Raw genomic sequence first — 72,089 nt, forward strand, 5'->3', positions numbered from 1 at the left:
GTTACAATTCTCCCCCTCCCCCCTTGAAATAAATTTTATCCTCGAAATTTTACCCAATAGCCGTCTTATAATATTTACACGTTTATTTTCTCCTTTCTATATGATCCTATAATCTTCTTTCCTCTGAATTTGTGTAAGACTTTTAATAATCTAATATAACATTTACTTTGTTTATACAGCACTAATCTTTTCTTACTATCATTCTGTCTAACATTTCGATTCATGTTCCCTTCTTGAATGACCATTATGGTCATATTAGAATTACTTATCTAATCATGGGTCCTTTGACCATTCTAGTCAACACTCTTACTCACATTCGTTAACATTTCTTTGTTATATGTGAACTAACTGTTCAAATTTTTACTTCCACAACTATTTTTATCTATTAATATTTTATAGCTTACTTCCTTTTGTACTAAACTATAACTTTCGATATTTTAACTTTTGAGTTTTAAATCCCTAAATAGGATTTCCAAACTCATTTCTAACACTAAAATTTTGTCCTAACATAACTATACCAATATAGATGTCGTTGGCAATTATTCTCATCTTGGTGTACTATCGGGCAGTACGTAGCTCTACACAATAATTTCAAGTCAGTACTGTAATCTGCAGCTTATAGTACAGACATTAAGAATATTGCATAGTTACTACGATACATTCCAATAGATCAAAATTTCCTATCTTTTATCCTTTTCGAATTCACTAATATCCGAAAACTTATTCTGATTACAATATCCATTGACAATTACTAACTATAACATCTTTGTCCTCATCTAGAGCAATTCCATTACTGTAACTTACTTTTAGATAACTGAATTTTTTCTTTTTTTATACGAGGGACAATAGGAAGGCAAACAATGCTGGCTCTAACCTAAAAGTATGTAGACCCCAGGTCAAACAATACATATATATATATATATCTTAGTTACTAATCGAGAAAGTACCAGTAATAATGTCAAAAGTCTTAGCCTCTTCTCTCTGTCTCATTGCATAGACTCTAACCAGAGCACTGTCTTGCTCTGACTGATTCACTATGCCTTGGTTGCTTGATGGACTACCTCTACCCCTGCCTCTACCTCTGCTAGGTGGTTGTGAACCTCTAGTGACAGGATTCTGAACTGACCCTTCAGCAGTAGTAGGAGGTGGCCCAACTCTACGGGCACTGGTACAGTCCTTGGCAAAGTGTCATGTGCCTCCACAGTTATAACAGGAGCCTATGGCTTTGTAGCATACCCCACCATGATTTCTACCACAAGTTTCACATTGGCAGGGAGGTTAGGAAATTCTAGTTGTTCGACGACTGGACCTTGGTGGTCTCTGCCCTGATGATCCGCCTCTGTCATATTCCTGAGCTCGGGGCTCCTCAAATTCTTTTCTCTTCCCCAAATTACTATTCGAGCTTTGACCCATAGTTTTCTCCCTCTTCTCTATTTCACACTGCGCTTGTGGGGGTTGGGTTTGTGCTTAAGCTTGAGCTGACAGAGTATCAGCCATTTGTTGAAAGAAAGTGGCCATTTGTTTGGCCGTTTCTGCAGTAATTTGTACCGGTAAAACTGGTACAGTCAGGCCTTCGACACTCTGAGGAGCTGGGGCCTCAACTTGTACTTCTGCTATCACAGACTATTCTATTGTCTCATTTTTCTCTTCCATATCTTTTCACAGGATTTTCTATTTCCTATACAACCAATACAAGGAGGTTTTCTCCTATTAGTGCATATTTATAATGTAATGTACTATATGTATCAAACAATGACATTGAGCAGTTGTACTACGAAGAAAGAATATTCAAATTACAGGTCAAAACAGAACTTTAAAACTTGCTCTGATACCACTAAACATGTCACACCCTACCCCTCCGTAAGGCATAACATGATCCCTGTGACACCCCTTACCCGACTACAGTGTAGCCGAGCAAGTTATGCCACTCAGTGTGCCGGAGCACTCTATTTTATCTTAATTCATTTTTATCATAGTTTTGAGAATAACTTGTGAAATATAATTCATTTATTGAAATTGTAATTTATTTGAGGTTCCAAAAATTTTATAGAAAATCCGGCAGAGTACCGGCTAAAAATGGATAAAACAGTTCTTCAGAACCTGTGAAAATCACTTCTAATAATCATATTCGATCATTCTCTAACTTCAGTATCAAATCTCAACAATTTTCAATTTCAATTCTCAATCATCCATCACATGTGATAATCAAGTATAAATCACAAATAAACATTCTCTTTTCCCTTTACAAACACAATTCTCATTATTTACATGATCATCAAAATACATTTCATAAGTTTAACTACATATGAGAAAATGAAAATTTAGTTACAAAATACCAAAATGACACCTAGTGTCCTACCAATGCACTGTGGAAGTTGAGGTGACACGGACGATAAGCAGAACTATGAATGGCCTTACCCAATCTGTGATATACCGGGCCCTCTGTCCAAATCTTTAGTACCTACGCGTTGCAAAAGCGACGCGCTAAGCATAAAGCTTAGTGTTGCCAATAATACAAGAAAATATAATATGCAAATAAAAATAATAATTTCCTTGCTATTGTGTTCATAAGAAATGAATAATTACTAACTTATTGTTTAGTCGAGGGCTAATCATGTTTTATGATATTAACTTCTTCATGCATTTCGTTAATTATTTTCTTCATGATCTTGAGCTTCTTTGTATTTTTGTAATCATTCCTGATTCTTAATTTTCGTATTTTCTTTAATAATTAGTTCAATCACAGTTATACTTTTCCATGCCCAAGTAACCTATACTGGATGACTGGACTGGATAACAGGTCGTTGGCACTAGACACCGCAGTGCCTCGGGCCGTCATACCATGGGACGCAGGACGTCAACCATGTATGCAGTCAATATGGCTAAAAAGCCATGATATCACATAATCGGGCATAAAAGCCATGAATACGGGCATAAAGCCATGAATACAGGCATAAAGCCTTTCGCAGTACTACTAAAACAATACCCTATTGGCATGCCAACCTATCCAAACCAATCACATTAGGCCTACTAGGGCATTTTGCATTTTTAAGTTTCACATTTTTGAATTTCAAGTTTTGGTGTCACTATTCACTTCATTAGTCAACAAAAAAGTTGACTTTTGCATAGAAAGTAGGTACATTGGCTTTGGCACTTCAAACTTACCATATTTTTCATTTAAAACTTGTTGGAAGTGGTCACCTTTACCATTTCTAGGCTTAAACCAAGGGAAACAAAATTTTCAATTTTTAAAGCTTAACTTTACTATTCCATTAAACACTGTTACAGTGGGAATTTGAGGAAATGGTAAACATGAAAGTTGTTCCTTATTTTGTCTAGTTGAATTTCTTTTTTTGAATCACTCCATTTGGAGTTTTGTAGCTCAAGTTATGGCCAAAATAAGTTTACTGTTCACGTGTACTGTTCCTGCTGAAATTTTGGGTTTTGGCTGATTTTGGTCCAACTTTGGTCAGTAATTTGACCAAGTCAACTGGATAAGTCGGCCAAAAATCGTTTCTGAAGGCGAAATGACCAAAATGCCCTCCATTTGGCTTAACGGGTTAAAATTATCTGTGCCGATTGAAAAATTTTTCTAAATATTTTCTTGGCATTCTAATGCCATAGGAATCTCAATGACCCTTCTCTGGAGTCCCAAAAATTATTTTATGAATTTTTTCCCGGGTCTAGGGCTCCTCGTTGCGAGAATCGCAACTTACCTCAAGTTACCCATCGCTTGGGCACCGGCTCATTTGACTTAGTTGCATTTTATTTCTAAAATTTTTACTAAATTTTTCTTATTAATATTTGAGTTAATTATGGTTCCTAACTTTAGTTTAAATATTTTTCCGGATGTTCTAGCTGTCCGGACCGACACCGGTCACCAGAACAGTAGACTGTACGGAGTTGCTACGGGGAGGGTGTTACAATCCCATTGTATACCTAGTGAATTACCGTACTTCGCCTACCGATAACCTATTAAATACACTACAAGAGATTTTAAACCTTTTCTTATTTCTTTTTATATTGGTGAGCACTTTTGACAGGTGTTAAAAATTTTCTTTTACTAAAGTGAAACCAAATAACAATTTAAAGTATTAACAATTTTTGTAAAAATTTTGGTAGAGTGCCATCTGTATTTTGAATAAAATAGTTCTTCAAAAACCTGTAAAAAGCACTTTAAATATATAATTCCTCAATCCCAAACTCCAATAAATTTGTTCAACACAATAAATTTCTCAACATTATCAATTCAGTTCAACAATTAATTTTCCAGTGTTTCCAAAAGCTGAGATAAGATAAACATTCCACAATATTTTTACAAGCCAAAATAATTTACAATTTTAGTTTAGAACAAGACCAAGTACAATATATACATACGGTGCACATGCATTACAACAAAAACTACACAATATGGTATACTTGATATACCCAGGGAAATCTCAAAATGTAGTACAAGCAGCCTGCTCTGCTACTTTGTTTGTCTGTCTACCTGCGACACCAATGAAAAAGCTATTGTTGAATAAAATTTACTCAGTGGTACACAATAACAATTTAAAATGCTGTATATAAAACTTTTATTGACAATTTACAATTCAAACAATTCACAATTTTTCAAAGCTCATATAACACAAATTTGATCAAACAATTGAATAACACAGTGTTGCCAATCAATAACACAATTTAGGTCATGACACAAAATTTTCCAAACATGCCGTGTGTACATCACGACAAGGCACACTCACCCCAATAATCAAAATCAATGAGGGAGGAAGCTAGCTAGATAATGAGAACTCATCCACACTCACCTCAGACTGACAAGTCAAAGAGGGAGGAATATAATCACACTCGCCCCATAAATGGAGGAGGAACATAGTAATATTGTCATGCCAATTGTGAATCAAAACAATTTCAAATCACATTATTTAAACACTTTATACAAACCACAAATCATATTTTATCTCAAAATTTCCATTTGCAAAGTAGGCAACACAATAATTCCAAATAAAATTCCCAAGTCAAAAAAATAAAAATTATTCATAACTCAATTCTCCAAATAAATTTTCTAGTAAAAGTAGTGAATATAAAAAGTATTGTGCACAAACCTCTGATATATGCCTCTTGGCCCTGACTCAGTGCTCCTTATGATTCTCAATATCCTTTTCAACTGAAACACACAATTTAAAGTGTTTTAGTACTCAATGAATTTGTTTCTAACAATAAAATCTAATATTTAAATTTTCTTGGTACTATTCCCTTTAATTCATTTCATTAGTCAACCTATAATGTTGACCCTTGATGCACTCTAAGTGAGTCAACTATAATGTTACCAATATGTCACATTTTATAGCTCCTTTGGTGTTGGCATATGTTACCAATTTCATTTCCAAGTGTATTGCATTTTATTGCAATTTACCGGATTTCGGTGTACTATTTTCACCTAGCTGGACGACCTAGTTCCCTCAGTTTTCGGGTTTCTGTCCAAACTACACACTTGTAGGTCTATGTCTTATTGCACGCGGGGCAAAATTTCAGGTCATTCTGAGTTTTTTAGACCAAGTTATGGCCAATTTACCAATGCTGGACAGAATGCACCAAAATGGTAGGCTTAAGTCATTTTTAGGTCATTTTCACTTCGACCAATTTTGGTACCTGAAATTGTGCAAGCTATGTGGCTTGGTTCTGGCCATTTCTGGGCTTTGGTGTCTTCAAAAGAATTGTAGATCTATGTCTAAACTATTCATGGTAAAAATTTCAGGTCATTTAGACCTGTTTTGAGTAAGTTATGATCAAAACACTAACTGCTGCCCAAATGGTCAATTTCCAGGCTTTCAAGTCACTAATCCGGATTTGGTCATTTTTCAAGTCACCTTCTAGGCAGAATTTAGGTAACATTTCTACATGAAAGTTGGCCTATTTGGTGTCTAGTTTCACCCCCTATTGGCCTCATACCAATTGGATTCACAGTTTAGCACTTATGACCTAATTTAGGTACTGCCATCAATATACAACCCGCACAAAACACTTACACTTCCAATTTGATATTCCTTCTCCTCCTCATTACTTCAATATTCAATTAATGGAACTTCCATATATAATATGTACATAATTCCAGCAAGCATATTGGGCAGAACACTCAAGTGCTCAATGCACACAATTCACCATTCAAGCTCAACATTCACTTCTACCAAAATTCAACATATCTCAATATCAATATTACACATACACTTCAATATGCTCATACTTCAATATCACTTACACATGCTGCCCACAATTTAACACTATCATATTTCATTAATAGACTTCATATTCACACACAAATTCATGATATTATAGGCTGCCAAACATGGCAGTTTGCCAAAGCATCAACGTCCCATTTCAAACCCTTAATTCAAGCACAAACATGCATATACTTGGACATTAACCTACTACAACTTTTATTTGAGTTAATCAACCTTAATTCCCATCCAATACATATAAGAATAAGTCACTAACCTTGCATTTCCATGGCTACCAAAATTAAGGTTCACCAATACTCATCATTTCCTCAATTTTTCTTAGCAATTCAACTTACCCAAAGCTCAACGCAAGGATTATTGAAGGAAAATGGAAAGATTAAGCACTAACCTCAACTTGAGCTTGACAAATCCTTGAAATTTCCTCTCCTTTTTGCTGCCTATAGGTTGCCCATGGTAAGGATCATTTTTCATGAAGGAAGCTTGAAGAAATAATGGCTTGATCATGGAGAACTTGAGCTCATGCATGAAACGGCCACGGTGAATTTGGGAGGGTTTTATTTCGGCCATGGATGAAAGCTTGAAGAAAATGAGATGGTTTAGTGGAACAATCTATCCCAATTACTTATATAGGTGGCTCAAGATGAGAGTTAGCGGAGCACTTAGGAATAATTTAATGGTTATTTATTTAAAGTTTCCAATTTTTGCAATTTGGCCACCACACTTTGACTATTTACATAATGTATCTCCTTTTAATTTTTCTTGACATTTTCAAAGTGTAATATCATTTATTTTTAATGGACATTTAGGTCAAAAGGCAACTCGGGATGTCAAATGACCACAATGCCCCTATTCGGGTTTCATTCCCAATTTTTCGGTAATACTGAGTTTTGTCATTTTCTCGATTTCTCGTTTTTCTTTGTACTAATTAATTAATTTTCCTTTGATATTTCTAATGACATTTTTACTTCAATAAGTCTTTAATTTTGTCTCAAAATTAAATTCCGAGGGTTTCCTATAGTCCAGGGGTCGGCTATTGCCTATGCCGTAACTTCCTCATGCGGTCACCAATCGCTGCGGTGTTGGCTCATTTAACTTAGTTTTATTTCATTGCTATTATTTTTCCTTTGTTTTTTTTTTTTGTATTTTCTTTTCTTGTATTTCACTACCTTATATATCCACGCAAATATTTAAATACAATTCTAAGCATCCTAGTTGTCCGGCAGACACTGATCATCAGAACAGTAGAACGCACTACTGAACATAGGGGTGTTATAAAAATAGCTTTTCTCAATGGATACATTGAAGAAAACATTTTTATGGAACAACTGAGGGGTTTTGAATCCCAAGATGGTTCCAAGGTATGCAAGCTAAAGCGATCCATTTTTAGGTTGAAACAAGCTTCGAGGAGTTGGAACATTCGTTTTAATGAAGCCATTAAATCATTTGGTTTTATGAAAAATGAGGATGAGCCATGTGTACATAAGAAGATTAGTGACAGTGCTATCACTTTCCTTATCTTATATGTGGATGACATACTATTGATGGGTAATGACACTGGTATGTTGACAACTGTAAAGGTTTGGTTGTCAAATACATTCTCCATGAAAGACTTAGGGGAGGCAACCTATATTCTTGGGATTCGCATCTATAGAGATAGAGCGAAAAGAATAATTGGTTTATCCCAAAGTCCATACTTGGAAAAGGTGTTAAAGAGGTTTAAAATGCTTGATTCTAAGAAAGGATTGTTGCTAGTGAGACATGGTATCCATCTTTCTAAAGAGATGTCTCTAAAGACACCTGAAGAAAGAGATAAAATGGCCAAGATTCCATATGCTTTAGCTATTGGAAGTTTAATGTATGCAATATTGTGTACTAGGTCGGATATCGCATATGTTGTTAGTTTGACTAGCAGGTATCAATCCAATCCAGGTTTGGAACACTGGATAGCTGCCAAGAATATCCTTAAGTACTTGAGAAGAACTAAGGATTTATTCTTGATTTATGGAGGTGAAGACTTACAATTGGATGGTTATACTGATTCTGATTTCCAATCAGATATCGATGATAGAAAGTCTACCTCTGGGTATGTGTTCATTTGTAATGGCGGTGCAGTCAGTTGGAAGAGTTCCAAACAGTGCACGACTGCAAATTCCACTACAGAGGCTGAGTATATTGCTGCACCAGATGCTGCAAAGGAAGCTGTTTGGATAAAGAAGTTCAAGACAGAATTTGCAGTAGTTCCTTCCATTGAGTCAGCAGTTTCACTACACTGTGACATCAATGGAGCAGTCATATAGGCTAAAGAATCTCGGTCTCACCAGAAATCCAAATACATAGAAAGGCGCTACCACATTATCAGAGAAATAGTTGGACGAGGCAATGTAGCCATGTAGAAAATAGCATCAGCTGAAAATCCAGCTGATCCATTCACTATGCCTATGTCACAGACTCAACTAGACCAACATCTTGAGAAGATGGGTCTAAGATATTATAATGAATGGCTCTAGTGCTAGTGGGAGATTATTAGTAGTATGCCCTAGAGCATATCATTTCGTTTGTATCTTGTACATCTTTTATTAATAAAAGGCATTTCCACTTTTTCGTTTACATAATATATATATGTGTAATAGAAAAGGTCCATTGATATTTTGTTAGAAATTCTATTCTTAAGTTATTAAGAATATGACTGACAGTATTTCTAGCACAAAGTATCATAAATAGGTTCACAATCGAGGATACTTCATAATAAAGATATGACTTATCCAGAAAGATTGTATTCATGTTTGTTCCCAAGTTATTTATATAAGATATAAATAAGATGGAATGGTGAGTCTCATGCCATATAACAAACATGATAGGCACTCAAACATGATAAGTAGGCCGAACCAGTGACACTTATGGCAAGCACATGGAGTTTACTCTTATCAATATATTTTCATAAATCATATCAGTGCATATAATCTTTAGACCTAATATAGCATTGTTACCTTGTATGTAGGTGATTTGAGTTTGATACTGCTTTCATACTTGTACTGTGTATGGGTATATGGGCATGTGTTGGCTCCTAATAGTTATATATGGAGGTAGGTGTTGATCAAGATGGAATTTGTTCCTCTAAGTAAATAGGGATAAAATCCCATGTTCATTTAATTATTCTCGATGTTTCATGTCACACCCTACCTCTCTGTAAGGCATAATATGATCCCGTAGTATACCTAATGAATTACCAACTTCGTCTACTGATAACCCATTAAATACACTACAAGGGATTTTAAAACTTTTCTTACTTCTCTTTACAGTGGTGAGCACTATTTACAGGTGTTAAAAACCTTTTTGAAGTGAAGTGAAACAGCTAACACATTTGGACTATTAGGGATTTCTGTAAAAATTTTGGCAGAGTGCTATCTGTATTTTGAACAAAACAGTTCGTCAGAAAACCTGTAAAAAAGCATTTTAATATTTTTCTCAATCTCAAACTCCAACATATTTCAACACAATAAGTTTTTCAACTCGAATCCACAACAATTTTTCAAAGACTAAGATAAAAGAAATACAGTACAATTTTTTTTTTTTTACAAGCCAAAATAACTCATAATTTATTTTACAACTTCAATGTACAATTTTAATTTATAACTGCTCAAAATCAAGAACAATATATACATACAATGAACATATATTACAGTACAAAATGCAAAATGTGGTATACTCAATATACCCAATGATCTCTCGCTGAATGCATTAGCAGCCTAGTCTACTAGCCTGTCCGTCTGTCTACCTACGACAGCAATAAAAAACTATCGCTGAGATAATGTCTCAGTGGTATACAACATTAACCAAATACAACTTTAAATCACAATTCATAAATCATATAAATGATGGATATGTAAAACCATAGTTAAATTTAAGACAATGAATGTCATAAGAAATTTAACACAATATCACAATAAATCTCAGAAATCAAAACATAGTTAAATTCAAAAGACAGTGAATGTCAATAAAAATTTAAACTCCATTTTACAAATTATCAAAGCTCATAATAACACAATTTAGTCAAATAATTTAAAAATACAGTGTTGCTAATTCATACACAACTTAAGCCATGACACAATTTTTCGATCAATGCCGCGTTGTACACCACGACAAAGCAATCACAACCCCACTAATCGAAATCAATGAGGAAGGAAGCTAGCTATATAATGAGTACTCATCCGATCTACAACCTCAACTGGTAAACCAGAGAGGGAGAAAAATAAACGATCACAACCCCATAAATGGAGAAGGAAAATGAACGATCACAACCCCATAAATGGAGAAGGAATGATGTGATACTGTCATGCTAAGTGTGAACACAAAATCAATTCCAAACATTTTATTCAAATGATTCGTGAGAATCCAATAAATTTCTAAAGTCATAATTTCATTCACAAAATGGCAACACAATTCATAATTAACTTCAATTTTCACAAATCACACTAAATCAAATTTTCCACAGTTTCAAACCATTTACAATGCTTTTCAAGCAATAAGTATCCATTCAAACACATTTCCATAATTGAAAACAATAATATACAAATAGTCATAATTTATTTCAATTGAAAAATTCAAAAGAAATAACTGTAATGCACAAACCTTTGATAACTGTCTCCTGGCCTTGACTCAGTGTTTCTTTCCCTTTCCCTGAGTCTTTGCTAACTGAGAAACACAATTTAAGGTGTTTCAGTACTCATTTAAACTGTCTTTAACGATAATGCTTGATAATTAATTCACTGAATTCTATTATTTGCTTAGTCAACCTAATATGTCGACCCTCGATGCATTCTAGGTAAATTAAGTTTTAATGTTACTAATATGTCACATTCAATAGTCTTTTGGTACATGTTACCAAACTCATTTCCATGTATCTTGCATTTTCTTGCAATTTGCTGGATTCCGGGATACTCGTTTGACCTAGCCGGACGACCTAGCTCCCTCTGTTTTCGGGTTTCGGTCAAAACTACAAACTTGTAGATCTATGTCTTATTGCACGCGGGGCAAATTTTCAGGTCATTCTGAGTTATGTAGACCAAGTTATGGTCATTTTACTATTGCTGGTCAAAGTGCATCAAAATTGGTTACTTTAGGTCATTTTAGGTCAATTTTGGTTCGGCCAGTTTTTGGACCCGAACTTGTGCAAGCTGTTTGAGTTGCTTATGGTCATTTCTGAGCTTTGGTGTCTTCATAAGACTTGTATATATAGGTCTTAACTATTCATGGTCAAACTTTCAGGTCAATTGGACCTGTTTTGAGTGAGTTATGGCCTAAACACTAACTGCTGCCCAAATGGTAAATTTTCAGGCCTTAATTGCACTAATCCGGATTTGGTCACTTTTCAAGTTACCTTACAAGCAGAAATTTGGCAAGCTTCCTTCATGAAAGTTGGCACATTTTGTGCCTAGTTTCACCTCCAATTGGTCTCATACCAATTGGAGCCACACACTTAAGGTTCTAAGCCCAAAACCCAAACTGCCCTATTGCATTTTCTTCATTTCTCATCAAAGGTCACTTTTAGCATTGCCAAACTCCACATTCATGTCAACTTTGGTTTGTACCATAACCTAAATATATTTTACCACATATTGTTGATCATTTTGGCAGCTTACAATCACATTCAACATACACCATAAAGTGCAGAATTTGTCAAACTCAATTACACCAATTTAATCACCTATTCATGCTCATTTACATGCCCAACCTCACACCATCAAACATATACCCAACCTGCCCTAAAAATTATCACAATTCAACATTAATATTCCATAATCCAAACATGAAATAACATCCTTATGGTTCACTAAACCAGGCTGTCGATTCATGCATTTACATTCCATTAATTTCCAAGCTTCAAATTTCAAATACACATTCACAGATACTAAGTATACATCACCCAATAATTTCCTACACACCTAAACATTTAATCAATCCTTTAATCTACCATTTACAAGCAAAAATAAACTGTCTTCGAGGAGTTTCCATGGCTGCCAAAAGTACACATCCCCCTTTTAACATCAAACCTTAAAAATCTCTCCATAAATCAAATACCCATAATATCCTTACAAACTTTAATAAAGCAAGCATAAAAAATACATACTTACCACTTTTGAAATTCTTCAAAACCTCACCGTAACTTAAATTTCTTGCTGCCTATCTACTGCCCAAGTTGTATAGAACAACTTTAGTGAAGGACTCTTGAAGAAACTAGGGCTTGATCATGGAGGATTAGAGCTTCATGCATGAATGGCCATGGAGTTTTCTTTGGGATGCATTTGGCTGGTTCAGTTGCTGGAGGTTGAAGATGATGTTCATCTATCCAAAGTGTCTTTTATAGGTGGTCCAAGCTGCCTTAGTGGAGCACTTAACTTATTTTAATGTTTAATTATTCAAACTTTCTCAATTTTCATTTTTATGCCCCAAACTTCCATCATTTATACTAGTACCACAATTTTAATTTTCATGAAATTTTACAAATATAATATCATGTATTTTTAATGGACATTTAGGTCAAAAGACAACTCAGGGTGTCAAATGACCACAATGGCCCTGTTCGGGTTGCATTCCCGATTTTTCGGTAACACCGGGTTTTGTCCGTTTTTCGATTTCTCACTTTTCTTTGTACTAATTAATTAATTTTTCTTTGATATTTCTAATGATATTTATACTTCAATAGGTGTCTCTTTAAGTCTTAAAAAATATTTTCCAGGGTTCCTCGCGGTCCACAACTAATTAACAGTCCACGCCGTGACTTTCCGGTGCGGTCACCCATCGCTAGGGTTCTCGGCTCGCTTAACTGGGTTACATTTATTTGCTATTATTTTTCCTTTATTTTTCTTGTATTTTCTTTTCTTGTATTTCCTTATTTTATGTCTCCTCACTCATATTGAAGTGTAGTTCTAGGCATCCTAGCTGTCTGGAAAACGCTGATCACAGGAATAGTAGAACGCAATACCAAACATAGGGGTGTTACAATTCTCCCCCCCCCCCCTAAAATAAATTTCATCTCGAAATTTTCCACGCATCGATCTGCATGCAGTGGGTGTTGTCTCCTCATATCCTCTTCACGTTCCCAAGTAGCTTCCTGGCCTGAATGATGGTTCCACAACACTTTAACCAGGTGTATCTGTCTATTCCTCAGCTGCTTCACCTCATAAGCCAGAATTTCTATGGGTTCTTCCTCATAGGAGAGGTCTGGATTTACCTCAATCTCTTCAACTGATAGTACATGAGATGGGTTTGATCTGTACCTCCTTAACATGGACACATGGAAAATATTGTGTATCCTTGCTAACTCTAGAGGTAATGCCAACCGATATGCCAAAGGACCCACTCTTTCCAGAACCTCATATGGTCCGATGAAATGAGGACTCAGTTTCCCCTTTCTACTAAATCTCATAATCCTCTTCCAAGGAGAAACTTTGAGGAATACCTTATCACCCACTGCATATTCAATATCTCTTCTCTTCAAATCCATATAGGACTTCTGACGGTCTGATGCAGCCTTGAGTCTATCTCTGATCAATCTAATCTTTTCCTCTGTCTGCTGAACAATTTCTGGCCCAATCATCTTCCTTTCACCTACTTCATCCCAACATAAGGGAGTTCTGCACTTTCTGCCATACAAAGCTTCATATGGAGGTATCCCAATGCTTGATTGGTAGTTGTTGTTATAAGCAAACTCAATCAAAGGCAAGTGTGTATCCCAACTACCTTTAAACTCAATCACACAAGCCCATAGCATATCCTCCAATATCTGAATTACCCTTTCGGACTGGCCATCTTTTTGTGGGTGGAATGCTGTGCTAAAGTTCAATCTAGTTCCTAGGGCTCTCTGAAGACTACCCCAGAATCTAGAAGTGAACCTAGGATCTTTGTCAGGCACAATTGATACTGGCACTCCATGCAATTTTTCAATCTCATATATGTACAATCTGGACAATCTTTCTAGGCTATAGTTTATTCGAACTGGCAAAAAGTGAGCAGACTTGGTCAATCTGTCAACTATAACCCATATTGCATTATGACTATTCTGTGTTCTTGGAAGTCCTGTAACAAAATCCATAGTTATTCGTTCCCATTTCCACTGCATCGGCAAAGGATGTAACAAACCAGCTGGAACTTGATGTTCTGCCTTTACTTGCTGACAAGTTAGGCATTTGGAAACAAATTCAGCTATATCTCTCTTCATACCCATCCACCAGTAATGCTCTTTCAACCCTCTATACATTTTAGTTCCACCAGGGTACATAGCAAAAGGAGACTCATGTGCTTCCTTCATAATGATCTGTCTTAATTCAGCATCATTAGGAACGCACATTCTGCCCTGATGTAGCAATAAACCATCATCTTTCATAGAAAATTCAGGTTTCTTTCCCTGCTGGACTTCTTTCAGTAGCTTCTGATATTTATCATCATTCTGAATAGCCATTCTGATCTGCTCAATCAATACTGGCTGTACATGCCATGCAACTACTGTCTGTCCCTCATCATTAATCTCTAAACTGGCATGTTGTGCTTTCAATTCATATACCATGGACAAAGGAGAAACTCTGAGACTTGCCATAGTCTTCCTCACATTCGTAACATTTCTTTGTTATATCTGAACCAACTATTCTAATTTTTATGTCCATAACTCTTTTTATCTGTTAATATTCTATAACTTACTTCCTTTTGTACTGACTATAACCTTTCGATATTCTAACTTTTGAGTTTTAGATCCCTAAGTAGGATTTTCAAACTTATTTCTAACAATTAAATTCTGTCCTGGCATAACTATACCAAAACATATGCCGTTGGCAACTATTCTCATCTAGGTGTACTATCGAGTAGTACATAGCTCTACACAATAATCTCAAGTCAGTACTGTAATCTGCAGCTTACAGTATAAACATCAAGAACATTGCATAGTTACTACGATACATCCCAATAGATCAAACTTTTTTATCTTTTATCCTTTTCGAATTCACTAATATCTGAAATTTATTCTGATTATAATATTCATTAACAATTACTAACAGTAACATTTCTGCCTTCATCTAGAACAATTCTATTACCGCATCTTACTTTTACGTCCTCTTGCCTTACATTAAGTAGGCTTGCCATTTAGCTTTATAATTTATGGTGTGGTAGAAAATACTTTTCGCCGATAAACTCTTTCAAAACTAATTTCACTTATTATCACAATCCTTATCTTAAAGGACTAATCACTAATGCATCAAAATTTATTCCCCTATAAAGGAATAATAACAGAACCTATAGTTCTAACACTAACATAAAAGTATGCAGGTTCCAGGTCAAACAATACATAAATGAAGAGTGCCATCCTTCTTCTTAACAACAATACTGGTGCTCCCCAAGGTGACACACTAGGGTGGATGAAGCCCTTTTCAAGTAGTTCTTGCAACTGTACCTTCAACTCCTTCAACTCTGCTGGTGCCATTCTGTATGGTGTTATGGAGATTGGATCCACACCAGGCATAACATTAATTTCAAACTGCGCTTCTCTTTCCGGAGGTAATCCTGGCAATTCATCAGGAAACACATCTGGAAAGTCATATACTGTAGGGATGTCTTTCAATGCTGGACTCCCTACTTGGGTGTCTACTACATGTGCCAAGTATGCTTCACACCCCTTTCTGATCATTTTTCTGGCTAGTGCTGCCGAAATGATGTTTGATGGCAATAGCTGCCTCTCCCCATGTATTACCACATCACTGTACTGAGGGAGACCAAAAGTGACTATCTTCAGCCTACAGTCAATCATGGCATGATGCCTGGCTAACCAATCCATGCTCAAGATGATATCATAATCTCTGAAGGGAATTTCAATGAAATTAGATAGAAAAGTGTGTCCTTGGATCACCAAATGACAATCCCTATACATTTTATTAACCCTAACCTCCTGTCCTAACGGACTTGTTACTATCACTTCAAAGTCCATTTTTGTACATGGAACAGCAATGCAATCAATGATGCTAGCACTCACATAAGAATGGGTAGAACCCAGATCAAATAACACAAACACATCTTGATTAAAAGTTGAGAAGGTACCAGCCACAACATCAGATGTCTCGGCCTCTTCTCTCTGTCTCATTGCGTAGATTCTGACTGGAGCACTATCTTGCTCTGAATGTTTCACTGTGCCTTGGCTGCCTGCTGGGCTACCTCTACCCCTGCCTCTACCTCTACTGGGTGGTTGTGAACCTCTGGTGACAGGGCTCTAAACTGACCCTTCTACAGTAGTAGGAGGTGGTCCAACTCTGTGACTACTGGTGCAGTCCTTGGCAAAGTGTCCTATGCCTCCACAGTTATAACAGGCTCCTATGGCCTTGTAGCATACCCGACCATGATTTCTACCACAAGTTTCACATTGGCGACAAGGGTAGGAACTTCTAATTGTTCGACGACTGGACCTTGGTGGTCTCTGCCTTGATAATCCACCTCTGTTATATCCCTGAGCTCGGGGCACCTCATATTCTTTTCTCTTTCTCAAATTACTGCCTAAGCTCTGACCCATAGGTTTCTCCCTCTTCTCTATTTCATGTTGCCCTTATGGGGGTTGGGTCTATACTTGGGCTTGGGCTGACAAATTATCAGCCATTTGTTGGAAGAAAGTGGCCATTTGCTGGGCCATTTGTGCAGTAATTTGTACCGGTGAAACTGGTACAGTCGGGCCTTCGACACTTTGTGGAGCTGGGGCCTCAACTTGTACCTCAGCCTCTATCGGTTGATAGACTAAACGATCACTCTCTTCCATAGTTAATTCGAGGATCTTAGACCTCCCGAACAATTAACACAAGGAGATTTCCTCCTGTTAGTGCATATTTATAATGTAATGTACTGTATGTATCAAACAATGATATTGAGCAGTTGTACTATGAAGAAAGAATATTCAAATTACAGGTGAAAACAGAATTTAAAAACTTGCTCTGATACCACTAAAACATGTCACACCCTACCCCTCTGTGAGGCATAACATGATCTCGTAGTATACCTAATGAATTACCAACTTCGTCTACTGATAACCCATTAAATACACTACAAGGGATTTTAAAACTTTTCTTACATCTTTTTACAGTGGTGAGCACTATTTACAAGTGTTAAAAACCTTTTTGAAGTGAAGTGAAATAGCTAACACATTTGGACTCTTAGGGATTTCTGTAAAAATTTTGGCAGAGTGCTATCTGTATTTTGAACAAAACAGTTCGTCAGAAAACCTGTAAAAAAGCACTTCAATGTTTTTCTCAATCTCAAACTCCAACATATTTCAACACAATAAGTTTTCAACTCGAATCCACAATAATTTTTCAAAGACTGAGATAAAAGAAATACAGTACAATTTTTTTTTTTTACAAGCCAAAATAACTCATAATTTATTTTACAACTTCAATGTACAATTTTAATTTACAACTGCTCAAAATCAAGAATAATATATACATACAGTGAACATACATTACAGTACAAAATGCAAAATGTAGTATACTCAATATACCCGAGGATCTCTCGCTGAATGCACTAGCAGCCTAGTCTGCTGGCCTGTTCGTCTGTCTACCTGCGACAGCAATAAAAAGCTATCGCTGAGACAATGTCTCAGTGGTGCACAAAATTAACCAAATACAACTTTAAATCACAATTCATAAATCATATAAATGATGGATACGTAAAACCATAGTTAAATTCAAGACAATGAATGTCATAAGGAATTTAACACAATATCACAATAAATCTCAGAAATCAAAACATAGTTAAATTCAAAAGACAGTGAATGTCAATAAGAATTTAAACTCCATTTCACAAATTATCAAAGCTCATAATAACACAATTTAGTCAAATAATTTAAAAATACAGTGTTGCCATTTCATACACAACTTAAGCCATGACACAATTTTCTGATCAATGCCGCATTGTACACCACGACAAAGCAATCACAACCCCACTAATCAAAATCAATGAGGAAGGAAGCTAGCTATATAATGAGTACTCATCCGATCTACAACCTCAACTGGTAAACCAGAGAGGGAGAAAAATAAACGATCACAACCCCATAAATGGAGAAGGAAAATGAACGATCACAACCCCATAAATGGAGAAGGAATGATGTGATACTGTCATGCTAAGTGTGAACACAAAATCAATTCCAAACATTTTATTCAAATGATTCGTGAGAATCCAATAAATTTCCAAAGTCATAATTTCATTCACAAAATGGCAACACAATTCATAATTAACTTCAATTTTCACAAATCACACTAAATCAATTTTTCTACAGTTTCAAACCATTTACAATGCTTTTCAAGCAATAAGTATCCATTCAAACACATTTCCATAATTGAAAACACTAATATACAAATAGTAATAATTTATTTCAATTGAAAAATTCAAAAGAAATAACTGTTGTGCACAAACCTTTGATAACTGTCTCCTGGCCTTGACTCAGTGTTTCCTTCCCTTTCCCTGAGTCTTTGCTAACTGAGAAACACAATTTGAGGTGTTTCAGTACTCATTTAAACTGTCTCTAACGATAATGCTTGATAATTAATTCACTGAATTCTATTATTTGCATAGTCAACCTAATATGTCGACCCTCGATGCATTCTAGGTAAATTAGGTTTTAATGTTACTAATATGTCACATTCAATAGTCTTTTAGGGTTGGTACATGTTACCAAACTCATTTCCATGTATCTTGCATTTTCTTGCAATTTGCTAGATTCCAGGACACTCGTTTGACCTAGCCAGACGACCTAGCTCTCTCGATTTTCGGGTTTCAGTCAAAACTACAAACTTGTAGATCTATGTCTTATTGCACACGGGCCAAAATTTCGGGTCATTCTGAGTTATGTAGACCAAGTTATGGTCATTTTACTATTGCTGGTCAAAGTGCATCAAAATTGGTCACTTTAGATCATTTTAGGTCAATTTTGGTTCGGCCAGTTTTTGGACCCGAACTTGTGCAAGCTGTTTGACTTACTTATGGTCATTTTTGGGCTTTGGTGTCTTCATAAGACTTGTAGATATAAGTCTTAACTATTCATGGTCAAATTTTCAGATCAATTGGACCTGTTTTGAGTGAGTAATGGCCTAAACACTAACTGCTGCCCAAATGGTAAATTTTCAGGCCTTAATTGCACTAATCCGGATTTGGTCACTTTTCAAGTTACCTTACAAGCAGAATTTTGGCAAGCTTCCTTCATGAAAGTTGGCACATTTTGTGCCTAGTTTCACCTCCAATTGGTCTCATACCAATTGGAGCCACACACTTAAGGTTCTAAGCCCAAAACACAAACTGCCCTATTGCATTTTCTTCATTTCTCATCAAAGTTCACTTTTAGCATTGCATCAAAGTTCACTTTTAGCATTGCCAAACTCCACATTCATGTCAACTTTGGTTTGTACCATATCCTAAACATATTTTACCACATATAGTTGATCATTTTGGCAGCTTACAATCACATTCAACATACACCATAAAGTGCAGAATTTGTCAAACTCAATTACAACAATTTAATCACCTATTCATGTTAATTTACATGCCCAACCTCACACCATCACACATATACCCAAGCTGTCCTAACAACTATCACAATTCAACATTAATATTCCATAATCCAAACATGAAATAACATCCTTATGGTTCACCAAACCAAGCTGCCGATTCATGCATTTACATTCCATTAATTTTCAAGCTTCAAATTTCAAATACACATTCACATATACTAAGTATACATCACCCAATAATTTCCTACACACCTAAACATTTAATCAATCCTTTAATCTACGATTTACAAGCAAAAATAAACTATCTTCAAGGAGTTTTCATGGCTGCCAAAAGTACACATCCCCCTTTTAACATCAAACCTTAAAAATCTCTCCATAAATCAAATACCCATAACATCCTTACAAACTTTAATAAAGCAATCATCAAAAATACATACTTACCACTTTTGAAATTCTTCAAAACCTCACCGAAACTTAAATTTCTTGCTGCCTATCTACTACCCAAGTTTTATAGAACAACTTTAGTGAAGGACTCTTGAAGAAACTAGGGCTTGATCATGGAAGATTGGAGCTTCATGCATGAATGGCCATGGAGTTTTCTTTGGGATGCATTTGGCTGGTTCAGTTGCTGGAGGTTGAAGATGATGTTCATCTGTCCAAAGTGTCTTTTATAGGTGGTCCAAGCTGCCTTAGTGGAGCACTTAACTTATTTTAATGTTTAATTATTCAAACTTTCTCAATTTTCATTTTTATGCCCCAAACTTCCATCATTTATACTATGTACCACAATTTTAATTTTCATGACATTTTACAAATATAATATCATGTGTTTTTAATGGACATTTAGGTTAAAAGACAACTCGGGTTGTCAAATGACCACAATGCCTCTGTTCGGGTTGCATTCCCGATTTTTCGGTAACATCGAGTTTTATCCGTTTTTCGATTTCTCACTTTTCTTTGTACTAATTAATTAATTTTTCTTTGATATTTCTAATGATATTTATACTTCAATAGGTGTCTCTTTAAGTCTTAAAAAATATTTTCCAGGGTTCCCCGCGGTCCAAGGCTAGTTAACGGTCCACGCCGTGACTTCCCGGTGCGGTCACCCATCGCTAGGGTTCTCGGCTCGCTTAACTGGGTTACATTTATTTGCTATTATTTTTCCTTTGTTTTTCTTGTATTTTCTTTTCTTGTATTTCATTATTTTATGTCTCCTCACTCATATTAAAGTGTAGTTTTAGGCATCCTAGCTGTCCGGACAACGCTGGTCACAGGAACAGTAGAACGCACTACCGAACATAGGGGTGTTACATTTCAAGTTCCTGGCCAGAACAAATAGATTTAATCAGAAAATAGTTTCTGATGAGAAAATTCTTTTTAATCAAGAACTAGAATTAAAAGAGAACATAATATTCATAGCAAATGGGGTTTGACGTAAACCATGACTCCAGCTTGAATTGGGATTTTGTAACAGAGAGACTTTTATGCATGGTAATATATGATTATAGGTTCATTTAAGGTAAACCTTATTACTAATTAGGTGGCCATGGCCTGCTATGCTAGGTGTTAACCATGGTCTATGAGGTGCATAAAATGATTTAGAGAAATCATTTATGGTAAGAAAGAGTTCTGATGATATTAAGAGTTGATATCATGTCTCATTGCCAATTAGTGATGAGCCTAGTAAGTCACACATATACACAAGTAATCACCAAATTAAATATGATTTAATTAATTAATTAATTAAAGAGTTTAATTGATTAATTAAATAGGTTCGGTTTGCAATTAGATTGCAAAGTCCCAAGCATGGCTTGAAACCAAATCTAGATTATTGGATGTATAGTATAAGTTAAATTTATATTTAAAGTGTTTAAATATGAATTTAATTAATGAGAAATTAATTAATAAAGATTAATTAATTAATTTATATTTGATATAAATTGATTAGAAGAAGAGAAATAATTATTTTGGATTGAGAACTCAAAATTAAGACACAGAGACATTTTGGTCATTTCACAAGGTGCAATGTGGCACCATCAGATGGTGACACATGGCATTACACATAAGCTTGCCAAATGTCTTTTAATCATGTAAGATGATTAAAATTAAGCTTAAATATAGGTTTGACACTTGGCACAATGTGATTGCGTTAATTAAACCTAGAACCAATCAGAAGGTGAGATGTGGCAAGGGTTTTAAGTGGTGACCTAGCTATATAAGTATTGTTATGAAAAGAAAAATAACATAAGCTACTGCTCCTCTTTGTGCCGCCACCTAAAGGCTCCTCTCCCTTCGCTTCTTCTTCATCTCTCGTCTATTCTAAGAGATTAGCAAACAATCTCTTGAATTAAAAATACTAGAAATCGTTTCTAGTGTCCTGTTTACATCTTTAATCTCTTAAAAGCCAAAACTTGATTTTTTAATTAATAGAAAAAGCTTTAGAAGTTGTTCAAGGGCTGCCATAGGTGAACTTGGTGTGGACAAGCTAGAGGGACAACATCTGGTGTCCTAAAGGCGCATCCCAAAGGTACAAATATGCTGCAGTGCATCAAGAGGTTAGTGTATTTATTCTTGCTCTAATCTAGGGTTCTAAAATTAATTTGATTAGTTCTAAAATCTTAAATGGCAAATACAGATCCAAAAAGTTTTAATATGTTGTTTATCATTGAAATCAAATAGATAAAAATAAATCTTGCATGATGCATGTGACCCTAGGTGAAAATTTTTGAATTCAATGATATAAACTTGTGTTCTTCATCCTTCCGCTCCTTCAGGATTCACAAGTTGGAGTATGTCCAAAACCTAATGAAGATAAAATCCTCATTTTCTCCAACTTTGCAATCCTATCTTCTGCAACATGACCTAACCTTAAGTGCCAAATATATTTTGAACTTGAGTTGTTTTTCACCATGGCATTGCATTCTTTTAGATTGCTATACTCTGTGCAGTTTCTTTTCCAATGCCCATCTTGCTGGCAGTGGAAACACTTTCCTTTGCCTCCATCAGCTTTTGTCTTCCTTTTTTGCTTAGCTATTTTCTTGGAATGACCAGGAATCTGAGGTTTTTTTTTCGTATTGCCCTTCTTCTTGTTGGAATTTCCAGCAGAAGATGATGCAATCAAAGCTACCTCTTTTCCTTTATTGCCTGTCATATTCTTTTGGGCAATAACCAGCATATTGAGTAAACTAGCCAAGGTGCATTCCTATTTAGTCATATGAAAATTTGTTACAAAATTCCCAAAAGACTTAGGAAGGGACTAAAGGATCAAATCTGTCTGCAATTGGAAATCCATATTAAAGTCAAGATCTTCTAGCTGCTCAATCAGTCAAATCATCTTGTGGACATGATGCCCAACATTCTGTCCCTCAGACATCCTCATGCCAAACAGCTGCCTAGATATCTCATACCTAGCATTCCTGCTGTGCTCACCATACAACTCTTGTAGGTGAAGGAGAATCTCACTCACACTCTGCATGTTCTCATGCTGCTTCTGTAACTCATTACTCATAAAAGCAAGCATGTAACACTTGGCTCTTATATCTGAAGGAACGGAAGCGTGAAAAACACAAGATTATACCATTGAATTCAAAAATTTTCACCTAGGGTCACAAGCACCATGCAAGATTTATTTTTATCTATTTGATTTCAATGATAAACAACATATTAAAACTCTTTTAATATGTTTTTGGATCTGTATTTGCCATTTAAGATTTTAAAATTAATCAGATTAATTTTAGAACCCTAGATTAAATCAAGAACGATTACACTAACCTCTTGATGTGCTGCAGCGTGTCTGCGCCTTTGAGATTCGTCTTCAGGACACCAGATGTTGTCTCTCTAGCTTGTCCACACCAAGAACACCTATGGCAGCCCTTGAATAGCTTCTAAAGCTTTTTCTATTAATTAGAAAATCAAGTTCTGCCTTTTAAGAGATTAGAGATGCAAACAGGACACTAGAAACAATTTCTAGTGTTCTTAATTCAAGAGATTGATGGCTAATCTCTTTGAATTGATGAGAGATGAAGAGAAATAGCTGGAGAGGCTCAAAGTGGCGTGACATATGAGAGGAGAGGCTGCTGGTTATGTTTTCCATTCATAACCACACTTAAATAGCTAGGTTAACACATTAAACCCTAGCCACATGTCACCTTTTGATTAGCTCTAGGTTTAAGTGACCCAATCACATTGTGCCAAGTGTCAAACCTATATTTAATCTTGATTTTAATCATCTTACATGATTAAAAATATTTGGCAAGCTTATGTGTTATGCCATGTGTCACCATCTCATGGTGCCACGTGTCTGTAATGAAATGACCAAAATGCCCTCGTGTCTTAATTTTGAGTTCTTAACCCCAAATAATTATTTTCTTCTTCGAATTAATTTATATCAAATATAAATTAATTAATTAATCTCTATTAATTAATTTCTCATCAATTAAATTCATATTTAACCACTTTAAATATAAATTTAATTTATACTACATCCAATAATCTAGATTTGGTTTCAAGTCATGCTAGGGACTTTGCAATTTTATTGCAAACCAAATCTATTTAATTAATCAATTAAACTCTTTAATTAATTAATTAAATCATATTTAAATAGGTGATAACTTGTGTATGTGTGTGACTTACTAGGCTCATCACTAATTGGCAATGAGACATGATATCAACTCTTAATATCATCGAACTCTTTCTTACCATAAATGATTTCTCTAAATCATTTTATGAACCTCATAGACCATGGTTAACACCTAGCATAGCATGCCATGGCCACCCAATTAGTAATAAGATTTACCTTAAATGAACCTATAATCATATGTTACCATGCACTAGAATCTCTCTGTTACAAAATCCCAACTCAAGCCGAGTCATGGTTTATGTCAAACTCCATTTGCTATGAATATTATGTTCTCTTTTAATTCCATTTCTTGATTAAAAGATTTTCTCATCGTAAACTCTTTTCGAATAAATCTATCTGTCTGGCAGAACTTGAAACATCAAGAACAATTAAATGAACATAGGATTTTATCTCTATTTACTTAGAGGAACAGATTCCATCTTGATCAACACCTACCTCCATATATAACTAGCAGAGCCAACACATGCCCATATACCCATACATAGTACAAGTATGAAAGCGATCAAACTCAAACTACCTATATACAAGATAACTGTGCTATCTCAGTCTAAAGATTATATGCATCGATATGATTTATGACAAAACATTGACAAGAGTAAACTCCATGTGCTTGTCATAAGTGTCACTGTCGACCTACTTATCATTTATAAGTGCCTATCAAGTTTGTTATATGGCATGAGACTCACCATTCCATCTTATTTATATCTCATATAAATAACTTGGGAACAAACATGAATACAATCTTTCTGGATAAGTCATGTCCTTATTATGAAGTATCCTCGATTGTGAACCTATTTATGATACTTTGTGCTAGAAATATTATCACTCATATTCTTAACAACTTAAGAATAATATTTCTAACAAAATATCAATGGACCTTTTCTATTACACGTAAATATATTATGTAAACGGAAAAGTGGAAATGCCTTTTATTATTAAAATATGTACAAGATACATACTAAATGATATGCTCTAGGGCATACAACTAACAATCTCCCACTAGCACTAGAGCCATTCATTACAATACCTTAGACCCATCTTCTCAAGATGTCAGTCTAACTGAGCTTGTGACAAAGGCTTAGTGAATGAATCAGCTGGATTTTCAGCTGATGCTATTTTCTACATGGCTATATTGCCTTGCCCAACTATATCTCTGATAATGTGGTAGTGCCTTTCTATGTGTTTGGATTGTGGGTGAGACCTTAGTTCCTTAGCCTATATGACTGCTCCATTGTTGTCACAGTGTAATGGAACTGCTGACTCAATGGAAGGAACTACTCTAAGTTCTGTCACGAACTTCTTCATCCAAACAGCTTCTTTTGCAGCATCTGATGCAGCAATATACTCACCTCGATGAGTGGAATCTGCAGTCGTGCTCTGTTTGGAACTCTTCCAACTGACTGCACCTCCATTACAAATGAACACATATCCAGAGGTAGACTTTCTATCATCGATATCTGATTGGAAATCAGAATCAGTATAACCATCCAATTGCAAGTCTCCACCTCCACAAATCAAGAATAAATCCTTAGTTCTTCTCAAGTACTTAAGGATATTCTTGTGACTATCGATGTTCCAAACTGGATTGGATTGATACCGCTAGTCAAACTAATAGCATATGCGATATCAGGCCTAGTACACAACGTTGCATACATTAAACTTCCAATAGCGAAGCATATGGAATCCTGGCCATCTTATCTCTTTCTTCAGGTGTCTTTGGAGACATCTCTTTAGAAAGGTGGATACCATGTCTCACTGGTAACAATCCTCTCTTGGAATCAAGCATGTTAAACCTCTTTAACACCTTCTCCAAGTATAGACTTTGGGATAAACCAATTATTCTTTTCGCTCTATCTCTATAGATGCGAATCCCAAGAATATAGGTTGCCTCCCCTAAGTCTTTCATGGAGAATGTATTTGACAACCATACCTTTATAGTCATCAACATACCTGTGTCATTACCCATCAACAGTATGTCATCCACATATAAGACAAGGAAAGTGATAGCACTGTCACTAACCTTCTTATATACACATGGCTCATCCTCATTTTTTATAAAACCAAAAGATTTAATGGCTTCATCAAAACGGATGTTCCAACTCCTCGAAGCTTGTTTCAACCCATAAATGGATCGCTTTAGCTTGCATACCTTGGAACCATCTTGGGATTCAAATCCCCTAGGTTGTTCCATGAAAATGTTTTCTTCAATGTATCCATTGAGAAAAGCTATTTTGACATCCATCTGCCAAATCTCATAATCATAGTATGCAGCTATTGCTAATAAAATCCTAATTGATTTAAGCATGGCAACAGGCGAGAAAGTCTCCTCATAGTCTATTCCTTGCCTTTGGCGAAATCCTTTCGCTACTAACCTTGCCTTATAGGTCTCTACCTTTCCATCAGAACCAATTTTCTTCTTGAAAACCCATTTGTTCCCTATAGGTACAATACCTTCAGGTGGGTCAACAAGATCCCAAACTTGATTCTTATACATGGAATCAATCTCGGATTTCATAGCATCAATCCATTTTGAAGAGTCTATATCTGATATAGCTTCTTCATAGGTAAGTGGATCATCTCCATGATCTACTTCTTCATGAGTAGACAACTCTTGTTCTTCTTCATGAAAAAAACATATCTCACTGGTGGGTGAGATACCCTGGTTGTTCTACGAGGAACAGATGTAGATGTTTCATCAATGGGTATAGGTTGACTAGATGGATCTATATCCATTTGATTTGTTGGTTGGTCAGAATTCTCCAATTCTAACTCTATTTGCCTTCCTTTGCCTCCTTCTTGAACAAACTGTTGTTCAAGAAATGTGGCATCTCTACTTATCACAACCTTTTTTGAAGTAGGCAAATAAAAATAATATCCAAAACTATCTTTTGGATATCCAACAAATCGACCTTTTTCTGATCTGGTCTCCAATTTATCAGTGTTCAGCTTTTTGATATAAGCTGGACAACCCCAAATCTTAACATGCTTAAGACTTGGTTTTCTTCCATGCCATATCTCATAAGGTGTGGAAGAAACTGATTTTGATGGAATCCTATTCAGAATATACAAAGCTGATTCTAATGCAAATCCCCAAAAGAAGATTGGCATATCAGTATAGTTCATCATACTACGTACCATATCCAATAAGGTACGATTTCTCCTTTCAGATACACCATTCAGCTGTGGCGTTCCTGGAGGAGTCAGCTGAGAAACAATGCCATGCTCTCTCAAGTATTCATCAAATTCAGTACTCAAATATTCACCTCCATGATCTGATCGAAGAGCTTTAATACTTTTTCCTGTTTCATTTTCTACTTCAGATTTAAATTCCTTAAACTTTTCAAAGGATTCATGTTTGTATTTCATCAAATACAAATACCCAAACCTTGATTTATCATCAGTAAAGGTAATAAAATAATGAAAGCCCCCTCTAACCATTTCTTTAAACGGACCACATACATCACTATGTATTAGTTCCAAAATATTTTCACTCTTAGCCCTTGTCCAACAAAGGGTGATCTAGTCATTTGCCTTGAAGGCAAGATTCACAAGTTGGAGTAGGCTCAGAGCCCAATGAGGATAGAATCCCCATTTTCTCCAATTTTGCAATCCTATCTTCTGCAACATGACATAACCATAAGTGCCAAATATATTTTGAACTTGAGTTGGTTTTCACCATGGCAATGTATTCTTTTAGATCACTTGCATTCAATTTGTGTTTGTCATTATTATCCAAATAATAAAGACCATCATTCATATAACCCGAACCAACATATTTATTTCCAAAATAAATATTGCAAACATCATCTGTGAACTGAAATTCATAGCCATTTCTAGTCAAACTAGATATAGAAATGATGTTCTTAAAAGCATCAGGTACATATAAAATATTATCCAAATACAAAACATGTCCAAACATGTAAAAGATTTAGATCCTATGGCTAAAGCTTCAACAGTTGAGCCATTGCCAATCCAGGACTCTAATATCTTGAGAACGCAACTCTTGTTTGCTAGTTCCTGCATATCATTAGAAATGTGAGAAGCGGCACGATATCTAAAACCCAAGTGTAGATGAACTATGAGTATCATCGAATCTAAATAACAAGATATGGACATACCTTAGAAGGTGTATCCTTCTTGTCCTTGAGAAGCAAGATACTGCAGGCGGTTCCTTTTCCAGTGCCCATCCTTTTGGCAATGGAAACACTTTCCTTGCCTTCATCGACTTTAGTCTTCCTTTTACGTTTAGCTATTTTCTTGGAAGGACCAGAATGAGGTTTCTTTTTCTTATTGCCTTTCTTCTTGTTGGACTTTCCAGAAGAAGATGCAACAAAGCTACCTCTTTTCCTTTATTGCTGGCATATTCTTTTGGGCAATAACCAGCATGTTGAGTAATTGACAGCTAAGGTGCATTCTGTTTAGTCATATGGAAATTTGTTACAAAATTCCCAAAAGACTCGGGAAGGGATGAAGGATCAAATCCGTTTGTAGTTGGAAATCCATGTTGAAGTCAAGATGTTCCAAGCTGCTCAATCACCGAATCATCTTGTGGACATGATCCCCAACATTACATCCCTCGGACATCCTCATACGGAATAAGCTGTTTAGATATCTCATACCTAGCATTCTCGCTGTGCTCACCATACAACTCTTGTAGGTGAAGGAGGATCTCACTAGCACTCTGCATGTTCTCATGTTGCTTACGTAACTCATTACTCATGGAAGCAAGCATGTAACACTTAGCTCTCATATCATGCTCCTTCCACTTGTCCAAAGTATCATGTTCCTCTTGTGTGGCCTCTGGAGGTAAGGGACCAGGAACATTTGAATCTAGAACATATCCTATATGTTCAAGGTTCAGACAAGTTTCAAATTTCTTAGCCAATCGCATGATTAGGTCCTGTCAACTGTTGTGATCAAGTATGCTTGCAAGGATATTGGATGGTGGTGGTTGTTTTGTGCTCATTTTTATCGTAAAATTAAGCTGCAGAAAATAACCAGATTAATTAGTAAATGTATCATGTAATTAACCAAAATGATTATGGTCTTTTAATCAAATTGGTCCTCCCACTAACTTAGCGAATCCTACACTTCCAAAGTAGAAAACGGAAATCCTAGTTGGATGGATTTCTAGTGGGTGATTGAATTCTTATAATTCTATTGATCATCCTCAGGTACATCCATTATTGGAATTACAATAAACTATAAGTGAGCAACTCCTTACCCATCACATCTCATGTGAGGTTCAATCCTTTTGCTAGCCCCTAATGCTCAAAATCTCAGGTACATCCAATATTGACTTATCTTGCATTAGTTAAGTTGATCCCATTGAGCGATAATTATGCAAATAATTTTAATGTCCTCAGGTACATCCAATATTGGCCACCAAACCATTTACATATTTACAACATCTCATGCTTAACAATTATTCTTAAGAAAATCTCTTAAATTAATTGCATCTCATGCAACTATTTAAAATTTCTTAAAATAATTGCCCCAATGGAGGGCTTATGTTATAATTACTTTAATTATAGCATTTCCAACTTAATCATTTGTTTGGAAGATTTTATAGCCATCCTAATTACTATTAAGGTCTCACTTTGCACATTATCCATTTAGCATGCATATATCATATAATTGCATACATTCCCATACATCTCATGCATTCATGGATAAGCAGTAAATATGGTATGATCATGGACTTTCTAAGGGATTCAATTCGAGCCACCAAGAATTGAATCGGGCATTCCTAGGTGCATTTCATTCATTCATTTTACAAGAGTTGCTGAAGGAGTACATAATCAACACTTGATATTGAATTCCTCCCACTGGTCCCACCAATGCTCTTGACCTCTTTGAACTTCTTGCAATCCAATATTACATAGTAATCCTTGGCATACCAAGGCGAATTTACAAGAACTTAAATAAATGAAATTACAACCCAAAAAATATTACAAACTTAATAATACATGCCCAAAATAAATTAAAATAAATTAATTAATTTACAATCCCAAAGAAACATAAAAGAAATAAATCCAATCACATTGGTCTTTTATAGTCCATGATCATCCATCCTGCATATCACTATTTAACAATTAAATAACACATCTATTCATAAATTAAATTGAATATCTCATATTCAACTTAAAAATCTAGATTGGAATATGATTCAAATAAATTTAAAAATTCAGATTTGAATCTCATTCAAACAAATTTAAAAATTCAGATTTGAATCACATTCAAACAACTTCAAAAATTCAGATTTGAATCACATTCAAACATTTTTAAAAATCAGATTTGAATCACATTCAAATATTTTTAAAAAATCAGATCTGAATTTTATTGAATCAATTTTAAAAATCAGATTTAAATATGATTCAAACAACTTTAAAAATTCAGATTTGAATCTCATTCAAACAACTTTTAAAATTCAGATTTGAATCACATTCAAACATTTTTAAAATTCTGATTTGAATCATAATTTAATTGTGTGATTAAAACAACTAATTAAACACTTTAATTAGTCAAAGAATAGGCCTTAGATCCTACAACAATTGCAGAATTAAAAGCCAAACCTTGAATCACCCATGGAACCATTGTTGCCGCCACCAATGGTGGCTTGTCCATGTGGGACGCCCCATCTCAGGCTCCAACCAGCAATGAATCTCTTGATCTCATGATCAAACACACAATTAAATTATATAATCAACAATCTAAATGGCAAATATAGTGGCTCTGATACCAATTGAAGGCAGGCGTGAAAAACACAAGATTATACCATTGAATTCAAAAATTTTCACCTAGGGTCACAAGCACCATGCAAGATTTATTTTTATCTATTTGATTTCAATGATAAACAACATATTAAAACTCTTTTAATATGTTTTTGGATCTGTATTTGCCATTTAAGATTTTAAAATTAATCAGATTAATTTTATAAACCTAGATTAAATCAATAAAGATTACACTAACCTCTTGATGTCTTTGCAGTGTCTGCGCCTTTGAGATTCATCTTCAGGACACCAGATGTTGTCCCTCTAGCTTGTCCACACCAAAAACACCTATGGCAGCCCTTGAATAGCTTCTAAAGCTTTTTCTATTAATTAGAAAATCAAGTTCTGCCTTTTAAGAGATTAGAGATGCAAACAGGACACTAGAAACAATTTCTAGTGTTCTTAATTCAAGAGATTAATGGCTAATCTCTTTGAATTGATGAGAGATGAAGAGAAATAGCTGGAGAGGCTCAAAGTGGCGTGACATATGAGAGGAGAGGCTGCTGGTTATGTTTTCCATTCATAACCACACTTAAATAGCTAGGTTAACACATTAAACCCTAGCCACATGTCACCTTTTGATTAGCTCTAGGTTTAAGTGACCCAATCACATTGTGCCAAGTGTCAAACCTATATTTAATCTTGATTTTAATCATCTTACATGATTAAAAATATTTGGCAAGCTTATGTGTTATGCCATGTGTCACCATCTCATGGTGCCACGTGTCACACTGTGAAATGACCAAAATGCCCCTGTGTCTTAATTTTGAGTTCTTAACCCAAAATAATTATTTTCTTCTTCTAATTAATTTATATCAAATATAAATTAATTAATTAATCTCTATTAATTAATTTCTCATCAATTAAATTCATATTTAAACACTTTAAATATAAATTTAATTTATACTACACATCCAATAATCTAGATTTGGTTTCAAGTCATGCTAGGGACTTTGCAATTTTATTGCAAACCAAATCTATTTAATTAATCAATTAAACTCTTTAATTAATTAATTAAATCATATTTAAATAGGTGATAACTTGTGTATGTGTGTGACTTACTAGGCTCATCACTAATTGGCAATGAGACATGATATCAACTCTTAATATCATCGAACTCTTTCTTACCATAAAAGATTTCTCTAAATCATTTTATGAACCTCATAGACCAGGGTTAACACCTAGCATAGCATGCCATGGCCACCCAATTAGTAATAAGATTTACCTTAAATGAACCTATAATCATATGTTACCATGCACTAGAATCTCTCATTACAAAATCCCAACTCAAGCCGAGTCATGGTTTATGTCAAACTCCATTTGCTATGAATATTATGTTCTCTTTTAATTCCAGTTCTTGATTAAAAGATTTTCTCATCGAAACTCTTTTCTGAATAAATCTATCTGTCTGGCCAGAACTTGAAACATCAAGAACAATTAAATGAACATAGGATTTTATCTCTATTTACTTAGAGGCAGATTCCATCTTGATCAACACCTACCTCCATATATAACTAGCAGGAGCCAACACATGCCCATATACCCATACATAGTACAAGTATGAAAGCGTATCAAACTCAAACTACCTATATACAAGATAATCGTGCTATCTCGGTCTAAAGATTATATGCACTGATATGATTTATGACAAAACATTGACAAGAGTAAACTCCATGTGCTTGTCATAAGTGTCACTGGTTCGGCCTACTTATCATTTATAAGTGCCTATCAAGTTTGTTATATGGCATGAGACTCACCATTCCATCTTATTTATATCTCATATAAATAACTTGGGAACAAACATGAATACAATCTTTCTGGATAAGTCATGTCCTTATTATGAAGTATCCTCGATTGTGAACCTATTTATGATACTTTGTGCTAGAAATATTGTCACTCATATTCTTAACAACTTAAGAATAATATTTCTAACAAAATATCAATGGACCTTTTCTATTACACATAAATATATTATGTAAACGGAAAAGTGGAAATGCCTTTTATTATTAAAATATGTACAAGATACATACTAAATGATATGCTCTAGGGCATACTACTAACAATATCATGCTCCTTCCACTTATCTAAAGTTTCATGTTCCTCTTGTGTGCCCTCTGGAGGTAAGGGACCAAGAACATTTGAGTCTAGAACTTATCCTATATGTTCACAGTTCAGGACAAGTTTTAAATTTCTTAGCCAATCAGATAGATTAGGTCATGTTTACCTATTGCGATCAAGTATGCTTGCAAGGATATTGGATGGTGGTGGTTATTCTGTGCTCATTATTTTCAGAAAATTAACTATAGAAAATAACCATATTAATTAATAAATGTATCATGTAATTAATCCAAATGATTATGGTCTTTTAATTAAATTGGTCCCCCCACTAACTTAGCGAATCCTACACTTCCAAAGTAGAAAATGGAAATCCTAGTTGGATAGATTTCTAGTGGGTGATTGAATTCTTATAATCCTATTGATCATCCTCAGGCACATCCATTATTGGAATTACAATAAATTATAAGTGAGCAACTCCTTGCCCATCACATCTGATGTGAGGTTCAATACTTTACCTAGCCCCTAATGCTCAAAATCTCAAGTACATCCATTATTGACTTATCTTGCATTAGTTAAGTTGATCCCATTGAGCCAGTAATTATTCAAATAATTTTAATGTCCTCAGGTACATCCAATATTGGCCACCAAACCATTTACATATTTACAACATCTCATGCTTAACAATTATTCTTAAGAAAATCTTTTAAATTAATTGCATGTTATGCAAGTATTTAAAATTTCTTAAAATAATTACCTCAATGGAGGGCCTATGTTATAATTACTTTAATTATAGCATTTCCAACTTAATCATTTATTTAGAAGATTTTATGATCATCCTAATTACTATTATGTTCTCACTTTGCACATTATCCAATTAGTATGCATATATCATATACTTGCATACATTCCCATACATCTCATGCATTCATATATAATAAATTAATATGGTATAATCATGGACTTTTCTAAGGGATTCAATTCTAAGCCACCAAGAATTGAATCAGGGCATTTCTAGGTGCATTTCATTCATTCATTTTACAAGAGTTGCTGAAGGAGTATATAATCAACACTTGATCTTGAAATCCTCCCACTGGTCCCACCAATGCTCTTGACCTCCTTGATCTTCTTGCAATCTAATTATATAGTAATCCTTGGCATACCAAGGTGAATTAACAAGAACTAAATAAATGAAATTACAATCCAAAATTATTACAACCTTAATAATACATGCCCAATTATAAATTAAAATAAATTAATTAATTTACAACCCAAAGAAATATAAAAGAAATAAATCCAATCACATTGGTCTTTTATAGTCCACGATCATCCATCATGCATATCACTATTTAACAATTAAATAAAATATACATACTTAAATTAAATTGAATATCTCATATTCAACTTAAAAATCCAGATTTGAATATGATTCAAACAAATTTGAAAATTCAAAACTTAAAAATTCAGATTTGAATCACAGTCAAATAAATTTAAAAATTTAGATTTGAATTACATTCAAACAACTTATAAAAATTCAGATTTGAATCAATTTCAAACGACTTAAAAAATTCATATTTGAATCACATTCAAACAATCTTAAAAATTCATATTTGAATCACATTCAAACAACTTATAAAATTCAGATTTGAATTAAAATTTAATTGTGTGATTAAAACTCTAATTAAACAATTTAATTAGACATAGGATGAGCTTTTAAATCATACAACAATTGTAAATTAAAAGCCAACCTTGCACACACCATTGGAGACCACAAAGTGTGCGCACCAATGGTGTTGGTCACTAAGCCGCCACCTTTCTTTGCAGCTAGCAATGGATCTATCATCTCATGACCATACCACACAATTAAATCATATAATCAACAATCTAAATGGCAATATAGTGGCTCTGATACCAATTGAAGGAGCGGAAGCATGAAAAACACAAGTTTATATTATTGAATTCAAAATTTTTTCACCTAGGGTCACATGCATCATGCAAGATTCATTTTTATCTATTTGATTTCAATGATAAAAATCATATTAAAACTCTTTTAATATGTTTTTGAATCTACATCTGCCATTTAAGATTTTAGAATTAATCAGATTAATTATTAGAACCCTAGATTAGATCAAGAACAAGTGCACTAATCTCTTGATGCACTGCAGAGTATTTGACACATTTGGGATGCGTCTAGGACACCAAACGTTGTCCCTCTAGCTTGTCCATACTAAGATCACCTATGGCAGCCCTTGAACAACTTCTAAAGTTGTTTCTATGAATTAGAAAATCAAGTTTTTCCTTTTGAGAGATTACAGATGTATACAGGACACTAGAAACAATTCCTAGTATTTTTAATTCAAGAGATTATTTGCTAATCTCTTTGAATTGATGAGAGATGAAGAAGAAGAGAAGGGAGAGGAGCCATGTAACACCCCTAAGTTCGGAAGTGCGTCCTACTGTTCCAGTGTCCAGTGTCTGTTCGGACAGTTAGAATGCCTAGAACTACACATAAATATGTGTGAGGAGACATAAAATAACGAAATACAAGAAAAGAAAATACAAGAAAAACAAGGGAAAAATAATAGCAATAAAATGTAACCAAGTTAAACGAGCCGAGAACCCTAGTGATGGGTGACCGCACCGAGAAGTCGCGGCGTAGACCGTTGACTAGCCCTGAACCGCGGGGAACCCTGGAAAATAATTTTATGACTTAAATAAATGTCTATTGAAGTATAAATACCATTAGAAATATCAAAGAAAAATTAATTAATTAGTATAAAGAAAAGTGAGAAATCGAAAAACGGACAAAATTCAGTGTTACCGAAAAATTGGGAATGCAACCCGAACAAGGGCATTGTGATCATTTGACACCCCGAGTTGTCTTTTGACCTAAATTTCCATTAAAAATACATGATATTACACTTGGAAAATGTCATGAAAATTAAATTGGTGGTGCCTAATGTAAATAGCAAAAATTGAGAGTTAAATGAGGGAAAATGAAACTTTAGATTAAACTAATATTAAACATCACATTGTGCTCCACTAACTCACCTAAGTGGACCACTTACTCTTCATTTTGGACAGATTTCATCTTCTTCCTCACCTCTCAAAGAACCAGCCGAAATTACTCCTAAGGAAGAACTCCATTGTCGTCCGCCTTGGAGCTCCATGCAAGCTTGATCCAACCATGGAAACTTCAACCTTCCTTTACTGAAAGTTGTCCATACACCTTGGGCAGTAGATAGGTAACAAGAATATCAAGTTTTGGGGAGGTTTTGAAGAGTTTCCAAAGTGGTAAGTAGGTATTTTTGATGCTTGCTTCATTAAAGTTTGTGTGGATGTTATGGGTACTTGAATTGTGGAACATTTTTGGAGTTTGATGTTTGAAGGGAGATGTATATTTTTGGCAGCCATGGAAACTCCTTAAGGGCAGTTTATCCTTGTATGTAAATGGTAGAGTATTGATGAAGTGTTTATGTGTGTAGGAATAAGTTGGGTGATGTAAATTAGATGTATGTGAATGTATACTTGATTTTGGAAGCTTGGAAGTTAATTAGGAGAGATGTATGAATCGGCAATTTGAAGTATGGACCATAAAAATGTTGTTTCATGGTTTGGTTTGTGGAATATTATTGTTGAATTATGGTACTTGTTATGGCAGCTTGTGTATGCATATAAGGGTTTGAGTTTGGACATGTAAATGAGCTAGGTTATGTGATTGAATTGTGTGTAATTTGGACTTGGTAAATTCTGTACTATAAGGTGCATATTGAGTGTGGTTATAAGCTGCCAAAATGACCAACAATGTGAAGTAAAATGTGTTTATGCTATGGTACTAATCAGAATTGGCATGAATGTGTAATTTGGTAAGTGTTAAATGTATCCTTCGATGAGTGATGGACAATGTGTAATAGGGCAGTGTGTATTTTGGCTTAGAACCTTAAGTGTGTGGCTCCAATTGGTATGAGACCAATTGGAGGTGAAACTAGGCACAAAAAGTGCCAACTTTCATGGAGGAAGCTTACTAAAATTCAGCTTGCAAGGTAACTTCAAAAATGACCAAATCCGGATTAGTGCAATTAAGGCCTGAAAATTAACCATTTGGGCAGCAGTTAGTATTTTGGCCATAACTCACACAAAACAAATCCAATTGACCTGAAATTTTTACCATGAATAGTTTAGACATATATCTACAAGTCTTATGAAGACACCAAAGCTCAGAAATGACCATAAGCAAGTCAAATTGCTTGCACAAGTTCGGGTCAAAAAACTGGCCGAACCTAAAATGACCTAAAGTGATCAATTTTAGTACATTCTGACCAGCAATATTAAAATGACCATAACTTGGTCTACATAACTCAGAATGACCTGAAATTTTGCCCCGCGTGCAATAAGACACAGATCTACAAGTTTGTAGTTTTGACCAAAACCTAGAACCGAGGGAACTAGGTCATCCGACTAGGTCAAATTAGTATACCGGGATCCGACAAATTGCAATAAAATGCACTATACATGGAAATGAATTTTGGTAACATGTACCAATACTAAAAGGCTACAAATGTGACATATTGGCAACATTAAAACCTAATTCACCTTGAATGCATCAAGGGTCAATATCTTAGGTTGGCTAAGGAATTAACAGATTTCATGAATTAATTATTAAGCATTATCGTTAGAGACAGTTTAAATGAGTACTGAAACACTTCAAATTGTGTTTTTCAGTTAGCAAAGACTCAGGGAAAGGGAAGAAAACACTGAGTCAGAGCCGAGAGACAATTATCAGAGGTTTGTGCACAACAGTTATTTCTTTTGAATTTTTCAATTGAAATAAATTATGACTATTTATATATTATTATTTTAAATTGTGGAAATGTGTTTGAATGGATACTTATTGATTGAAAAGCATTGTAAATGGTTTGAAACTGTGAAAAATGGTTTGATTGATATTTGATGGATACTTATTGATTGAAAAGCATTGTAAATGGTTTGAAACCACAGCTATCATATATATTGATTTAATTCTTCGCTAGCTTGTCTAGTGGGACGAATTGAATTCCCTCTCTGGCTGAAGTGTTGAGGTATGTGCCTGTTGAGGACGAATAGAATGAGTACTCATATTTTTAATAGCTAGCTATATTATTCCTCATTAGCCATCGGCTTTTGGGATGAATAGAATTCCTCATTAGCCATCGGCTTTTGGGACGAATTGAACTTTGGAACATGATTAAGCTGTATGTGATTTATTGATATGTATTGTGAGATTGCGAAATGGAGTTTAAATTCTTATTGACATTCACTGTCTTTTGAATTTAATCATGTTTTGATTTATTGAGATTTATTGTGATATTGTGAAATGGAGTTTAAATTCTTTATAACATTTATTGTCTTTGAATTTAACTATGGTTTAAGTGTAACACCCCTAAGTTCGGTAGTGCGTTCTGCTGCTCCAGTGACCAGTGTTGTCCGGACAGCTAGGATGCCTAGAACCACACTTCAATGAGAGTGAGGAGACATAAAATAATGAAATAAAAGAAAAGAAAGTACAAGAAAAACAAAGGAAAAATGATTGCAAAGAAATGTGATCAAGTTAAACGAGCCGGGAAACCTAACGATGGGTGACCGCACTGGGAAGTCACGGCGTGGACCGTTGATCTGCCTGGATCATGGGAACCACTGAAAACATTTTTGGGACATAAATAGACCCTTGTTGAAGAATAAATATCATTAGAAATATCAAAGAAAAATTAAATAATTAGTACAAAGAAAAGTGAGAAATCAAAAAACAGACAAAACCCGGTAATACCGAAAAATCAGGAATGCCACCCGAACAGGGGCATTATGGTCATTTGACATCCCGAAGTGTCTTTTGACCTAAATGTCCATTAAAAATAAATAGTATTACACTTAGAAAATAAAATGAAAAATTAAATTGGTGGTACCTAAAATAAATAGTGGAAATTATGGGTTAAATGTGGAATAAATGAATAATTACTTTATTATATGATTAAGTGACTAAGTGGACCACTAAGGTGATTAATTAAATACATAGTGGGACATGTGTACACTTAAAATGCAGCTGAATAAGTCATCTTCCTCATTTGCATTCAAATTGCCGAATTGAAGAGTGAAGGAAACTCCATAGCCATTTTTCATGCAAGCTTTCTTAACTCTCCATTTTCAACCCCAACCTCTTAGTGTTCTTCATTAAACTTTGTCTACACATCACAAGGAAGATATTGATACTAATTTTGAGAAGTTTGATGAAGGTTTAGCAAGTTACAATTAAAGGTAAGTTTGCATTTTTGAGAATTTCTTTGTTAAAGTTTATGTTCATGTTATGGGTGTTAGTTTGGTGAAAGAAAATTTTGAGTTTGAAGGGTTATTGTTGTTTTCATTTTGGACAGCCATGAGTCACGTTTTTGATGAGATATTTGTGCATATAATTGATGAGAAATGGTGTTGATCATGATGAATTAGTAACCTAGTGAATTATTTCATGTTTATGTGGTGATTTATGCACTTGGATGGGAAATTGTAAAATGGACGGCACTTTGATGTTGAAGAATGGTTTGTGGCAGCTTGGGGACACTTGAGTAATGGTATATATTGAAGGAAATGTATGCAGAATATTAACCTAGAAGGATTGATGATATGTATGTAGATTGATCTTGTAAAGTGTGTGTAAAATTTGTAATGGTTAGGTGTGTTTGTAATAGTACTTAGAAATTGTAATTGTGAATGATATTGGTGTGTTGAGGCTGATTGGAATCTGCCCAAAATAATGTTAATGTAAAGTAGAAAGTGCTTTTGGTAATGTACCAAAACTGATTTGGTAGGGTATGGAAGTAAACTTTGCAAGGTAAATATGTGTTTTGAATGGGGTGTGAAAAACATATTGAGGGCAGTACACATTTTAGCCTATAACCTTAAATGTGTAACCTCAATTGGTATGAGACCAATTTGAGGTGAAACTAGGCACAAAATGTGCCAACTTTCATTGAGAAACCATGCCAAAATTCTGCTTGCAAGGTGACCTAAAAAAATGACCAATTCGGATTAGGTGCAATTAGGGCCTGAAAAATGACCAATTGGGCAGCAGTGAGTGTTTAGGCCATAACTCACTCAAACCAGGTCCAATTGACCTGAAATTTTAACCAAGAATAGTTAAGACCCATACCTACAAGTATTATGAAGACACCAAAGCCCAGAAATGACCATAAGCAAGTCAAACAACTTGCACAAGTTCGGGTCCAAAAACTGGCCGAACCAGAATTGACCAATTTGACCTAAAATTGACCTAAAATGGTACCATTTGACCAGCAAGAGTGTAATGACCATAACTCGGTCTACTTAACTCGGATTGACATGAAATTTTGCACCGCGGTCCATAAGACCTAAATCTACAAGTTTTTAGTTTCGACCGAGACCCGAAAACCGAGGGAACTAGATCGTCCGGTTAGGTAAAACCAGTGTTCCGGAATCCAGCAATTTGCATTAAAATGCACTAAACAAGGAAATGACTTTGGTAAAACGTACCAAACCTAAAACCCTATCGAATGTGACATATTAACGACACTAAAACCTAAATTACCTAAAACGCAATGAGGGTCGGTATATTAGGTGATTAAGTGAATAATTGAGTTCAGTGCATTATTTACCAAACACCATCGATAGAGACAGTTTAATTTAGTACTGAAACACTTCAAATTGTGTTTCTCGATTATGAGACTCGGCAAAGGGAAAGAAACACGAGTCGGATCGTGAGACAGTCATCAGAGGTTTGTGCACAACTAGTTTTTAACTGATTTTGTTTTGAATATTTTATATGATTAAATGACATATTTTTCTTATGTATTATGTTCAGCAAGCATTGGATTTAATTCAATGATTATTGAAACTGTTATAGTATGTATGAATTTAGCTTTGCGAAATGGTATTTCCACAGGTATTAAGCATTGTTATGGATTGAATAAATTATGTTTTGGAAAATTGTGATAGAACATGTTTTGAATTGTGATGGTAATTTTCATGGAAAAATGCAAATTTATGATTTGAATTGTGATGAGCATAAAAATTATTGGATATTGGAATTGACTTTGAATCGAATTGTATTGTGATTTATGCTCACTAAATGGATTGTAATATTGTTTTACATCTCACTATAGATGCTTGACTAGGTTATTACCCATCTCACTCATTTGTTGAGAAGACAATGGAGATAGTTGTGTTTTGATTACCATGGTACGTGCACAGGCTTAGATTTTCCTCTGATTTGAGGTTAGATCTAAGTTTATTTTATCGTTATGGCCCTTGCGGAAGATTCATTATTGTGATGGTACTGTGCACGATGATTCGACCTCCTCGACCATAGGGAGTTAGAATCTGATTCGACCTCCCCGACCATAGGGAGTTAGAATCACATCGAATATGGCCCTTTCGGATTAGTCTTGCATAGTTAGTGAGATAAAGAATGAGTTTTGAGATCTGATATGATTTTTGAAATACAGTATGATTTTTGAGATACAACATGATTTTTGAGATACAGCTTGATTTTTGAGATACAGAATGGCTTTTGAATGGTAAGAAATGGTGATTTCAATTATGGTTTATGTATAATTGATTTTGTTGGAATTACTTAAATGGATAGTCAAGATTTGATAAATTGAATTTTGTGATCCAAGTCATTTATACAAATGATTTACATTATTGGCAATGAATATTTTGAGTTGTGGAATTTGATGAGTATTCAGATTTCCAAATTAATTACTGTAAATTTTGTCAATATATATATTGTACTATGTTTAAAATTATAGTTGTGCACCACTGAGTTCACCACTCAGCGATAGCTTTGTATGCTGTCGCAGGTAAGAAGAGCATAGAGCAGTGATTAAGTTGCTTTGAGGATACATTCAGATCAGCCCCAGGTATATCATAGATATACCCATGTACATAGGTTTTGATGTAAGCATGTAATAATATGTATGTAAATTATTTGAGCAGTTGTATAAAAACTCTTGTAAAACATTTTGGTATGTAATTAAATGTAAATTATTGTAAATGTAAATTTGAGATTTCATTTACTTGAATAGTTTTGTATTATAATTCCTTTATCTCAGTCTTCGAAAAATCACTATGGATTTGAGTTGAGAAATATGTTGTGTTGAAAAATATGTTGGAGTTGAGATTTGCAAATACATATTGAAGTGTTTTTTTTACAGGTTTTCTGAAGAACTGTTTTGTCCAAAATATAGATGGCACTCTGCCAAAATTTTCTGAAATTCCAAATAAACCAAATGAGTTGGTTGTTTCACTTGATTCATCAAAGTCTTTAACACTGTAAATAGTGCTCACCACTTTGTAAAAGAAGTAAGAAAAGTTTTTTTAAAATCCCTTGTAGTGTACTTAATGGGTTATCGATGAAGCGGAGTTGGTAATTCATTAGGTATACTACGGGATCATGTTATGCCTTCTGGAGGGTAGGGTGTAACATGTTTTAGTGGTATCAGAGCAATGGTTTTAAAGTAAATTTCGAACTGTGAATTTGAAATCTTTTTGTCGGTAACTACAACTGCTCAAATGTTTGATACATATAGTACATTTACATCATAAATGTGAACTAATGGAGAGGAATCTCCTTATGTTGGTTGTACAGGAATAGAAAATCTTGTGAAAAGATATGGAAGAGAAGAATGAGACAATAGAACAGTCTGTGATGGCAGAAGAACAAGTTGAGGCCCCAGCTCCACAAAATGTCGAAGGCCTGACTGTACCAGTTTTACCGGTACAAATTACTGCACAAATGGCCCAGCAAATGGCCACTTTCTTCCAACAAATGGCTGATAATCTGTCAGCCCAAGCCCAAGTACAGACCCAACCCCCACAAGGGCAGTGTGAAATGGAAAAGAGGGAGAAACCTATGGGTCAGAGCTCGAACAGTAATTTGAGAAAGAGAAAAGAATTTGAGGAACCCCGAGCTCAGGGATATGATAGAGGTGGATCAGTAAGACAGAGACCATCAAGGTCCAGTCGTCGAACAACTAGAAGTTCCTACCCTTCCCGCCAGTGTGAAACTTGTGGAAAATATCATGGTGGGATATGCTATAAGGCGTCTGGAGCCTGCTACAATTGTGGAAAACTTGGACACTTTGCTAAAGATTGTACTAAACCACCTCGATCTGCTCTCCGGATTTCACAGACCGTCAGTCAGAGTCAAGATAGAAATAGAGTTGGTACTCCTCACCACTATAACACAGTGAATCAACCCGAATATAGTAGCGCACCAGTCAGAGCGTCCACTATGCGCCAAGGAGATCTAAAATCCTCGCATTGACTATGGAAGAGGGTGATCGTTCAGTCGATCAATCTATTGAGGCTGAGGTGCAAGGGGATGCCCCATGCCTACATAATGTCAGTGGTTCAGTAGCACCAGCCCCTGCAGTACCACGATTCTGCTCGATTAAGCTCGTGACGGACGCAATGTTCCAACAAATGGATGGTAATGTGCCTACTCAAGTCCCAATACGACACCGGTGGTACAACCACGATCTTACGCTAGACAATATGACAAATTGATGAAGTATGGGGCTCTGAGTTCAAGGGACGATAGATCCTCTAGAGCGAGAACAATGGTTAGAGAGGATGGATAGGGTATTCAAGAAAGCGCATTGCACAGAGGAGCTTAGATTTGAGTACTCGGTATCTTTGCTACTGAGGATGCTTATGGTAGTGGAAAACCATCCCCACGATCGATAGAACTGCAGTGCTAACATGGAATGACTTCCTCGGGAATTCAGGCAAAAATATGTCCCCGATGCTTATGTAGACCAGAAGCTGCAAGAATTCCTAAGTCTGAAACAGGGGGGCAGATCAGTGGCTGAGTATGAAAGGGAATTCTCCCGCCTAAGCCATTATGCAGTAAGTCTACTTTCTACCAGCAGGGAGAGATGTAAGAGGTTTGAAACCGGCTTGAAGCCTAGTATCAGATTACAAGTGGTCGGATTCAAACATAACAACTTCTACGAACTTATTTCTCAAGCACTAGAATTAGAAAGAATTGAATCAAGCGGCTCTTGAGAAAAGAAATCGAGAGAGAAGCGAGAAAAAGAGGAAAGTCAGTGAGCGAGTTCTAGTGGTCCCTCTTGGAAAGAGGAAAAACTTTGGGGATCTGACGGAGATAGTAAGAAGTCAGGTAGAGATAGATCTTTTGGACAGAAACCACCTCGATCCGATCACCAACTCAACGAAACCCAGAAATGCGCTGTCAGATCGACTTTGTGAAACTTGTGGTAAACCACATAGTGGGGTATGTTATAGAGCCGTAGGAGCATGCTTTAATTGTGGAGAGACTGGTCATTTTGCTAAGGATTGTGTAAATCCAGGTCATTCTGGATCATTTACTACACCAAAGGGATCAACCCAAGTTTCTACCCCAAAGAGTTCACCATCAGTTAGTAGAGGCAAAGGTAGAGGTAGGGGTAGTACACCTAGAAGTCAGACTACTGTGAATCAGCCAAAACAGTATGATGCTTCAACGAGAGTATACGCTATACGACAGAAAAGAGACTGAGACTTTTGACATCATTGCTGGTACTTTCTCAATTAGCAACTGAGATATATATATGTATTGTTTGACCTGGAATTTTCATATTTTTACATTAGTGTTAGAACTATATGTTCTGTTGTTATTCGTTTACAGAGGAATAAATTTTGACGCATTAGTGATTAGCCCTTAAGATAAGGATTGTGATAATAAGTGAAATTAGTTTTGAAAGAGTTTATCGGCGAAAAGTATTTTCTAACACACCATAAATTATAAAGCTAATTAGTGAGCCTACTTAATGTAAGGCAAGAGGACGTAAAAGTAAGATGCAGTAATGGAATTGCTCTTGATAAGGGCAAGGAGGTTACTGTTAGAAATTGCTAATGGATATTGTAATCAGAATAAGATTCGAATATCAGTGAATTCAAAAAGAATAAAAGATAACAAAGTTTGATCTATTGGGATGTATCGTAGTAACTATGCAATGTTCTTGATGTTTATACTGTAGTGCATATTACTGACTAACTTGAGATTATTGTGTAGAGCTACGTACTAACCGATAGTACACCTAGATGAGAATAGTTGCCAACGGCATCTGTTTTGGCATAGTTATGCCATGACAGAATTTAATTGTTAGAAATAAGTTTGAAAATCCTACTTAGGGATCTAAAACTCAAAAGTTAAAATATCGAAAGGTTATAGTTCAGTACAAAAGGAAGTAAGTTATAGAACATTGTCAGATAAAAAGAGTTATGGAAGTAGAGACTTGAACAGTTGATTCATATGTAACAAAGAAATATTCCGAATGTGAGTAAGACTCTGGTCTAGAATGTTCAGAGGACAAATGCATGATGAATGATTCTTATATGACCTCAAGGGTCATTCAAGAAGGAACGTGAGCTGAAATATTAGACAACATAATAGTAAGAGGAGATTGGTGTTATCCAAACAAAGTAAACATTGTATTAGATTGTTAAAAGTCTTACGATCATATAGAAAGGAGAAAATAAACGTATGACTATTGTAAGATGATTACTGGGTAAAATTTCGTGGACGAAATTTATTTAAGGGGGGGAGAATTGTAACACCCCTAAGTTCGGTAGTGCATTCTGTGCTCCGGTGACCGGTGTTGTCGGACACTAGGATGCCTAGAACCACACTTCAATGAGTGAGGAGACATAAAATAATGAAATAAAAGAAAAGAAAGTACAAGAAAAACAAAGGAAAAATGATTGCAAAGAAATGTGATCAAGTTAAGCAGTAGGAAACCTAACGATGGGTGGCCACTTTGGGAAGTCACGGCGTGGACCGTTGGTCGCCACGACTGCGGGAACCACGGAAAACATTTTTGGGACATAAATAGACCCTTGTTGAAGAATAAATATCATTAGAAATATCAAAGAAAAATTAAATAATTAGTACAAAGAAAAGTGAGAAATCGAAAAAGCAGACAAAACCCAGTATCTGAAAAATCAGAATGCCACGAGCAGGGGGCATTATGGTCATTTGACATCGAAGTGTCTTTTGACCTAAATGTCCATTAAAAATAAATAGTATTACACTTAGAAAATAAAATGAAAAATTAAATTGGTGGTACCTAAAATAAATAGTGGAAATTATGGGTTAAATGTGGAATAAATGAATAATTACTTTATTATATGATTAAGTGACTAAGTGGACCACTAAGGGGATTAATTAAATACATAGTGGGACATGTGTACACTTAAAATGCAGCTGAATAAGTCATCTTCCTCATTTGCATTCAAATTGCCGAATTGAAGAGTGAAGGAAACTCCATAGCCATTTTTCATGCAAGCTTTCTTAACTCTCCATTTTCAACCCCAACCTCTTAGTGTTCTTCATTAAACTTTGTCTACACATCACAAGGAAGATATTGATACTAATTTTGAGAAGTTTGATGAAGGTTTAGCAAGTTACAATTAAAGGTAAGTTTGCATTTTTGAGAATTTCTTTGTTAAAGTTTATGTTCATGTTATGGGTGTTAGTTTGGTGAAAGAAAATTTTGAGTTTGAAGGGTTATTGTTGTTTTCATTTTGGACAGCCATGAGTCACGTTTTTGATGAGATATTTGTGCATATAATTGATGAGAAATGGTGTTGATCATGATGAATTAGTAACCTAGTGAATTATTTCATGTTTATGTGGTGATTTATGCACTTGGATGGGAAATTGTAAAATGGACGGCACTTTGATGTTGAAGAATGGTTTGTGGCAGCTTGGGGACACTTGAGTAATGGTATATATTGAAGGAAATGTATGCAGAATATTAACCTAGAAGGATTGATGATATGTATGTAGATTGATCTTGTAAAGTGTGTGTAAAATTTGTAATGGTTAGGTGTGTTTGTAATAGTACTTAGAAATTGTAATTGTGAATGATATTGGTGTGTTGAGGCTGATTGGAATCTGCCCAAAATAATGTTAATGTAAAGTAGAAAGTGCTTTTGGTAATGTACCAAAACTGATTTGGTAGGGTATGGAAGTAAACTTTGCAAGGTAAATATGTGTTTTGAATGGGGTGTGAAAAGCATATTGAGGGCAGTACACATTTTAGCCTATAACCTTAAATGTGTAACCTCAATTGGTATGAGACCAATTTGAGGTGAAACTAGGCACAAAATGTGCCAACTTTCATTGAGAAACCATGCCAAAATTCTGCTTGCAAGGTGACCTAAAAAAATGACCAATTCGGATTAGGTGCAATTAGGGCCTGAAAAATGACCAATTGGGCAGCAGTGAGTGTTTAGGCCATAACTCACTCAAACCAGGTCCAATTGACCTGAAATTTTAACCAAGAATAGTTAAGACCCATACCTACAAGTATTATGAAGACACCAAAGCCCAGAAATGACCATAAGCAAGTCAAACAACTTGCACAAGTTCGGGTCCAAAAACTGGCCGAACCAGAATTGACCAATTTGACCTAAAATTGACCTAAAATGGTACCATTTGACCAGCAAGAGTGTAATGACCATAAGTCGGTCTACTTAACTCGGATTGACCTGAAATTTTGCACCGCGGTCCATAAGACCTAAATCTACAAGTTTGTAGTTTCGACCGAGACCCAAAAACTGAGGGAACTAGATCGTCCGGTTAGGTCAAACCAGTGTTCCGGAATCCAGCAATTTGCATTAAAATGCACTAAACAAGGAAATGACTTTGGTAAAACGTACCAAACCTAAAACCCTATCGAATGTGACATATTAACGACACTAAAACCTAAATTACCTAAAACGCAATGAGGGTCGGTATATTAGGTGATTAAGTGAATAATTGAGTTCAGTGCATTATTTACCAAACACCATCGATAGAGACAGTTTAATTTAGTACTGAAACACTTCAAATTGTGTTTCTCAGTTAGCAAGGACTCAGCAAAAGGGAAAGAAACACTGAGTCCGGATCAGGGAGACAGTCATCAGAGGTTTGTGCACAACTAGTTTTTAACTGATTTTGTTTTGAATATTTTATATGATTAAATGACATATTTTTCTTATGTATTATGTTCAGCAAGCATTGGATTTAATTCAATGATTATTGAAACTGTTATAGTATGTATGAATTTAGCTTTGCGAAATGGTATTTCCACAGGTATTAAGCATTGTTATGGATTGAATAAATTATGTTTTGGAAAATTGTGATAGAACATGTTTTGAATTGTGATGGTAATTTTCATGGAAAAATGCAAATTTATGATTTGAATTGTGATGAGCATAAAAATTATTGGATATTGGAATTGACTTTGAATCGAATTGTATTGTGATTTATGCTCACTAAATGGATTGTAATATTGTTTTACATCTCACTATAGATGCTTGACTAGGTTATTACCCGTCTCACTCATTTGTTGAGAAGACAATGGAGATAGTTGTGTTTTGATTACCATGGTACGTGCACAGGCTTAGATTTTCCTCTGATTTGAGGTTAGATCTAAGTTTATTTTATCGTTATGGCCCTTGCGGAAGATTCATTATTGTGATGGTGCGTGCACGATGATTCGACCTCCCGACCATAGGGAGTTAGAATCGATTCGACCTCCCGACCATAGGGAGTTAGAATCACATCGAATATGGCCCTTCGGATTAGTCTTGCATAGTTAGTGAGATAAAGAATGAGTTTTGAGATACTGAGATGATTTTTGAAATACGATTATGATTTTGAGATACAACATGATTTTTGAGATACAGCTTGATTTTTGAGATACAGAATGGCTTTTGAATGGTAAGAAATGGTGATTTCAATTATGGTTTATGTATAATTGATTTTGTTGGAATTACTTAAATGGATAGTCAAGATTTGATAAATTGAATTTTGTGATCCAAGTCATTTATACAAATGATTTACATTATTGGCAATGAATATTTTGAGTTGTGGAATTTGATGAGTATTCAGATTTCCAAATTAATTACTGTAAATTTTGTCAATATATATATTGTACTATGTTTAAAATTATAGTTGTGCACCACTGAGTTCACCACTCAGCGATAGCTTTGTATGCTGTCGCAGGTAAGAAGAGCATAGAGCAGTGATTAAGTTGCTTTGAGGATACATTCAGATCATTCTGGTATATCATAGATATACCCATGTACATAGGTTTTGATGTAAGCATGTAATAATATGTATGTAAATTATTTGAGCAGTTGTATAAAAACTCTTGTAAAACATTTTGGTATGTAATTAAATGTAAATTATTGTAAATGTAAATTTGAGATTTCATTTACTTGAATAGTTTTGTATTATAATTCCTTTATCTCAGTTTTCGAAAAATCACTATGGATTTGAGTTGAGAAATATGTTGTGTTGAAAAATATGTTGGAGTTGAGATTTGCAAATACATATTGAAGTGCTTTTTTACAGGTTTTCTGAAGAACTGTTTTGTCCAAAATATAGATGGCACTCTGCCAAAATTTTTACAGAAATTCCAAATAAACCAAATGAGTTAGTTGTTTCACTTCAGTTCATCAAAGTCTTTAACACTTGTAAATAGTGCTCACCACTGTAAAAGAAGTAAGAAAAGTTTTTTTTAAAATCCCTTGTAGTGTACTTAATGGGTTATCAGTAGACGGAGTTGGTAATTCATTAGGTATACTACGGGATCATGTTATGCCTTACAGAGGGGTAGGGTGCAACATTAAGTATCTACTCTTTATATGACTTATGATTTGTGATTTAAAGTTGCATTTGGTTAATGTTGTGCACCACTGAGACATTGTCTCAGTGATAGCTTTCATTCATCGCAGTAGAAACGGTGAGGCAGCAGACTAGGCTGCTAGTGCTTCAGTGAGAGATCATCGGGTATATTGAGTATACCATATTCTGCATTTTGTATTGTAATGTATGTTCACTGTATGTATATAGTGTTCTTGGTTTTGAGCAGTTGCAAATTAAAATTGTACATTGAAGTTGTAAAATAAATTATGAGTTATTTTGACTTGTAAAATTTGTACTATATTTCTTTTATCTCAGACTTTGGAAATATTGAAAAATTATTATGAATTTGAGTTGAGAAACATATTGTGTTGATTAAATGTTGGAGTTGAGATTGAGAAATATATTGAAGTGCTTTTTACAGGTTTTCTGAAGAATTATTTTGTTCAAAATACAGATGGCACTCTGTCAAAATTTTTATAGAAATTACTAGTAATTCAAATGTGTTAGCTGTTTCACTTCAGTTCAAAAAAAAAATTTTAACACCTGTAAATAGTGCTTACCACGGTAAAAAGAAGTAAGAAAAGTTTTAAAATCCCTTGTAGTGTATTTAATGGGTTATCAGGAGATGAAGTTGGTAATTCATTAGGTATACTACGGGATCATGTTATGCCTTATAGAGAGGTAGGGTGTGACAAGCCAAGGTTGGTGGCACCTTTTTGAGAATGAGCAGATTGTGTTTTTTTTCTTTCATTCTTACACTTATATAGCTAGGTCACCACTTAAAACCCTTGCCACATGTCACCCTCTGATTGGTTGTAGGTTTAATTGATCCAATCACATTGTGCCAAGTGTCAAACCTATATTTAATCTTGGCTTTAATCATCTTACATGATTAAAAGAGATTTGGCAAGCTTATGTGTAGTGCCATGTGTCACCATCTCATGGTGCCACATGTCACCCTGTGAAATGGCCAAAATACCTGTGTCTTAATTTTGAGTTCTCAACCCAAAATAATTATTTCTCTTCTTCTAATCAATTTATATCAAATATAAATTAATTAATTAATCTTTATTAATTAATTTCTCATTAATTAAATTCATATTTAAATACTTTAAATATAAATTTAACTTATACTATACATCCAATAACCTAGATTTGGTTTCAAGCCATGCTAGGGACTTTGTAATCCAATTGCAAACCAAACCTATTTAACTAATCAATTAAACTCTTTAACTAATTAATTAAATCATATGTAATTTGGTAATTACTTGTGTATGTGTGTGACTTACTAGGCTCATCACTAATTGGTAATGAGACATGATATCAACTCTTAATATCATCAGAACTCTTTCTTACCATAAATGATTTCTCTAAATCATTTTATGTACCTCATAGACCATGGTTAACACCTAGCATAGCATGCCATGGCCACCTAAATAGTAATAAGGTTTACCTTAAATGAACCTATAATTATATGTTACCATGCACTAGAATCTCTCTGTTACAAAATCCCAATTCGAGCTGGAGTCATGGTTTATGTCAAACCCCATTTGCTATGAATATTACCTTGTCTTTTAATTCCAGTTCTTAATTAAAAAGATTTTCTCATCAGAAACTCTTTTCTGAATAAATCTATCTACCCTAGCCAGGAACTTGAAACATCAAGAAGAATTAAATGAACATAGGATTTTGTCCCTATCTACTTAGAAGAACAGATTCCATCTTGATCAACACCTACCTCCATATTTAACTAGTATGAGCCAACACATGCCCATATACCCATGCACAGTACAAGTATAAAAGCAATATCAAACTCAAACCACCTATATACAAGATGGCTGTGCTATCTCAGGTCTAAAGATTATATGCACTGATATGATTTATGACAATGCATTGATAAGAGTAAACTCCATGTGCTTGTCATAAATGTCACTGGTTCGGCCTACTTATCATGTGTAAGTGCCTATCATGTTTGTTATATGGCATGAGACTCACCATTCCATCTTATTTACATCTCATATAAATAACTTGGGAACAAACATGATTACAATCTTTCTGGATAAATCATGTCCTTATTGTGAAGTATCCTCGATTGTGAACCTATTTATGATACTTTGTGCTAGAAATACTATCACTCATATTCTTAACAACTTAAGAATAGAATTTCTAACAAAATATCAATACACATTTTCTATTACACATAAATATACTATGTAAAAGGAAAAGTTAAAATGCCTTTTAGTAATAAAATATGTACAAGATACATACTAAATGATACGCTCTAGGGCATACTGCTAACATATATCATATACTTGCATACATTCCCATACATCTCATGCATTCATGGATAAACAGTAAATATGGTATGATCATGGACTTTCTAAGGGATTCAATTCTGAGCCACCAAGAATTAAATCAGGACATTCCTAGGTGCATTTCATTCATTCATATTACAAGAGTTGCTGAAAGAGTACATAATCAACACTTGATCTTGAATTCCTCCCACTGGTCCCACCAATGCTCTTGAGCTCCTTGATCTTCTTGCATTCCAATTACATAGTAATCCTTGGCATACCAAGGCAAATTTACAAGAACTAAATAAATAAAACGACAACCCAAAAATTATTACAACCTTAATAATAATGCCAAAAAATAAATTAAAATAAATTAATTTAAATTACAACCCAAAGAAATATAGAAGAAATAAATCCAATCACATTGGTCTTTTATAGTCCATGATCATCCATCATGCATATAACTATTTAACAATTAAATAAAACATACATACTTAAATTAAATTGAATATCTCATATTCAACTTAAAAATCTAAATTTGAATATGATTCAAACAAATTTAAAAATTCAGATTTGAATCACATTCATACAAATTCAAAAAATTCATATTTGAATCACATTCAAACAACTTTAAAAATTCATCTTTGAATCACATTCAAACAACTTTAAAAATTCATATTTGAATCTCATTCAAACAACTTTTAAAATTTAGATTTGAATCACATTCAAACAACTTTAAAAATTTAAATTTGAATTACATTCAAACAAATTTTAAAATTCATATTTGAATCAAAATTTGATTGTGTGATTTAAAACTCTAATTAAACAATTTAATTAGACATAAAATGGACATAATTATGAGTATTAGATCAAACAACAATCGCACAAATATTGCTCAAAACCATGTGCACCATAAGGGATGAACAAACCTTGCACACACAATGGTGTTCATCACCAAGCCGCCACCTTTCTTTGCAACCAGCAATGGATCTATCATCTAATGATCATAACACACAATTAAATCATATAATCAACAATCTAAATGGCAAATATGGTAGCTCTGATGCCAATTGAAGGAGCGGAAGCATGAAAAACACAAGTTTATATTTATCATTGAATTCAACAAAATTTTTTACCTAGGGTCACATGCATCATGCAAGATTCATTTTTATCTATTTGATTTCAATGATAAATAGCATATTAAAACTCTTTTAATATGTTTTTAGATCTACATCTACCATTTAAGATTTTGGAATTAATCAGATTAATTATTAGAACCCTAGATTAAATCAAGAACCAGTGCACTAACCTCTTGATGCACTGCAGTGTATTTGACACCTTTGGGATGCGTCTAGGACACCAAATGTTGTCCCTCTAGCTTAGCCACACCAAGATCACCTATGGCAGCCCTTGAACAACTTCTGAAGCTTTTTCTATGAATTAGTGTAACACCCCAAAGTTCGGTAGTGCGTTCTACTGCTCCGGTGACCAGTGTTGTCCGGACAGCTAGGATGCCTAGAACTACACTTTGACATGAGGGAGGAGACATAAAATAATGAAATACAAGAAAAGAAAATACAAGAAAAACAAAGGAAAAATAATAGCAAAGAAATGTGATCAAGTTAAGCAGTAGGAAACCTAACGATGGGTGGCTTTGGGAAAGTCACGGCGTGGACCGTTGACTAGCTCAATTTGCGAGGAACCCCGGAAAACATTTTTAGGACTTAAATAGACCCTTGTTGAAGAATAAATCTCATTAGAAAGATCAAAGAAAAATTAAATAATTAGTACAAAGAAAAGTGAGAAATCGAAAAAGCAGACAAAACCGGTGTTCTGAAAAATCGAATGCCACCCGAACAGGGGCATTATGGTCATTTGACATCCCGAATTGTCTTTTGACCTAAATGTCCTTTAAAAATAAATAGTATTACACTTAGAAAATAAAATGAAAAATTAGTTTAGTGGTACCTAATACAAATAGCTAAAATCATGGGTTAATGTGTAATAAATGCACAATTGGCTTATTATATGATTATTTGGAGTTAGTGGACCATTAAAGGATTAATTAAACACATAGTGGGGCAGGTGTACTTCCATTACACCATCAGAAAATTTCATCTTCTCCATTGTACCAAAGTTGCCGTGAATGAAGGTGAGAGAAAACTCCATGGGCGTTTCATGCAAGCTCACTTAACCACCCCATTTTCAACTCCAATCCCTTAAGTGGCTTCATGAAAGTTTGTCTACTCATCACAAGGAAGAGTTTGATATCAAATTTGAGAAGTTTAAGCAAGGTTTAACAAGCTCCAACCATAAAGTGAGTTAGTGTTTTTGAAGATAGCTTTGTTAAGTTTTGTGTGCATGTTATGGGTGTTGGGTTTGTGAAGAAAATTTTTGAGTTTGAAGAGTTATTATTGTGTTCATTTTGGACAGCCATGGAGTCATGTATTTGATGAAATAATTGTGCATATATTTGATGAGAAATGATGTTGATCATGATGATTTAATAACCTAGTGAATTACTTCATATTTATATGGTGATTTTTGGCACTTGGATGAGAATTGATGAATTGTAGGGCAATTTGGTGTTGAAGAAGATATTCAGTAGCTTGGGGACACTTGAATAAATGTATGTATTCATGGAAGTGTTGGCAGAATATTGACATAGAAGGATTGATGGATATGTATGTGAACTTGTTGTGTAAAGAGTATGTAAAAACTAGTAATGTTATGTGTATGTGTAATTGTGTTTGGACTTTGCGAATTAGAGTTATATTTGGTGTATTGAAGATAATTGTAATCTGCCCAAACAGATGTTAATGTGAAGTGGGATGTGGTTTTGGTAATGTACCAAAACAGATTTGGTAGGGAAGTAAACATATTGCAAGGTAAATGTGTGTGATTGATGTGTGTTAAGCAAAGTAACCAAGGGTAGTGTACATTTTAGCCAATAAGTTTAAATGTGTAAACTCAATTGGTATGAGACCAATTGGAGGTGAAACTAGGCACAAAATGTGCCAACTTTCATTGAGAAAACATACCAAAATTCTGCTTGCAAGGTGACCTAAGAAAATGACCAATTCGGATTAGGTGCAATTAGGACCTGAAAAATGACCAATTGGACAGCAGTGAGTGTTTAGGCCATAACTCACTCAAAACAGGTCCAATTGACCTGAAATTTTAACCATGAATAGTTAAGACCCATACCTACAAGTCTTATGAAGACACCAAAACCCAGAAATGACCATAAGTAAGTCAAACAACTTGCACAAGTTCGGGTCCAAAAACTGGCCGAACCAAAGTTGACCAAATTGACCTAAAATTGACCTAATTTGATGCCATTTGACCAGCAATAGTATAATGACCATAAATTGGTCTACTTAACTCGGATTGACCTGAAATTTTTCCCCGCGTGCAATAAGACATAGATCTACAAGTTTGTAGTTTTGACCGAAACCCGAAAACTGAGGGAACTAGATCGTCCGGCTAGGTCAAACTAATATCCCGAAATCCAGCAATTTACAATGAAATGCAAGAAAACGCAATATACATAGAATTGAGTTTGGTAACACGTACCAATCCTAAAACATTATCGAATGTGACATATTAAGGACACCAAAACCTAATTTACCTAAAACGCATCGAGGTTCGGTATATTAGGTGATTAAGCAAATAAAGGTATTCAGTGAATAATTGAGTTCAGTGAATTACTTATTGAACATTATCGTTAGAGACAGTTTAATGTAGTACTGAAACACTTCAAATTGTGTTTCTCAGTTAACAAGGACTCAGCAAAGGGGAAAGAAATACTTAGTCAAGACCAGGAGACAAATATCAGAGGTTTGTGCACAACAACTATTTCTTTTGAATTATTTTCAATTAAAATAAATATTGACTATTTGTATATTATTGTTTTAAATTGTGAAAATGTATTTGAATGAATATTTATTGCTTGAAAAGCATTGTAAATGATTTGAAACTGTGAGAAATTGTTTGAATGACATTGATGGATACTTATTGATTTAAAAGCATTGGAAATGGTTTGAAACCACAGCTATCATGTATATTGAGTATTCCTCATTAGCTTGTCTAGTGGGACGAATTGAATTCCCTCTCTGGCTGAAGTGTTGAGGTGTGTGCCTGTTGAGGATGAATTGGATGAGTACTCATATTTTTGCTAGCTAGCTATGTTACTCCTCATTAGTCATCGACTTTTGGGACGAATTGAATACCTCATTAGCCATTGGCTTTTGGGACGAATTGAACTATGGATCATGATTAAGCTGTGTGTGATTTGTTGATATGTATTGTGAGATTGTGAAATGTATTTAAACTCTCATTAACATATACTGTCTTTTGAATTCAAACATGATCTAACTTATGAAAATTATTGTGATATTGACAAATGGAGTTTAAATTCTTATGGACAATTACTGTCTTGAAATTGACTATGGTTTTAAGTATCCACTATTGATATGATTTATGAATTGTGATTTAAATTGTATTTGGTTAATGTTGTGCACCACTGAGACATTGTCTCAAATGATAGCTTTTATTGTCGCAGGTAGAGAGACAGACAGGGCAGCAGACTAGGCAGCATATACCTCCAGCAAGAGATTTTCGCGTATAACGAGTATACCACTTTTTGCATTTTGTACTGTAATGTATGGCCACTGTATGTACATATTGTTTTTTTGGTTTTGAGTAGTTGTAAATTCAAATTGTACCTTGAAGTTGTAAATTAATTATGAGTTATTTAACTTGTGAAAATTGTATTATATTTCCTTATCTCAGACTTTGAAAAATTTCTATGGAATTGAGTTGATAAATTGTTGTGTTGAGAAATGTATTGGAGTTGAGATTTGGAAAATTATTGAAGTGCTTTTTTTCAGGTTTTCTGAAGAACTGTTTTGTCCAAAATACAGATGGCACTCTGCCAAAATTTTTACAGAAATTCCAAATAAATCAAACGAGTTAGTTGTTTCACTTCAGTTCACCACTGTAAAATAAGTAAGAAAAGTTTTTAAAATCCCTTGTAGTGTATTTAATGGGTTATCAGTAGACGGAGTTGGTAATTCATTAGGTATACTACGGGATCATGTTATGCCTTACAGAGGGGTAGGGTGTGACATGTTTTAGTGGTATCAGAGCAAAGTTTTTAAATTGCTTTTCACTGTTACTTGAATATTCTTTCTTCATAGTACAACCTGCTCAATATCATTGTTTGATACATACAAGACATTACAAGATAAATATGCACTAACGAGAGTAAATATCCTTGTGTTATTTGTTCAGGAGATCTAAAATCCTCGCATTGAATATGGAAGAGGGTGATCGTTCAGTCGATCAATCTATTGAGGCTGAGGTGCAAGGGGATGCCCCAAGCCTACAAAATGTCAGTGGTTCAAGAAGACCACCGCAGCGATCGCAGCTTTCTGCTTCGCTCAAAGAAATGGCTGCAATGTTCCAACAAATGGCTGGCAATGTACCTACTCAAGTCCCAATACAGACACCAGTGGTACAACCACAGTCTCCTACTAGGCAGTATGATAAATTGATGAAGTATGGGGCTGCAGAGTTTAAGGGGACAGTAGATCCTCTAGAAGCTGAACAATGGTTAGAGAGGATGGATAGGGTGTTCAAGAAGCTACATTGTACAGAAGAGCTTAGATTTGAATACTCAGTGTCCTTACTACAGGGGGATGCTTATGACTGGTGGAAAACCATTCCCCATAGTCTGGTAGAGCCTGCAGTGCTAACATGGAATGACTTCCTCAGGGAATTCAGGCAGAAATATGTCCCTGATGCTTATGTAGACCAGAAGCTGCAAGAGTTCCTAAGTTTGAAACAGGGGAATAGATCAGTGGCTGAGTATGAAAGAGAATTTTCCTTCCTTAGCCATTATGCAGTAAGTTTGCTTGCTACCAGCAGGGAGAGATGCAAGTGGTTTGAAACTAGCTTGAAGCCCAATATCAGAGTACAAGTGATCGGCTTCAAACACACTAACTTCTCTGAACTTGTTTCTCAAGCCCTAGAGTTGGAAAGAGTTGAGTTTGAGACTGCTCCAGAGAAAAAGAGATCAGAGAAGACAGAGAAAGAGGGAAAGTCAGTAGAACAGAGTTCCAGTGGTCATACTGGGAAGAGGAAAAACTATGGGGGACATGGCAGAGGTGGCAAGAAATCTGGTAGGGGAAGATATTCAGGACAGAGACCTCCCCAATCTGGACAGCAGAGTACCAGAGGTTCCTATCCTCCCCGCCAATGTGAAACTTGTGGAAAAAATCATGGTGGGATATGCTACAAGGCTATTGGAGCCTGTTATAACTGTGGAGGCACAGGACACTTTGCCAAGGACTGCACCAGTAGTCGTAGAGTTGGACCACCTCCTACTACTGCAGAAGGGTCAGTTCAGAGCCCTGTCACCAGAAGCTCACAACCACCTAGCAGAGGTAGAGGTAGGGGTAGAGGTAACCCAGCAGGCAGCCAAGGCACAGTAAAACATTCAGAGCAAGATAGTGCTCCAGTCGGAGTCTATGCCATGAGACAGAGAGAAGAGGCCGAGACATCTGATGTTGTAGCTGGTACCTTCTCAACTTTTAACCAAAATGTGTTTGTGTTATTTGATCCGGGTTCTACCCATTCTTATGTGAGTGCTAGCATCATTGATTGCATTGCTGTTCCATGTACAAAAATGGACTTTGAGGTGCTAGTAACAAGTCCGTTAGGACAGGAGGTCAGGGTTAATAGAATGTATAGAGATTGTCCTTTGGTGATCCAAGGACACACTTTCCTGTCTGATTTCATTGAAATGCCCTTCAGAGATTATGATATCATCTTGGGCATGGATTGGTTAGCTAGGCATCATGCCATAATTGATCAGAGGTCAAGATGTCACTTTTGGTCTCCTCGATGCTGATGTGGTAATACAAGGGGAGAGGCAGTTATTGCCATCAAACATCATTTCGGCTGCACTAGCCAGAAAAATGATCAGAAAGGGGTGTGAAGCCTACTTGGCACATGTGGTAGACACCCAAGTGGGGAGTCCAGCGTTGAAGGACATCCCTACAGTACATGACTTTCCAGATGTGTTTCCTGATGAATTGCCAGGATTACCTCCGGAAAGAGAAGTGCAGTTTGAAATTAATGTTATGCCTGGTGTGGATCCAATCTCCATGACGCCATACAGAATGGCACCAGCAGAGTTGAAGGAGTTGAAGATACAATTGCAAGAACTACTTGAAAAGGGCTTTATCCGCCCTAGTGTGTCACCTTGGGGAGCACCAGTGTTGTTTGTTAAGAAGAAGGATGGTACTCTCCGCTTATGCATTGACTACCGGCAGTTGAATAAGGTGACAATAAAGAACAGATATCCATTGCCTCGCATTGATGATTTGTTTGATCAGTTGAAGGGTGCAGCTGTATTCTCCAAAATTGATTTGCGATCTGGTTATTATCAGTTGAAGGTGCAAGAGCAGAGTATTCCAAAATCGCTTGAGAACTCGATATGGCCACTATGAGTTCCTAGTAATGCCATTCGGGTTGACAAATGCTCCGGCTGCTTTTATGGATCTAATGAACACTATCTTCAGACCATATCTTGATCAATTTGTGGTGGTGTTTATTGATGACATTTTGATATATTCAAGAAATGCAGAGGAGCATGACAGACATCTGCGGATTGTACTGCAGACTTTAAGGGAGAAACAACTATACGCCAAATTATCGAAATGTGAATTTTGGCTGAAAGAAATCTCCTTTTTGGGACATGTTGTGTCAGCTGAAGGGATTAAGGTAGATTCCAGCAAGGTAGAAGCTATCCTTAATTGGAAGCCGCCCAGGAACATCACAGAAATTCGCAGTTTTCTGGGTCTAACTGGATATTACCGTCGGTTTGTGAAGGGATTTTCTATGTTATCTTCTCCACTGACCAAACTGCTTCGGAAAGATGTAAAATTTCAATGGACAGATAAATGTCAGCAGAGTTTTGATGAGTTGAAGAGGTGTTTAACTGAAGCTCCAGTCCTTACTTTACCTACTCCGGGTAAAGAATACACAGTTTATAGTGATGCTTCTCACAATGGGTTAGGCTGTATCGATGCAAGATCGGAATGTCATTGCTTATGCATCACGCCAGCTGAAACCGCATGAGAGGAACTACCCAACACATGATCTGGAGTTAGCAGCTATTGTTTTTGCTCTGAAGATCTGGAGACACTATTTGTATGGGGAGAAATGCTACATTTACACAGATCACAAGAGCTTGAAGTACTTAGGCACCCAGAAGGAATTGAATTTGAGGCAGAGGAGATGGTTAGAGCTGATTAAAGATTATGATTGCTTAATAGACTATCAGCCAGGGAAAGCAAATGTAGTGGCTGACGCCTTAAGTCGCAAGACTATGGCAAGTCTCAGAGTTTCTCCTTTGTCCATGGTATATGAGTTGAAAGAACAGCATGCCAGTTTAGAGATTGATGATGAGGGACAGACAGTAGTTGCATGGCATGTACAGCCAGTGTTGATTGATCAGATCAGAATGGCTGCTCAGAGTGATGAAAAATATCAGAAGCTACTGAAAGAAGTCCAGCAGGGCAAGAAACCTGAATTCTCTGTGAGAGATGATGGTTTATTGCTACATCAGGGTAGAATGTGTGTTCCTAGCGATGTGGAATTGAGACAAATCATTATGAAGGAAGCACATGAGTCTCCATTTGCTATGCACCCTGGTGGAACTAAAATGTACAGAGGGCTGAAAGAGCATTACTTGTGGATGGGCATGAAAAGAGATATAGCTGAATTCGTTTCCAAATGCCTAACTTGTCAGCAAGTAAAGGCAGAACATCAAGTTCCAGCTGGTTTGTTACATCCTTTGTCAGTACCAGAGTGGAAATGGGAATGAATAACTATGGATTTTGTTACAGGACTTCCAAGGACACAGAGTAGTCATAATGCAGTATGGGTTATAGTTGACAGATTAACCAAGTCTGCTCACTTTTTGCCAGTTCGGATGGACTATAGCCTGGAAAGATTGGCCAGATTGTATATTTATGAGATTGTAAAACTGCATGGAGTGCCAGTATCAATTGTGTCTGACAGAGATCCTAGGTTCACTTCTAGATTCTGGGGTAGTCTTCAGAGAGCCCTAGGAACTAGATTGAACTTCAAAGACAAAGATTCCACCCACGCATGCATGGCCACCGAGAGGGTTATTCAGATATTGGAGGATATGCTACGGGCTTGTGTGATTGAATTTGAAGGTAGTTGGGATACACACTTGCCTTTGATTGAGTTTGCTTATAACAATAGCTACTAATCAAGCATAGGGATGCCTCCATATGAAGCTTTGTATGGCAGGAAGTGCAGAACTCCCTTATGTTGGGATGAGGTAGGTGAAAGGAAGATGATTGGGCTAGAAATTGTTCAACAGACAGAGGAAAAGATTAGATTGATCAGAGATAGACTCAAGGCTGCATCAGATCGTCAGAAGTCCTACGTTGATCTGAAGAGAAGAGACATTGAGTATGCAGTGGGTGATAAAGTATTCCTCAAAGTTTCTCCTTGGAAGAGGATTATGAGATTTGGCAGAAAGGGGAAACTGAGTCCTCGTTTCATCAGACCATATGAAGTTCTGGAAAGAGTGGGTCCTTTGGCATATCGGTTGGCATTACCTCCAGAGCTAGCAAGGATACACAGTGTCTTTCATGTGTCCATGTTAAGGAGGTACAGATTTGACCCATCTCATGTACTGTCAGTTAAAGAGATTGAAGTAAATCCAGACCTCTCATATGAGGAAGAACCCATAAAAATTCTGGCTTATGAGGTGAAGCAGCTGAGAAACAAACAGATACACCTGGTTAAAGTGCTGTGGAACCATCATTCAGGCCAGGAAGCTACTTGGGAACGTGAAGAGGATATGAGGAGACAGCACCCACAGCTGTTCAGAGACTAATGCCAGGTAAAAATTCGAGACGAAATTTATTTTAAGGGGGAGAGAGTTGTAACACCCTAAAGTTCGGTAGTGCGTTCTACTGCTCCAGTGACTAGTGTTGTCCGGACAGCTAGGATGCCTAGAACTACACTTTGACATGAGGGAGGAGACATAAAATAATGAAATACAAGAAAAGAAAATACAAGAAAAATAATAGCAAAGAAATGTGATCAAGTTAAACGAGCCGGGAAACCTAACGATGGGTGACCGCACTGGGAAGTCACGGCGTGGACCGTTGACTAGCTCGGATCATGCGGAACCCTGGAAAATATTTTTAGGACTTAAATAGACCCTTGTTGAAGAATAAATCTCATTAGAAAGATCAAAGAAAAATTAAATAATTAGTACAAAGAAAAGTGAGAAATCGAAAAACGGACAAAACCCGGTGTTACCGAAAAATCGGGAATGCCACCCGAACAGGGGCATTATGGTCATTTGACATCCCGAATTGTCTTTTGACCTAAATGTCCATTAAAAATAAATAGTATTACACTTAGAAAATAAAATGAAAAATTAGTTTAGTGGTACCTAATACAAATAGCTAAAATCATGGGTTAATGTGGAATAAATGCACAATTGGCTTATTATATGATTATTTGGAGTTAGTGGACCATTAAAGGATTAATTAAACACATAGTGGGGCAGGTGTACTTCCATTACACCATCAGAAAATTTCATCTTCTCCATTGTACCAAAGTTGCCGTGAATGAAGGTGAGAGAAAACTCCATGGGAGTTTCATGCAAGCTCACTTAACCACCCCATTTTCAACTCCAATCCCTTAAGTGGCTTCATGAAAGTTTGTCTACTCATCACAAGGAAGAGTTTGATACCAAATTTGAGAAGTTTAAGCAAGGTTTAACAAGCTCCAACCATAAGGTGAGTTAGTGTTTTTGAAGATAGCTTTGTTAAGTTTTGTGTGCATGTTATGGGTATTGGGTTTGTGAAGAAAATTTTTGAGTTTGAAGAGTTATTGTTGTGTTCATTTTGGACAGCCATGGAGTCATGTATTTGATGAAATAATTGTGCATATATTTGATGAGAAATGATGTTGATCATGATGATTTAATAACCTAGTGAATTACTTCATATTTATATGGTGATTTTTGGCACTTGGATGAGAATTGATGAATTGTAGGGCAATTTGGTGTTGAAGAAGATTTTCGGCAGCTTGGGGACACTTGAATAAATGTATGTATTCATGGAAGTGTTGGCAGAATATTGACATAGAAGGATTGATGGATATGTATGTGAACTTGTTGTGTAAAGAGTATGTAAAAACTAGTAATGTTATGTGTATGTGTAATTGTGTTTGGACTTTGGGAATTAGAGTTATATTTGGTGCATTGAAGATAATTGTAATCTGCCCAAAGAGATGTTAATGTGAAGTGGGATGTGGTTTTGGTAATGTACCAAAACAGATTTGGTAGGGAAGTAAACATATTGCAAGGTAAATGTGTGTGATTGATGTGTGTTAAGCAAAGTAACCAAGGGCAGTGTGCATTTTAGCCAATAAGTTTAAATGTGTAAACTCAATTGGTATGAGACAAATTGGAGGTGAAACTAGGCACAAAATGTGCCAACTTTCATTGAGAAAACATACCAAAATTCTGCTTGCAAGGTGACCTAAGAAAATGACCAATTCGGATTAGGTGCAATTAGGACCTGAAAAATGACCAATTGGGCAGCAGTGAGTGTTTAGGCCATAACTCACTCAAAACAGGTCCAATTGACCTGAAATTTTAACCATGAATAGTTAAGACCCATACCTACAAGTCTTATGAAGACACAAAAACCCAGAAATGACCATAAGCAAGTCAAACAACTTGCACAAGTTCGGGTCCAAAAACTGGCCGAACCAAAGTTGACCAAATTGACCTAATTTGATGCCATTTGACCAGCAATAGTATAATGACCATAACTTGGTCTACTTAACTCGGATTGACCTGAAATTTTTCCCCTCGTGCAATAAGACATATATCTAAAAGTTTGTAGTTTTGACCGAAATCTGAAAACCGAGGGAACTAGATCGTCCGGCTAGGTCAAACTAGTATCCCGAAATCCAGCAATTTACAATGAAATGCAAGAAAACGCAATATACATAGAATTGAGTTTGGTAACACGTACCAATCCTAAAACATTATCGAATGTGACATATTCAGGACACCAAAACCTAATTTACCTAAAACGCATCGAGGGTCGGTATATTAGGTGATTAAGCAAATAAAGGTATTCAGTGAATAATTGAGTTCAGTGAATTACTTATCGAACATTATCATTAGAGACAGTTTAATGTAGTACTGAAACACTTCAAATTGTGTTTCTCAGTTAGCAAGGACTCAGCAAAAGGGAAAAAAATACTGAGTCAAGACCAGGAGACAAATATCAGAGGTTTGTGCACAACAACTATTTCTTTTGAATTATTTTCAATTGAAATAAATATTGACTATTTGTATATTATTGTTTTAAATTGTGGAAATGTATTTGAATGAATATTTATTGCTTGAAAAGCATTGTAAATGTTTTGAAACTGTGAGAAATTGTTTGAATGACATTGATGGATACTTATTGATTTAAAAGCATTGGAAATGGTTTGAAACCACAGCTATCATGTATATTGATTGTATTCCTCATTAGCTTGTCTAGTGGGACGAATTGAATTCCCTCTCTGGCTGAAGTGTTGAGGTGTGTGCCTGTTGAGGACGAATTGGATGAGTACTCATATTTTTGCTAGCTAGCTATGTTATTCCTCATTAGTCATCGACTTTTGGGACGAATTGAATACCTCATTAGCCATTGGCTTTTGGGACGAATTGAACTATGGATCATGATTAAGCTGTGTGTGATTTATTGATATGTATTGTGAGATTGTGAAATGTATTTAAACTCTCATTGACATATACTGTCTTTTGAATTCAAACATGATCTAACTTATGAAAATTATTGTGATATTGACAAATGGAGTTTAAATTCTTATGGACAATTCTTATGCGGAAATTGACTATGGTTTTAAGTATCCACTATTGATATGATTTATGAATTGTGATTTAAATTGTATTTGGTTAATGTTGTACCACTGAGACATTGTCTCGTGATAGTTTATTATTTATCACGGTAGAGGCAGGGCAGAGCGTGAACTAGGCTGCATATACCTCCAGCAAGAGATTTTCGCGTATAACGAGTATACCACTTTTTGCATTTTGTACTGTAATGTATGGCCACTGTATGTACATATTGTTTTTTTGGTTTTGAGCAGTTGTAAATTCAAATTGTACCTTGAAGTTGTAAATTAATTATGAGTTATTTAACTTGTGAAAATTGTATTATATTTCCTTATCTCAGACTTTGAAAAATTTCTATGGAATTGAGTTGATAAATTGTTGTGTTGAGAAATGTATTGGAGTTGAGATTTGGAAAATTATTGAAGTGCTTTTTTTCAGGTTTTCTGAAGAACTGTTTTGTTCAAAATACAGATGGCACTCTGCCAAAATTTTTACAGAAATTCCAAATAAATCAAACGAGTTAGTTGTTTCACTTCAGTTCACCACTGTAAAATAAGTAAGAAAAGTTTTTAAAATCCCTTGTAGTGTATTTAATGGGTTATCAGTAGACGGAGTTGGTAATTCATTAGGTATACTACGGGATCATGTTATGCCTTACAGAGGGGTAGGGTGTGACAATTAGAAAATCAAGTTTTACCTTTTAAGAGTTTACAGATGTAAACAGGACACTAAAAACAATTTCTAGTACTTTTAATTCAAAAGATTGTTTGCTAATCTCTTTGAATTGATGAAAGATGAAGAAGAAGAGAAGGGGGAGGCTTCTTGGGTGGCAGCACCAAAGAGAGCAGCAACCATGTTATTATTTTCTTTCATAACAATACATTATATAGCTAGGTCATAACTTAAAACCCTTGCCACATGTCACCATCTGATTGGTTCTAGGTTTAATTTACCCAATCACATTGTGCCAAGTGTCAAACCTATATTTAATCTTGACTTTGATCATCTTATGTAACACCCCTATTCGCATATCCTGGTATATTTCACTATTCCAGTGACTGGTGTCGATCCGGATAATTAATAGGATTAGAACCACATCTAAGACAACTAGATAAGCTCTAAACACAAATAATTAGCAATTGGCAAATGGTTAAGTATAAATAAGAAAAATAGAATACGAGAAGTTAAACGAGCCGAGAGTCATAGCGATGGGTGACCTTCTCGGGAAGGACTGTGAGGTCGATTTAAACTCAAATTTCGAACCGTAAAATGTGACGCTGCAATCCTTAGGATTATTGCGAACATAGTGGAAAAGAGAAAATTACGAAAAATAATTGTTAAGCTGGTCAAATAATTAGGTCAGGGATCCGGAAGAAATATTGAATTATTTGCAAACCGGGTCGAACTAGCCAGGGGCAATTTGGTCAATTGACCCCTAGAACTGACTCCTGACCTAACTGTCAAATAAAATCGGAGAAAAGAAAATTTTGGAGTCGGGAATTAAATTAAAGAACTAAAGAAAAATAAATGAAAAAAAAAAGAAAAAGAAAAAGTGAAAAGTGATGACAACATGCATGACATCATGCATGATGCAATAAAAAATGTAAAAAAAAAATATAATTTTGAATAATTATTGGTCTTTCGTAAGATGTAAAATTCATAAAAGAAAAAAAAAAGGTTGTCTTCTTCAAAGTGGCCGCCCCAGTTCTCTCTCACCTGTCCCTCACCAAACTCCATTGAAGATCATCTTTGAGCTTGAAGATAAGGAAATTTCACCATAGAAAATTGTTTTGCCAAGGTTAAAATTTGTTTGGGCAACTAGAAAACAAGGTCCAAGAAGAAAGAAAGAAGAAAAGAAGAGGTTTCAAGAGAAAAAAATTTATGCACTAAGGTTAGTAAACTAAACTTAATTTTCTAGTTGAATTAATGGTGATTATAATTTAATGAACTTAGGAATATGCTTAAAATGAAACAAAAATAATTATTGGAGGACTAAATGTAAATTTGGCCAGCAGTATGTTAAGGTTTAAAATGAGTAAATTTGATGTATTTGAAGGTTTGTTTAAGTTAAATAATGTATGTAAGTTATGGATTGGTGATTAGAAAGTATTAGATTTGAAGTGTATGAAAATTAGGGTTTGGCACCTAGGGTTTTGGGAGGAAAAATGTGAGAATTTGTTAAATGAGGTGTTTGACCTTGTTGGAGCTGAAAAATGGTCATTTGTGACCAATTGAGGTATGTTGGAAGTGTTAGAATTAGGCTCAAATTCGGATTGATTAGGGACATGCTACAGGCAGCATGACCAAGGTCCCTTTCAGGGACCAAAACTGAAAATTTACAAGGCTAATTGGTTTGAAGCCAATTGGGAATGAAACTAGACACAAAATGACACTTTTTTCATTCAGGAATCATGCCCAAAAAGTGACTAAAACCTAGTGAGCAAATTGGCCAAATCTGGATGTGAGTATTCTACCCTGTACAAAAATGACCAAATGAATAGTGTTTGTTCATTTGGCCATAACTTGGGCTAGGCAGGTTTAAATGACCTGACATTTTACCAGTGGAAAGCTGAGATATAGAACTAAAACTTTCATGAAGAACACAAACCCAAATTATGCACTTAACCAAGTCATTTAGCCACCCAAATTTGGTGACCTAAAACTACCAGAACCCAGAAATTTGCCCAGAAATTGGGTAAATCTAATCTGGTAGCCATGATTCAAATGGCTATAACTTGAGCTACAAAACTCCAATTGGAGTGATTCAAAAAGGAGAATAAAGTTAAGATAATAAGGAACAATTTCTATGAAGAAAACTTAGCCAAATTCTAACAGCAAAATGACCAATAGAAGAGTGCAACATAAGACACCAAAACTGAAAATATGCAAATTTGCCTAAAAGACTTAAAATTTGAGTAAACAACCAAAACCAACAAATTTAGTAAATAAAATGTGGTACGTGGGTGAAATTAGAATTCCCATACCTATTAAGCCTTAGAAAGTCAACAAATTGACTTGAATAGTATAGTGAATAGTAACCTCGAAACACAAATTTTAAAGAATGCCAAGTTTAGAGTATTAAAGCTAGGTAAAAGTAAATTTAAAATTATTTTTGGATTTATGATAAGTTATGATACTGAAACACTGTGAAATTGTGTGTTTAAGTGGAAAAGAATACCGAGAAAGAACCTAAGGGATCGAGTCAAGGCCAAGAGGTGACTCATATAAAGTTTGTGCACAACATAGAATTTTTGTAAATTTTCTTCTACACATTGTTTGAATGAATTGAGACATGAAATTGTGACATAACTAAATTGAAAAGTTTATTATGCTTTTGATTTAAATGGTTGAAAGGTTTATTGTTTGTATTTGAAATGACAATAAATATTTAGTAAATTGTTATAACAGTTTTGAAACCACAGTGTCATGATCACATATTTGAATACCTCACTAGCATGACTAGTGGGGGAAATCAGTTTCAAATTTTGATTCCTTCTTTGGCTGAAGTGTTGAGCTGTGTGCCAGTAGAAGAAGAAAAAGAATGGGTTCCCATATATTTGAGCTAGCTAGCCTTGTGATGTGACTTCTCTTTAGCCTCTAGCTATTGAGATGATATTTGTTTCGAATGGCATGATATAACTGTGAGTTTTTATGAAATTTGTTTTGAGACTTTTGAAATGAAATTGTTTGGGTTAAAATCATGTTTTGAATTTTATGTCTCATGTTCAGTTAAATTTTTGAATAATTATGTTTTAATTATGCATAAAGATTATTTAGTATGTTGTGCACCACTGAGTCCTAGTACTCAGAGATGGCTATTATTGCTGTTGTAGATATAGAGACTAGAGGAGTAGCAGAGTAAGCTGTTGAGGATTGATGAGCTACCTGCCTTGAAGTCTATCGGGTATATTTTATACCCTGATTGTAAAAATTATTTTGATGTATGTAAATGTATGTAACTGTATGGACATATAAAATTAGTTATGAGCAGTTGTATAAAGTTGTATAGAGTTGTATAAAACTTGTAATAAATTTTAGTTTGTATTTTTCTTAATGTAAATTTTTGTAATGATGTATATAAATTTCTTTATCTTTAATTACATATGAATGGAAGTATTTTGTTTTAATATGAATGAAATTGAATTATAGTATTTTGATGATGTTGATTTTTGGAAATTGAGAAACGATGTTGAAACTTGTTGGGATGGTTGTGAAATTGATGAAGTTATTGAGACAAATCTTTGAAAGTGCTTTTTATAAGTATTTGAAGAATTGTTTTCACAAAATACAGATGGCACTCTGCCGAAATTTTTATAAAATTTATGAAAAAATAAAATAGGACAAAAATTTTAACTAGTTTTCAAACTCTAATTAAATGTTTTAATACTTATTAGAAAATGCTTACCACTTATAAAAGTAAGAAAATTATTTCAAAATCCCTAATAGGGTACTTAATGAGTTATCGGTAGATGAAGTTTGATAGTTCATTAGGTATTCTACGGGATCATGTTATGCCTTAAAGAGGGGTAAGGTGTGACATGTTTTAGTGGTATCAGAGCAAATTTTTAAAGTACGTTTTAACTTATGAATTTGTGTCTTTTCTTTGTTAAGTACAACTTCTCAATGTCCTTATTTGTTACATACATTGTATTACAACATGAATATGAACTAACGGAGGGAAATCTCCTTGTGTTATTTTTTCAGGAGATACCCTAACTTCAGACTGAAATGGAAGAAGGGGATCGCTTAGTTGAGCAATCTATTGAAGCTGAGGCACAAGGGGAAGCCCCAGCTCTACAAAATGTTAGTGGGTCAGTGGCACCAGCCCCATAAATGCCACAGTTTCCTGCATAGTTCACATTGCAGATGGCGAAAATGTTTTAACAAATGGCTGGGGGTATGTTAGCTCAAGCTCCACCCCAGACACTTATGATACAACCACAACCTCCAGCCAAACAGTATGACAAGTTGTTGAAGTATGGGGCTATGGATCTCAAGGATACAGTAGACCCTTTAGAGGCAGAGCAATGGCTGGAAAGAATGGACAGAGTGTTCAAGAAGCTGCATTGCCAAGATGAACTGAAATTTTAATACTCTCTGTCACTACTGCAAGGGCATGCATATGATTGGTGAAAGACCATCCCCCACAGCTTGGCTGAACCACTAGTACTGACCTGGGATGACTTCATCAGAGAGTTCAGACAGAAATACGTCCCAGATGCATATGTTGACTAGAAACTACAAGAATTTTTTAGTCTAAAACAAGGCAATAGATCAGTGGCAGAATATGAGAGGAAGTTCTCCCATTTAAGCCACTATGCTGGGAGTGTCCTTTCTACAAGCAAGGAAAGGTACAAGAGATTTGAGACAGGTTTGAAGCCTAGCCTATGGATGCAAGTAGTGGGATTCAAACACAGTAATTTTTCAGAGCTCATTTCTCAAGCATTTGAGTTGGAAAGAATTAAATCAGAAGCGACCCCAGTAAAAGAAAAATCAGAGAAAGCTGAGAAATCAGAGAAAGATAAGGGGGAAAATTCAGTAGAGCCAAATCCTAGTGGTACTTATGGGAAGAGGAAGAAATTTGGTGGACCTAGCAGAGGTCGAGGTAGAAGGTTTGGAAGGGGCAGATTCTTTGGACAGAGACCCCCTAGGTCTGGTCAATAGTCGAGCTGGGGTTCACAGCCTCCCCGCCCCTGTGAGACTTGTGGCAAGATTCATGGGGGAGAATGCTATTGGGCAATAGGAGCCTGTTTTAACTGTGGAGGCAAGGGCCATCTTGCAAAAGATTGCACTAGTGCTCCTAGATTCGGTCCAGCTCCTACGACTACAGAAGGATCTATTCAGAGTCCTGCTCCCAGAGGTTTAAAACCAATTGGCAAAGGAAGAGGCAGAGGTAGAGGCACTACTTCTGGCAATTAGGGTACTGTTGGTCAGTTAGCACAAGGAAGTGCTTCAGCCAGAGTTTATATGATGAGACAGCGAGAAGAGGCTGAGACTTCCGATGTGGTAGCCGGTACATTCCCTATCTCTGATAAAAAAGTATTTGTGTTGTTTGATCTGGGGTCAACCCACTTATATGTTAGTGCTAGCATAGTCAGCTCACTTGCTGTTCCGTGTGTCCAAATGGGTTTTGAAGTGCTAGTAACTAGTCCATTAGGACAAGAGGTTCGGGTCAACAGAATTTATAGAGACTGTCCTTTGGTGATCCAAGGACATGTTTTTCTATCAGATTTGATTGAAATGCCCTTAAGAGATTAAGATATCATCTTGGGCATGGATTGGTTAGCTAGGCATCATGCCATGATTGATTGTAGACTGAAGATAGTCACTTTTGGTCTCCCTCTGTATGGTGATGTGGTAATACATGGGGAGAGGCATTTACTGCCATCAAACATCATTTCGGCTGCACTAGCTAGAAGGATGATCAGAAAGGGGTGTAAAGCATACTTGGCATATGTGATAGACACCCGAGTGGGGAGTCCTACACTAAGGGACATTCCTACAGTTTGTGACTTTTCGGATGTATTTCCTGATGAATTGCCAGGATTACCTTCAAAAAGAGAAGTGCAGTTTGAGATTGATGTTATGCCTGGTGTGGACCCAATCTCTATAACACCATATAGAATCGCACCTGCAGAATTGAAAGAGTTGAAAGTGCAGTTGTAAGAGCTACTTGACAAGGGCTTTATCCGCCCTAGTGTGTCACCTTGTGGAGCGCCAGTGTTGTTTGTCAAGAAGAAAGATGGCACTCTCCGCTTATGTATTGATTATCGACAATTGAATAAGGTGATAATAAAGAATAGATATCCATTGCCCCACATTGATGACTTGTTTGATCAGTTGAGGGGTGCAGCTGTGTTCTCTAAAATTGAC

This window comes from Hevea brasiliensis, chromosome 2, assembly GCF_030052815.1.
Source record: "Hevea brasiliensis isolate MT/VB/25A 57/8 chromosome 2, ASM3005281v1, whole genome shotgun sequence".
NCBI classification, from domain to species: domain Eukaryota; kingdom Viridiplantae; phylum Streptophyta; class Magnoliopsida; order Malpighiales; family Euphorbiaceae; genus Hevea; species Hevea brasiliensis.